At 36.6% G+C, this 72089-nt stretch overlaps 1 protein-coding gene across 1 annotated transcript; it reads left to right on the top strand.

Annotated features, from left to right (window-relative positions):
* The first annotated feature begins 17634 nt into the window (after positions 1-17634).
* LOC149793435 (lysosomal alpha-glucosidase-like) lies at positions 17635-65769 on the top strand. Its single transcript, XM_089967429.1, has 21 exons — positions 17635-17797; positions 19892-20110; positions 26299-26477; positions 28847-28992; positions 31789-31957; positions 32517-32613; positions 32937-33181; positions 34401-34532; positions 46269-46382; positions 46985-47098; positions 49960-50044; positions 51769-51886; positions 52284-52417; positions 53433-53584; positions 54464-54615; positions 56445-56529; positions 56924-57105; positions 62523-62611; positions 63300-63349; positions 64729-64875; positions 65640-65769. The coding sequence occupies exons 1-21, from the start codon at positions 17665-17667 to the stop codon at positions 65700-65702; spliced, it is 2805 nt and encodes a 934-aa protein (XP_089823555.1). The 5' UTR covers positions 17635-17664; the 3' UTR covers positions 65703-65769.
* The last annotated feature ends 6320 nt before the right edge of the window (positions 65770-72089 follow it).

Below are 72089 nucleotides of genomic sequence, written 5' to 3'. Positions count from 1 at the left end.
TGTATTCAAAAGTAAGAAAATAATATTATATTCATCAATAAACTATAACAATGTTAAGTCAACTGAGACAAAATGAGCATATAACAATTAAACTTTCGATAGTATATGTCCTGGTTTGATAGTCAAAAAGCTCACAAAAGGGAACTTGTTTTCGAGTCTTCAAAACCTCGTACGTTATAATCATAGCCATGGTTATGCAGTATCATGTAAATTTAATTGATTTTTTTTTTTGGGGGGGGGAGGGATTCAATATATAGCACTTTCTTTTTTAAATCTGAAGGATTTCTTTGTGTTTGCAAGCCGAGATTTCATCACTTAATCCAAATTTGTGTGATCAAGGTCATTCGTAGCAACCACATAAACTCAGTTTTTTTTTCTGTACTAAACTCATGCTCTAATTCCCAAAATCGGATATTCTAGGACATGTACTCAAGTTAATAAAAGTGTGAAAAGATTTTGTCTTGAACTTTACTATATTTGACATTGCGAACTGTCGAACTTTTCGACTTTAAGCTCAATTAAGTACCGTGCTCAGAAAGTCTAGAGAATATGGGGACGCACCTGCTGATTCAAAGCTGAGAATTGGGTCATTTTTTATGATCGACGATCATCGGTTTCAAGAGTTCAACGGATGGTCGATTTCTAAGATATTAATTTGACCACGTGATGTCTTGCACAAAGTTTGGGTCTTTTGCCGCAGATACAAAATTCAAATAAATGAAAATCAATCACACACATTATAATTAATTAAATAGTCATTTCAATGAATGCGGTCTTGTTTCAGTAAAGTCTTATAATCAGATCCCGACTTTTTGCTACTACTGTTGTTTGCTTCAATCGCAGTATTTTCAGTGACGTCAAAGCCGCCGAACTCACATACCTTTGACAGTTAACGACCTTGCACACCTTATCTATAACCCGAAGTCCTGAAATTTATCCTTCTTTGTATTAACTTGCTCGCGGCATGGCACCATATCGGATGCTTCAGACGTTTTCCCTTGGTTTGTTTCTGACATTGACCAACACTGAATTGAGCCATAAAAGGGCCGCTGACCAATGCAACGTCGATTCCAGGGCTGACTGCCACACTGAAGCAGGTACTAAGCAGGCCATGTATTCAAATAATTTCGACATTTTTTTTAAATACGAGTAACAAGCAACTAAACAAACAAGATGAAAACCTTAAGATGATATTTTACATTATCTATCTTCTAAGAGTTAATACGGGATTATTGTATGTATAACTCTAAATCTCATTAGTATTGCCTTCTAAATGAGACGTGTACATTGCTGCAAACCATGTAATAAGAAAATTGAAAATCACTAGTTTAGGAAGAAAGTTTAAAATGTTCAGCACAACTACATCGCGGCAAACTGCGGCCGACAATCTGCTACGATCCTTTATTTTTTATTGTTGCCCATGGTTTGCAACGATGCTGAAAATGAGGCCAGAACCCATGTTGATCCATATTTAAATAGCAAGTAAGATCTTGACTTTCATGTCATTTTGCTTGGACACTTTCGACAACTTACGAAAATGTTGAGACTATATTTAGCGTCACGTGTATGGATATCAGACATGATAGACTATATCTCAGAGTTTTTTATTTCTTACATATGAGAAACTTTCGTTTCTCGAGGGAAAAGACGAGTTGTGGAATTCCTAAAATTTAAGATTATCTTCAACACCTTCTATATTATTATTACAAAATCCTGGTTTGATAGTCAAAAAGCTCACAAAAGGGAACTTGTTTTCGAATCTTCAAAACTCGCACGTTATAATCATAGCCATGGTAATGCAGTATCATGTAAATTTAATTCTTTTTTTTGGGTGGGGAGGGATCAAATATATGGCACTTTCTTTTTTAAATCTGAAGGATTTCTTTGTGTTTTGTACGCCGAGATTTCATTACTTAATTCAAAGTTGTGTGATCAGCGTCATTCGTAGCAACCACATAAACTCAATTTTTTCTGTACTAAACTCAAGCTCTAATTCCAAAAATCAGATATTCTAGGACATGTACTCAAGTTAATAAACCTGTGAAAAGATCTTGTCTTGAACTTTACTATATTTGACATTACGAACTGTCAAACGTTTCGACTTTAAGCTCAATTAAGTACCGTGCTCAGAAAGTCTAGAGAATATGAGGACGCACCTGCTTACTCTAAGCTGAGATTCGGCTCATGTTTTATGATCGATCATCGGTTTCAACAGTTCAATGGATGGTCGATTTGTAAGATATTAATTTGTCCACGTGATGTCTTGCACAATGTTTGGGTCTTTTGCAACAGATACAAAATTCAAATAAATGAAAATTAATCACACAAATTGTAATTAAGTAAATAGTCATTTCAATGAAAGTGGTCTTGGTTCAGTAAAGTCTTATCATCAAATCCTGACTTTTTGCTACTACTGTTGTTTGCTTCAATCGCAATCTTTTTAGTGACGTCAAAGCTGCCCAACTCACATACCTTTGACAGTTAACGACCTTGCACACCTTATCTATAACCCGAAGTCCTGAAATTTATCCTTCTTTGTATTAACTTGCTCGCGGCATGGCACCATGTCGGATGCTTCAGACGTTTTCCCTTGGCTTTTTTTCTGACACTGACCAACATTGAATTCAGCCATATAAGGGCCGCTGACCAATGCAACGTCGATTCCAAGGCTGACTGGCACACTGAAGCAGATACTAAGCAGGCCACGTGTTCACTTAGTTACGACATTTTTAAAATAAAAATGACAAGCAAATAAACAAACAAGATGAAAACCTTCAGATGGTATTTTACATTATCTATCTCCTAAGAGATAATACGGGATTATTTTATGTATAACTCTAAATCTCATTAGTATTGACTTCTAAATGAGACGTATACATTCATTGTTGCTAACCATGAAATAAGAAAATTGAAAATCACTAGTTTAGGAAGAAAGTTTAAAATGTTCAACAAAACTACATCGTGGCAAGCTGCGGCCGACAATCTGCTACGATCCTTTATTTTTGATTGTCGCCAATGGTTTGCAACGATGCTGAAAATGAGGCCAGAACCCATGTTGATCCATATTTAAATAGCAAGTAAGATCTTGACTTTCACGTTATTTTGCTTGGACACTTTCGACAACGTACGAAAATGATGAGACTATATTTGGGGTCACGTGTAAGGATATCAGACATGATAGACTATATCTCAGAGTTTTGTATTTTCTTACATATGAGAAACTTTCTCTTTTCGAGGGAAAAGAAGTTTTGTGGATTTCCTGAAAGTTAGCATTATCTTCATATTTTCCTATATTATTATTACAAATTTCATCCTATTATAAGAAGAATATAAAAAGATATTATAGTACAATTCACACAGGTCGTGTAGACATTAAACAACAACTGTTTCAGTAATGGCTGTCATTTATTAGAATTTGATTATGCATACCTTTAAGTGGCAAGTATTCGCTTCATTTGGATTCTTATACATCCACATTCCTTTCGAGGGTCATTATTTAGACACCCCGAGAAGTGCAGGGAACCAAATCAATGTTAAAGTACGTTAACATTTAAAGACGAAGTAAACCTAAAGGTGTGACCCAGTACAATCTGGATTGAATGTCGCGCGCTGTGACGTCACGATGAAAGCAACGCATATTGATAAACAAATTCATAATACTCTATACTGTGACGATTCCTCTCGAAGTGCTCTTTTCTTGGCCCAAGTATAGTACATGACGATAATTGTAAAAGATCAGAGAGATCGGTAAGTTTTGTCTGGAAGTTTCTTGATGACAGATAACGCGCAGAGTATTCTCTAATCAGGATTGAATAGACTTTAGTTAAAGAAAAGTAGTGAGAAATTTAAAAACAAAAACAAATTATATTTCATTTAAAATGAATAACTGTGCTTACATGACCCATGTGCGTTTTTTAGAAGACACTGGAGTCACTTTAATTTCTAAGTCATGTCATGCCACGGACAAAACAAGAATTCTTAAAGCATTTTCTCACAAGTCATTCACACGAGACCAGTCCCTCCTCCGAGGGATCCGGGTCGCAGGTAATGGTGGAAAAAATAATTAAGTCTGTAATTAATTATGCAATTGACACCTTATAGTATTTGTGTAAGCCTGTAGACTGTGATAGTTAATGCAAGACCAATCTCCATGACAATTAACATGAGACAACTCTGACCTTCACGTGACCTCTCCTTCATAGTTGGGTAATTCGGTTAACTGCATATTATATAGAGCCGTAATCGAACATATACCGAACAAACATTAGTATTGAATAATATAAATCATGGCTTAGTTAAGATTTTAGGTTTATTTCACTCAATTATTTGTTTTATCAGGGGAGGTATACAATTCAGGATAGTATGATGTTGTGTCATACGATAAATCGACGTATTAAAGGTCCAATCATTCCATTAAGCCATAATCTGTGCCATTACACGATACTCCACTTAGACATCTGTCTTCTTGGATAAAATCATCTGAGCCATTACACGATACTCCACTTAGACATCTGTCTTCTTGGATAAAATCGTCTAAGCCATTACACGATACTCCACTTAGACATCTATCTTCTTGAATAATATCATCTGAGCCATTACACGATGCTCCACTGAGACATCTGTCTTCCTGGACAATATCATCTGAGCTATTACACAATAATTCACTAAGACATCTGTCTTCTTGGATTAAATCATCTGTGCCATTACACGATACTCCACTTAGATATCTGTCTTCCTGGACAATATCATCTGTGCCATTACACGATACTCCACTTAGACACCTGTCTTCTTGGATAAAATCATCTAAGCCATTACACGATACTCCACTTAGACATCTGTCTTCTTGGACAATATCATCTGTGCGATTACACGATATTCCACTTAGACATCTGTCTTCTTGGACAATATCATCTAAGCCATTACACGATACTCCACTTAGACATCTGTCTTCTTGGATAAAATGATCCAAGCCATTACACGATACTCCACTTAGACATCTGTCTTCTTGGACAATATAATCTGTGCCATTACATGATACTCCACTAAGACATCTGTCTTCTTGGATAATATCATCTGATCCATTACACGATACTCCACTAAGACATCTGTTTTCTTGAAGAAAATCATCTGTGCCATTACACGATATTCCACTTAGACATCTGTCTTCTTGGATAAAATCATCTAAGCCATTACACGATACTCCACTTAGACATCTCTCTTCCTGGACAATATCATCTGTGCCATTACACGATACTGCACTAAGACATCTGTCTTCTTTGATAAAATCATATGTGCCATCATACGATACTCCACTTAGTTATCTGTCTTCCTGGACAATATCATCTGTGCCATTACACGATACTCCACTAAGACATCTGTCCTCTTGGAAAAAATCATCTAAGCCATTACACGATACTCCACTTAGACATCTGTCTTCTTGGACAATATCATCTGTGCCATAACACGATACTTCACTTAGACATCTGTCTTCTTGGATAACGTCATCTAAGCCATTACATGATATTCCACTTAGACATCAGTCTTCTTGGACAATATCATTTAAGCAATTACACGATACTCTACTTAGACATCTGTCTTCCTGGACAATATCATCTGTGCCATTACACGATACTCCACTTAGACATCTGTCTTCTTGGATAATATCATCTGATCCATTACACGATACTCCATTGAGACATCTGTCTTCTTGAATAAAATCATCTGTGCCATTACACGATACTCCACTTAGACATCTGTCTTCCTGGACAATATCATCTGAGCCAATACACGATACTCCACATAGACATCTGTCTTCTTGGACAATATCATCTGTGCCATTACACGATACTCCACTTAGACATCTGTCTTCTTGGACAATATCATCTGTGCCATTACACGATACTCCACTTAGACATTTGTCTTCTTGAATAAAATCATCTGAGCCATTACACGATACTCCACTTAGACATCTGTCTTCCTGGACAATATCATCTGAGCCATTACACGATACACCACTTAGACATCTGTCTTCTTGGACAATATCATCTGTGCCATTACACGATACTCCACTTAGACATCTGTCTTCTTGGATAATATCATCTGATCCATTACACGATACTCCACTTGGACATCTGTCTTCTTGAATAAAATCATCTGAGCCATTACATGATACTCCACTTAGACATCTGTCGTCTTGGACAATATCATCTGAGCCATTACACGATACTCCACTTATACATCTGCCTTCTTGGACAATATCATCTGAGCCATTACACGATACTCCACTTAGACATTTGTCTTCATGGATAAAATCATATGTGTCATTACACGATACTCCACTTAGATATCTGTCTTGTTGGATAAAATCATCTAAGCCATTATACAGAAGACTTCACTTTGGCATCTGTCGTTTGAGATAAATTCACATAGGCCATTATACGACACTCCGCTTAAACACCTGTCTTGTTGGAGAAAATCATCTGCGCCATTACATGACCCTCCACTTAGACATCTACCGTTTTGGATCAAATCATCTAAGCCATTACACGACACTCCACTTAAACATCTGTTTTTTTTGTGGAGAAAATCATCTACGTCATTATACAAAAGACTTCACCTTGGCATCTGTCTTTTAAACAATGCACATAGACCATTTAACGACACTCCACTGCGACATCTGTATTGCAAGGTACAACCATCGAGGGTATCATACAACACTTCAATTGGACATCTATCTTGTTAGACAAAATCATCTAGGTCATTACACGACACTCCACATCGACATCTGTCCTGTTGGTAAAATTCATCCAAGTCGTTACACGACACTTCAATTAGATATTTCTCTTGTCAGGTAAAGTGTACTCTTGAGCAAAATACACTAGAGAAAATGCAATCAAAGACTGCAGCTATGCTACAGTATTGCTATAGATACATGGATTAAGTATGAACAGCTTTTGTCGTCTCTATAAGTTGTCACTGAACTAACTGACTCAATCAGCTGTTCTTGCATAATGCTACAGTCTCGGATAAAGGCATTAATATTTTATTTCTGATTTTTTCCTGGAGACTTTCTAACCACTAATGATTTACCTGCATTTTACAGAAAGCAACATCAAGGCCCATATTGAAAATAGCTATTTAGTGAGTTCAGCCTCTTGTCTTTCGCGTAGGATGACAACATAATCAATCGTGATTTGGCACTTTCCAGAAAAGTCATAGGCACTAAAAGTTCCAGTGTATTCGTTCAGGTACTACCGTTTGCAGAAAATGCAACAAAATATATACTGATGCTTTTGGATTTGCTATACTTCTTTAAGTACCTAACATAAGTAAACTGGTCGTGGTGGATATAAAAAAGTTACTAATGTAGTGGATTTAATATAATGTAGAAATATTAGTGCAGCAATACCTAAAACGCAATTAATCAAAGTACTATACGTGAGTGATGAGTATTGTACTTATTGGTTACTGCATTTGTATGGGGAAAATATGAACAAGGTTTTCTTTCCTGAATAATACTGGACGACCTTTGGGAGTCAATCATTATTCCCATAAAACTAGCCCACACTTTCCCATAGAATTGCAGTAACCTTTTTATTATATACTCACTTTCTTATTTCACCTAAGGTTTAGTTATAAAAAAATACACCGCAAGAACGAAAATAATTGAATTTATGATGTATTCAAAAATAAGAAAATAATATTATATTCATCAATAAACTATAACAATGTTAAGTCAATTGAGACAAAATGAGCATATAACAATTAAACTTTCGATAGTATATGTCCTGGTTTGATAGTCAAAAAGCTCACAAAAGGGAACTTGTTTTCGAGTCTTCAAAACCTCGTACGTTATAATCATAGCCATGGTTATGCAGTATCATGTAAATTTAATTGATTTTTTTTTTTTGGGGGGGGGAGGGATTCAATATATAGCACTTTCTTTTTTAAATCTGAAGGATTTCTTTGTGTTTGCAAGCCGAGATTTCATCACTTAATCCAAATTTGTGTGATCAAGGTCATTCGTAGCAACCACATAAACTCAATTTTTTTTTCTGTACTAAACTCATGCTCTAATTCCCAAAATCGGATATTCTAGGACATGTACTCAAGTTAATAAAAGTGTGAAAAGATTTTGTCTTGAACTTTACTATATTTGACATTGCGAACTGTCGAACTTTTCGACTTTAAGCTCAATTAAGTACCGTGCTCAGAAAGTCTAGAGAATATGGGGACGCACCTGCTGACTCAAAGCTGAGAATTGAGTCATTTTTTATGATCGATCATCGGTTTCAAGAGTTCAACGGATGGTCGATTTCTAAGATATTAATTTGACCACGTGATGTCTTGCACAAAGTTTGGGTCTTTTGCCGCAGATACAAAATTCAAATAAATGAAAATCAATCACACACATTATAATTAATTAAATAGTCATTTCAATGAATGCGGTCTTGTTTCAGTAAAGTCTTATAATCAGATCCCGACTTTTTGCTACTACTGTTGTTTGCTTCATTCGCAGTATTTTCAGTGACGTCAAAGCCGCCGAACTCACATACCTTTGACAGTTAACGACCTTGCACACCTTATCTATAACCCGAAGTCCTGAAATTTATCCTTCTTTGTATTAACTTGCTCGCGGCATGGCACCATATCGGATGCTTCAGACGTTTTCCCTTGGTTTGTTTCTGACATTGACCAACACTGAATTGAGCCATAAAAGGGCCGCTGACCAATGCAACGTCGATTCCAGGGCTGACTGCCACACTGAAGCAGGTACTAAGCAGGCCATGTATTCAAATAATTTCGACATTTTTTTTAAATACGAGTAACAAGCAACTAAACAAACAAGATGAAAACCTTAAGATGATATTTTACATTATCTATCTTCTAAGAGTTAATACGGGATTATTGTATGTATAACTCTAAATCTCATTAGTATTGCCTTCTAAATGAGACGTGTACATTGCTGCAAACCATGTAATAAGAAAATTGAAAATCACTAGTTTAGGAAGAAAGTTTAAAATGTTCAGCACAACTACATCGCGGCAAACTGCGGCCGACAATCTGCTACGATCCTTTATTTTTTATTGTTGCCCATGGTTTGCAACGATGCTGAAAATGAGGCCAGAACCCATGTTGATCCATATTTAAATAGCAAGTAAGATCTTGACTTTCATGTCATTTTGCTTGGACACTTTCGACAACTTACGAAAATGTTGAGACTATATTTAGCGTCACGTGTATGGATATCAGACATGATAGACTATATCTCAGAGTTTTTTATTTCTTACATATGAGAAACTTTCGTTTCTCGAGGGAAAAGACGAGTTGTGGAATTCCTAAAATTTAAGATTATCTTCAACACCTTCTATATTATTATTACAAAATCCTGGTTTGATAGTCAAAAAGCTCACAAAAGGGAACTTGTTTTCGAATCTTCAAAACTCGCACGTTATAATCATAGCCATGGTAATGCAGTATCATGTAAATTTAATTCTTTTTTTGGGTGGGGAGGGATCAAATATATGGCACTTTCTTTTTTAAATCTGAAGGATTTCTTTGTGTTTTGTACGCCGAGATTTCATTACTTAATTCAAAGTTGTGTGATCAGCGTCATTCGTAGCAACCACATAAACTCAATTTTTTCTGTACTAAACTCAAGCTCTAATTCCAAAAATCAGATATTCTAGGACATGTACTCAAGTTAATAAACCTGTGAAAAGATCTTGTCTTGAACTTTACTATATTTGACATTACGAACTGTCAAACGTTTCGACTTTAAGCTCAATTAAGTACCGTGCTCAGAAAGTCTAGAGAATATGAGGACGCACCTGCTGACTCAAAGCTGAGAATCGGCTCATGTTTTATGATCGATCATCGGTTTCAACAGTTCAATGGATGGTCGATTTGTAAGATATTAATTTGTCCACGTGATGTCTTGCACAATGTTTGGGTCTTTTGCAACAGATACAAAATTCAAATAAATGAAAATTAATCACACAAATTGTAATTAAGTAAATAGTCATTTCAATGAAAGTGGTCTTGGTTCAGTAAAGTCTTATCATCAAATCCTGACTTTTTGCTACTACTGTTGTTTGCTTCAATCGCAATCTTTTTAGTGACGTCAAAGCTGCCCAACTCACATACCTTTGACAGTTAACGACCTTGCACACCTTATCTATAACCCGAAGTCCTGAAATTTATCCTTCTTTGTATTAACTTGCTCGCGGCATGGCACCATGTCGGATGCTTCAGACGTTTTCCCTTGGCTTTTTTTCTGACACTGACCAACATTGAATTCAGCCATATAAGGGCCGCTGACCAATGCAACGTCGATTCCAAGGCTGACTGGCACACTGAAGCAGATACTAAGCAGGCCACGTGTTCACTTAGTTACGACATTTTTAAAATAAAAATGACAAGCAAATAAACAAACAAGATGAAAACCTTCAGATGGTATTTTACATTATCTATCTCCTAAGAGATAATACGGGATTATTTTATGTATAACTCTAAATCTCATTAGTATTGACTTCTAAATGAGACGTATACATTCATTGTTGCTAACCATGAAATAAGAAAATTGAAAATCACTAGTTTAGGAAGAAAGTTTAAAATGTTCAACAAAACTACATCGTGGCAAGCTGCGGCCGACAATCTGCTACGATCCTTTATTTTTGATTGTCGCCAATGGTTTGCAACGATGCTGAAAATGAGGCCAGAACCCATGTTGATCCATATTTAAATAGCAAGTAAGATCTTGACTTTCACGTTATTTTGCTTGGACACTTTCGACAACGTACGAAAATGATGAGACTATATTTGGGGTCACGTGTAAGGATATCAGACATGATAGACTATATCTCAGAGTTTTGTATTTTCTTACATATGAGAAACTTTCTCTTTTCGAGGGAAAAGAAGTTTTGTGGATTTCCTGAAAGTTAGCATTATCTTCATATTTTCCTATATTATTATTACAAATTTCATCCTATTATAAGAAGAATATAAAAAGATATTATAGTACAATTCACACAGGTCGTGTAGACATTAAACAACAACTGTTTCAGTAATGGCTGTCATTTATTAGAATTTGATTATGCATACCTTTAAGTGGCAAGTATTCGCTTCATTTGGATTCTTATACATCCACATTCCTTTCGAGGGTCATTATTTAGACACCCCGAGAAGTGCAGGGAACCAAATCAATGTTAAAGTACGTTAACATTTAAAGACGAAGTAAACCTAAAGGTGTGACCCAGTACAATCTGGATTGAATGTCGCGCGCTGTGACGTCACGATGAAAGCAACGCATATTGATAAACAAATTCATAATACTCTATACTGTGACGATTCCTCTCGAAGTGCTCTTTTCTTGGCCCAAGTATAGTACATGACGATAATTGTAAAAGATCAGAGAGATCGGTAAGTTTTGTCTGGAAGTTTCTTGATGACAGATAACGCGCAGAGTATTCTCTAATCAGGATTGAATAGACTTTAGTTAAAGAAAAGTAGTGAGAAATTTAAAAACAAAAACAAATTATATTTCATTTAAAATGAATAACTGTGCTTACATGACCCATGTGCGTTTTTTAGAAGACACTGGAGTCACTTTAATTTCTAAGTCATGTCATGCCACGGACAAAACAAGAATTCTTAAAGCATTTTCTCACAAGTCATTCACACGAGACCAGTCCCTCCTCCGAGGGATCCGGGTCGCAGGTAATGGTGGAAAAAATAATTAAGTCTGTAATTAATTATGCAATTGACACCTTATAGTATTTGTGTAAGCCTGTAGACTGTGATAGTTAATGCAAGACCAATCTCCATGACAATTAACATGAGACAACTCTGACCTTCACGTGACCTCTCCTTCATAGTTGGGTAATTCGGTTAACTGCATATTATATAGAGCCGTAATCGAACATATACCGAACAAACATTAGTATTGAATAATATAAATCATGGCTTAGTTAAGATTTTAAGTTTATTTCACTCAATTATTTGTTCTATCAGGGGAGGTATACAATTCAGGATAGTATGATGTTGTGTCATACGATAAATCGACGTATTAAAGGTCCAATCATTCCATTAAGCCATAATCTGTGCCATTACACGACACTCCACTTAGACATCTGTCTTCTTGGATAAAATCATCTGAGCCATTACACGATACTCCACTTAGACATCTGTCTTCTTGGATAAAATCGTCTAAGCCATTACACGATACTCCACTTAGACATCTATCTTCTTGGATAATATCATCTGAGCCATTACACGATGCTCCACTGAGACATCTGTCTTCCTGGACAATATCATCTGAGCTATTACACAATAATTCACTAAGACATCTGTCTTCTTCGATAAAATCATCTGTGCCAGTACACGATACTCCAATTAGACATCTGTCTTCTTGGATAAAATCATCTGTGCCATTACACGATACTCCACTTAGACATCTGTCTTCTTGGACAAAATCATATGTGCCATTACACGATACTCCACTTAGACGTCTGTCTTCTTTGACAATATCATCTAAGCCATTACACGATACTCCACTTAGACACCTGTCTTCTTGGATAAAATCATCGAAGCCATTACATGATAATTCACTTAGACATCTGTCTTCTTGGACAATATAATCTGTGCCATTACACGATACTCTACTTAGACATTTGTCTTCTTGGACAATATCATCTAAGCCATTACACGATACTCCACTTAGACATCTGCCTTCTTGGACAATATCATCTGTGCCATTACACGATACTCCACTTAGACATCTGTCTTCTTGGACAATATCATCTGTGCCATTACACGATACTCCACTTAGACATCTGTCTTCTTGGATAATATCATCTGATCCATTACACGATACTCCACTTGGAAATCTGTCTTCTTGAATAAAATCATCTGAGCCATTACATGATACTCCACTTAGACATCTGTCTTCCTGGACAATATCATCTGAGCTATTACACAATAATTCACTAAGACATCTGTCTTCTTGGATAAAATCATCTGTGCCATTACACGATACTCCACTTAGATATCTGTCTTCCTGGACAATATCATCTGTGCCATTACACGATACTCCACTAAGACATCTGTCTTCTTGGATAAAATCATCTAAGCCATTACACGATACTAAACTTACACATCTGTCTTCTTGGAAAATATCATCTGTGCCATTACACGATACTCCACTTAGACATCTGTCTTCTTGGATAAAGTCATCTAAGCCATTACAAGATACTCCACTTAGACATCTGTCTTCTTGGACAATATCATCTGTGCCATTACACGATACTCCCCTTAGACATCTGTCTTCTTGGATAATATTATCTGAGCCATTACACGATGCTCCACTGAGACATCTGTCTTCCTGGACAATATCATCTGAGCTATTACACAATAATTCACTAAGACATCTGTCTTCTTGGATAAAATCATCTGTGCCATTACACGATACTCCACTTAGATATCTGTCTTCCTGGACAATATCATCTGTGCCATTACACGATACTCCACTTAGACACCTGTCTTCTTGGATAAAATCATCTAAGCCATTACACGATACTCCACTTAGACATCTGTCTTCTTGGACAATATCATCTGTGCGATTACACGATATTCCGCTTAGACATCTGTCTTCTTGGACAATATCATCTAAGCCATTACACGATACTCCACTTAGACATCTGTCTTCTTGGATAAAATCATCCAAGCCATTACACGATACTCCACTTAGACATCTGTCTTCTTGGACAATATAATCTGTGCCATTACATGATACTCCACTTAGACATCTGTCTTCTAGGATAATATCATCTGATCCATTACACGATACTCCACTAAGACATCTGTCTTCTTGAAGAAAATCATCTGTGCCATTACACGATATTCCACTTAGACATCTGTCTTCTTGGATAAAATCATCTAAGCCATTACACGATACTCCACTAAGACATCTGTCTTCTTGGAGAAAATCATCTGAGCCATTACATGATACTCCACTTAGACATCTGTCTTCCTGGACAATATCATCTGAGCTATTACACAATAATCCACTAAGACATCTGTCTTCTTGGATGAAATCATCTGTGCCATTACACGATACTCCACTTAGACATCTCTCTTCCTGGACAATATCATCTGAGCCATTACACGATACTCCACTAAGACATCTGTCTTCTTGGATAAAATCATATGTGCCATCATACGATACTCCACTTAGTTATCTGTCTTCCTGGACAATATCATCTGTGCCATTACACGATACTCCACTAAGACATCTGTCCTCTTGGATAAAATTATCTAAGCCATTACACGATACTCCACTTAGACATCTGTCTTATTGGACAATATCATCTGTGCCATTACACGATACTCCACTTAGACATCTGTCTTCTTGGATAACGTCATCTAAGCCATTACATGATACTCCACTTAGACATCTGTGTTCTTGGACAATATCATCTAAGCCATTACACGATACTCTACTTAGACATCTGTCTTCTTGGAAAATATCATCTGTGCCATTACACGATACTCCACTTAGACATCTGTCTTCTTGGATAATATCATCTGATCCATTACACGATACTCCATTGAGACATCTGTCTTTTTGAATAAAATCATCTGTGCCATTACACGATAGTCCACTTAGACATCTGTCTTCTTGGACAATATCATCTGTGCCATTACACGATACTCCACTTAGACATCTGTCTTCTTGGATAATATCATCTGATCTATTACACGATACTCCATTGAGACATCTGTCTTCTTGAATAAAATCATCTGTGCCATTACACGATACTCCACTTAGACATCTGTCTTCTTGGACAATATCATCTGAGCCATTACACGATACTCCACTTAGACATCTGTCTTCTTGAATAAAATCATCTGAGCCATTACACGATACTCCACTTAGACATCTGTCTTCTTGAATAAAATCATCTGAGCCATTACACGATACTCCACTTAGACATCTGTCTTCCTGGACAATATCATCTGAGCCATTACACGATAGACCACTTAGACATCTGTTTTCGTGGACATTATCATCTGTGCCATTACACGATACTCCACTTAGACATCTGTCTTCTTGGATAATATCATCTGATCCATTACACGATACTCCACTTGGACATCTGTCTTCTTGAATAAAATCATCTGAGCCATTACATGATACTCCACTTAGACATCTGTCGTCTTGGACAATATCATCTGAGCCATTACACGATACTCCACTTATACATCTGCCTTCTTGGACAATATCATCTGAACCATTACACGATACTCCACTTAGACATCTGTCTTCATGGATAAAATCATATGTGTCATTACACGATACTCCACTTAGATATCTGTCTCGTTGGATAAAATCATCTAAGCCATTATACAGAAGACTTCACTTTGGCATCTGTCGTTTGAGATAAATTCACATAGGCCATTATACGACACTCCGCTTAAACACCTGTCTTGTTGGAGAAAATCATCTGCGCCATTACATGACCCTCCACTTAGACATCTACCGTTTTGGATCAAATCATCTAAGCCATTACACGACACTCCACTTAAACATCTGTTTTTTTTGTTGGAGAAAATCATCTACGTCATTATACAAAAGACTTCACCTTGGCATCTGTCTTTTAAACAATGCACATAGACCATTTAACGACACTCCACTGCGACATCTGTATTGCAAGGTACAACCATCGAGGGTATCATACAACACTTCAATTGGACATCTATCTTGTTAGACAAAATCATCTAGGTCATTACACGACACTCCACATCGACATCTGTCCTGTTGGTAAAATTCATCCAGGCCATTACACGACACTTCAATTAGATATTTCTCTTGTCAGGTAAAGTGTACTCTTGAGCAAAATACACTAGAGAAAATGCAAACAAAGGTTGCAGCTATGCTATAGTATTGCTACAGATACATGGATTATGTATGGACAGCTTTTGTCGTCTCTGTACGTTGTCACTGAACTAACTGACTCAATCAGCTGTTCTTGCATAATGCTACAGTCTCGGATAAAGGCATTAATATGTTATTTCTGATTTTTTCCTGGAGACTTTCTAACCACTAATGATTTACCTGCATTTTACAGAAAGCAACATCAAGGCCCATATTGAAAATAGCTGTTTAGTGAGTTCAGCCTCTTGTCTTTCGCGTAGGATGACAACATAATCAATCGTGATTTGGCACTTTCCAGAAAAGTCATAGGCACTAAAAGTTCCAGTGTATTCGTTCAGGTACTACCGTTTGCAGAAAATGCAACAAAATATATACTGATGTTTTTGGATTTGCTATACTTCTTTAAGTACCTAACATAAGTAAACTGGTCGTGGTGGATATAAAAAAGTTACTAATGTAGTGGATTTAATATAATGTAGAAATATTAGTGCAGTAATACCTAAAACGCAATTAATCAAAGTACTATACGTGAGTGATGAGTATTGTACTTATTGGTTACTGCATTTGTATGGGGAAAATATGAACAAGGTTTTCTTTCCTGAATAATACTGGACGACCTTTGGGAGTCAATCATTATTCCCATAAAACTAGCCCACACTTTCCCATAGAATTGCAGTAACCTTTTTATTATATACTCACTTTCTTATTTCACCTAAGGTTTAGTTATAAAAAAATACACCGCAAGAACGAAAATAATTGAATTTATGATGTATTCAAAAATAAGAAAATAATATTATATTCATCAATAAACTATAACAATGTTAAGTCAACTGAGACAAAATGAGCATATAACAATTAAACTTTCGATAGTATATGTCCTGGTTTGATAGTCAAAAAGCTCACAAAAGGGAACTTGTTTTCGAATCTTCAAAACCTCGTACGTTAAAATCATAGCCATGGTTATGCAGTATCATGTAAATTTAATTCATTTTTTTTGGGGGGGGGGGAGAGGGATGAAATATATAGCACTTTTTTTTTTAAATCTGAAGGATTTCTTTGTGTTTTGTAAGCCGAGATTTCATCACTTAATCCAAATTTGTGCAATCAAGGTCATTCGTAGCAACCACATAAACTCAATTTTTTTTCTGTACTAAACTCATGCTCTAATTCCCAAAATCAGATATTCTAGGACATGTACTCAAGTTAATAAAAGTGTGAAAAGATTTTGTCGTGAACTTTACTATATTTGACATTGCGAACTGTCGAACTTTTCGACTTTAAGCTCAATTAAGTACCGTGCTCAGAAAGTCTAGAGAATATGGGGACGCACCTGCGGACTCAAAGCTGAGAATCGGCTCATGTTTTATGATCGATCATCGGTTTCAAGAGTTCAACGGATGGTCGATTTGTAAGATATTAATTTGACCACGTGATGTCTTGCACAAAGTTTGGGTCTTTTGCCGCAGATACAAAATTCAAATAAATGAAAATTAATCACACACATTATAATTAATTAAATAGTCATTTCAATGAATGCGGTCTTGTTTCTGTAAAGTCTTATAATCAGATCCCGACTTTTTGCTACTACTGTTGTTTGCTTCAATCGCAATATTTTCAGTGACGTCAAAGCCGCCTAACTCACATACCTTTGACAGTTAACGACCTTGCACACCTTATCTATAACCCGAAGTCCTGAATTTTATCCTTCTTTGTATTAACTTGCTCGCGGCATGGCACCATGTCGGATGCTTCAGACGTTTTCCCTTGGTTTGTTTCTGACATTGACCAACACTGAATTGAGCCATAAAAGGGCCGCTGACCAATGCAACGTCGATTCCAGGGCTGACTGCCACACTGAAGCAGGTACTAAGCAGGCCACGTATTCAATTAATTTCGACATTTTTTTAAAATACGAATAACAAGCAACTAAACAAACAAGATGAAAACCTTAAGATGATATTTTACATTATCTGTCTTCTAAGAGATAATACTGGATTATTTTATGTATAACTCTTAATCTCATTAGTATTGCCTTCTAAATGAGACGTGTACATTGCTGCTAACCATGTAATAAGAAAATTGAAAATCACTAGTTTAGGAAGAAAGTTTAAAATGTTCAGCACAGCTACATCGTGGCAGGTTGCGGACGACAATCTGCTACAATCCTTTATTTTTGATTGTCGCCAATGGTTTGCAACGATGCTGAAAATGAGGCCAGAACCCATGTTGATCCATATTTAAATAGCAAGTTAGATCTTGACTTTCACGTTATTTTGCTTGGACACTTTCGACAACTACGACAATGTTGAGACTATATTTGGGGTGACATCTAGGGATATCAGACATGATAGACTATATCTCAGAGTTTTGTATTTTCTTACATATGAGAAACTTTCTATTTTCGAGGGAAAAGACGAGTTGTGTAATTCCTAACATTTAAGATTATCTTCATATTCTCCTAAATTACTATTACAAATATCATCCTATTATAAGAAGGATATAAAAAGATATAGTACAAGTCACACAGGTCATGTAGATTTTAAACACCAACTGTTTCAGTAATGGCTGTCATTTATTAGAATTTCATTCTACATACTTTTAAATGGCAAGTATTTGCTTCATTTGGATTCTTATACATCCACATTCCTTTCGAGGGTCATTATTTAGACACCCCGAGAAGTGCAGGGAACCAAATCAATGTTAAAGTACGTTGACATTTTAGGACGAAGTGTACCTAAAGGTGTGACCCAGTACAATCTGCATTGAATGTCGCGCGCTGTGACGTCACAATGAAAGCTACGCATATTGATAAACAAATTCGTACTACCCTATATTGTGACGATTTCATTGGAAGGACTCTTTTCTTGGCGCAAGTATAGTATATGACCATAATTGTAAAAGATCAGAGAGATCGATAATTTTTGTTTGGAAGTTTCATGTTGACAGTTAAAGCGCAGAGCATACAATAATCAGGATTAAATAGACTTTGGTTAAAGAAATGTAGTGCAAATGATATTTCATTAAAAATGAATTAATGTGCATACATGACTCATGTGCGTTTTATAGGAGACACTGGGGTCACTTTAATTTATTAGTCAATTCAAGGAAAGAAAAAAACACAATTATTATGAAATATTTTCTCGCAAGTTATTCACAGGAGACCAGTCCCTTCTCCGAAGGATCCGGGTCGCAGGTAATGGTGGAAAAAAAAAAGTCTGTAATTAATTATGCAATTGACAAATGACGGTTAACATGAGACAACTCTCACCTTCATGTGACCTTTCCTTCATAGCTGGGTAATTTGGTTAACTGCATATTATATTGATCCGTCTTCAAACCATAAACCGAACAAAAATTACCATTGAATAATATAAATCATGGCTTAGTTAAGGTGTTAAGTTTATTTCACTCAATTATTTGTTCTAGCAGGGGATCTGTACAATTCAGCATGGTTTTACATGGTGTCATAAGACACATCGACACATTAAAGGTCAAATACCACACCGAGGCGATAGGAATAAGATACCTTTGTGGCAGTAGGGCTTGATCTGGGCATGATTCAGACCTTCAACATTCTGAGCTACCGTGGCTCCTCTCAAATCAGCATGGTGCTCCGATATTGTAGTTTTATTTATAAATTTTTTATTCATTCTGCTGAGTTGACGCAATTGCAAACAAAATAAATTAATTTATTTGCATGCGCAACAACTCTGTTGTAATTTTAAATTAAAACATAATTATATCTGAAAATATGATTTTAAAATCAGTCTGTATTTCAGTGTACGTTAAATTAGCCTATGTATTTCAATGTGTGTGAAACCAGTATGTGTATTTCAGTAAGTGCAAGATATCTCAGAATTTAAGCGCAGTTATTTTTGTCTGCTTTTGTTACTTGAAATCTGTTATGGATGTATTGTTCCTCTAAAACATTACAACATGCAGCACTGTTACATCCAGGTGCCACAGAGAGTAAATGTTTGAATCGAGGATGCTGCTGGCGCCCTCCCGCAGACGGAAGCAGAACAGTACCCTGGTGCTATCATCCAGTTTCCTCCCTTTCTAGCGGACAATGTAACGTGAATGACATCCATCGGGCAGACTGTTACCCTGAACATGGGGCTACACAGGAAACGTGTATAGCCAGGGGCTGCTGCTGGAGTGCATCATCCGTTAAAGGTAGAATTCTTAATTACTGTTCTTCACTGGAGGAGTGATGTAGATACGTGAAATTATAAGTTTGACATTCATTACTACTTATTGTTTGTTTCTGTAAAGAAAACCAGGAAGCCGTTGTATACGAATACTCTAAAAAATATACCTACCCCCTTCCTCCCGAAAATGACATGTTCTTGATAAAGATAACGATATCTGATACACGTTGACATTAGCAATACTGATGGATACTACACGTGGAACAATCCCATACATTACTCCCACATAGACGCAATTTGGAATAATCGAGGCTATTTCTGAGAGACTAAAATACGTTTCGGACGTATGTCAGAGCAATAATTTCCAGAACCAAAATCATTCATTTTATTCACTTGAGATACCTCCACAACAGAAGTAAACTTAATGATTCGGATTGATTTTTTTTTCAACGATAGGATTAACTTTGGAGTCGCTCACCAGTTATTAGGTACTTTTGAGAGAGTGTCGTATGTAAGGTGAAGTTGTTTGCATTTAAAATATGTACAGCGGAGAGAATGTTGGCATACCTCTATGCTACTTTAATGTAATGTGGCTGACATTGTCTTTGGATATTATACTTTTGAAATAGTATATGATCTAAGCACACTGCTAACTAAAATGACTGTTCCTTTGTGCTCAAGAAATCAGCCTGAATTAGTGTAAAGTACACTATTCGTAGCAGCTATTAAAGTGGGAAAACGAATTTTGCCAGACTATACAATACCAGCTTCTGAAAATGCAATGTATGATTTATCAAATATATCAAATGTAAAAAAAATAGTTATCGGCTTTTTTATATACAATTTACCTCAGAAGTTCACGAAGTGAAAATGACCAAGTGCAGCTGGAGCATTTATTATAGGTGCACATCTGGAGTAAGGCCAAGCTGTATACTCTATAACCCATATTACACTCAAATCAATCATACACCAAACTAAAGGAAATTGAAGGTTCTTTGAACTAGACCTAAGACATACAAGGTGTTGCTCTAAATAGCCAGTATAAGCAACGAGGAAATTCGGGGAAATTTGTCTTTCTTTAAAATACCAACCCTACGCAAAATATGAAACTGTAGAGCGCCATCTTTAGGATTGACCGAAATGCTACGAATGAAAAACATAGTTCGAACGTTCGTAACTTCTCAGTCGATCCTTATTTCATAAATATCCAGAGTATTCCGAATGGAACCATCGGCATACATTCGAGCTATGATCCATATGATTGACGTGTGTGTGTGTGTGTGTGATTTGGATTTTTAATGTAGCTTTAACAATGTTTCAGTCATATCGCTACGATGTATGCAGTGTGGCAGTTTATAGTGATGTCTAACAATGGGGCATCATGACGCAGACATGTAGCATGATGTCCACCCAGTCATATTATCCTGACGCCAGGCCGACCAGTCCATACATTAACCTCTTAATGCTGAGCGCCTAACGAGGCAGCTGTTAGTACCATTTTTATGTCTTTGGTATGACTCGGCCGGGGTTAGAACCCATGACCCCCCGTATCAGAGTCGGACGCTCTAACCACTAGATCACCGGAACCATCCATGATGGACCTCGAAATTGCGAATGAGACTTCCGTTTTGTTTATTAACAAAAATAAAGTTTCGGTGATGAAAAATAATGAGTTTTGAAATAGAGAACCAGACTAGAAATCCTATAGCACATTCATGTCATACAAACTTCGAAAGTTTATGTGTCATTTCTTGCTTGTTTTGCAAAAACCGATCACTTCCATTTAGGAGGCTGTCTACAGATATCACGTACTTCTAACAGCGACGGGTTTAAGGTGAAGTTGTTTGCATTTGGAACATGTTGGCATACCTAAATTATACTTTCACGAACTCTGGCTGAAATAACTTTGGATATTGTACTTATGAAAATTGTACGTGATGTAGACATACGGCTTTCCAGAATGGCTGCTCTCATGTGCTCAAAAAAAGAAAGACTGAATTAGTTTAAAGTGCACTATCTTTTGCAGTTTATTAAAATCGGGAAAAGGATTTTTGCTACAATAGGCATTACCAGCTTCTGAAAGTGCGTTTACTTAATATTAATGTATAGAAGGTGCACAAAATTAATGGCTGGCTTGTCAACAATTTACCTTTGAAATCAACTAAGTGAAAATGACCAAGCAGAGCTAGCATTTATTTTATAAGTGCACGTCTGAAGTAAGGCCAGATTGTAAACTCTATATCACAGAGTACGTACATCATTTATGCACCAAACTAAAGGGATCTAAAGTTCTTGTAACAAAATGTAAGATATGCAAGCTCTTTTCTAAATAGCCAGGAAATCCAGTGTGAAAATACTGTGAATTTTGTTTCTTAAAAAAAACCCTAACCCTCCATATGCAAAATACGAAACTGTCGAGTGTCACTTTAGGCTTTATAGGATTGCAGACTACGCGCAATATATGCTTCCCTCAAAATTAAAAAATTAAAACACGTGTAGAAACGACGCACCTCCGAAATAAAAAAACATGACCACGGAAATGCTGCCATGAGCATGGGCAGTGTTACATTTTGCAGAAAGCACAATGTAACAAACTTTTATGAAGCATGTTACTTCCAAGCAAGCATAGTAGGTATACAATAAAGACAAATATTACATTGATCTCAGCAAATCATTACAAAAACAGAAAAAATAATGTTTCCAATGTTTGTAAGTCTTTTGGTAAGTTTTTGATACATATTCATGTCCGATAAGCTGGTCGGAGTAGGGATACTATCCAAAAGTGGATAGTAAATTGCTGAGCAGCAGAGACGCATGCTTAGTGGCGTTGGTGCAGAGTGTCATGTCATCTTACGACAGGCAAGAATTATGTGGGAGTTCCAGTGCCCACTCTGCGCCATCGATGCTAGGTAAGCAACTTTGTTATCTTCCAATTTTGGTCAGCTCTAATTATACATCTCTCTGTTAAGAATAACAAAATAATTCCAAACACTTGGCCCCACTACTTTGTTTATGCTCGTGACTTGATAAGGTCAATCCAGTACACGTCTTATTTGCAATTTAAACTAAATAAAATTTTCATTAAGATGTGTTAACTTGTGTCTTTTTAAAACGTAAAATTGCGTATGCGTTTTTTGAAGCACTTTTTCAGTTCGTAAATCCTACCTACAGTCCGCATTAGTCCCATAAATGCGCAGATAGAAGAGATTGGTTAGAAGAGATACGTTTCGAAAAAGTATCAAACCCACTGGAACTTAATGACGTTTGTTCCATTGCCTTATCTGGGTGTTACAGTTAGGCCTACTGTTTGTGTTCTTATTACATACAACCACATCATCTTACAACAGAAGAGAGGGACGTAGGAGTTCCATTGCCTTATCTGGGCGCTACATAACCCTAATGCATGTGTACTTACGTGTGGTGTTTAAATCGTTGATATTATAACTGGTACATATATCGTATTAGGTAAATATACATCGTCTATATCAGGCCATAATAGTGGCTTGGGCATGACATGTTCAACTACATGATAAGTTTAACACTGGTATAGCTTTTGCTCTTTGTTTATTTTAGTATTTAAAAGTCTTCTTTGGAGATTATATAAAATATCAGTCGAAATACTGATTATCTTATTCGATATTTCACTAGCAGTTAGTGAACAAACCTAGAGATAAACAAATGTTCCCTGTCAAAGATTATATTGCTTTTGTATACTGCTGTCTTTTCTTAACACTCCTACTCGTCTGATAACCTTTCGTACGAATGTGGGGCAAAATGTGACAGAACGAAAGGTCATAGATGTAAAATCAATATAAAGATACGATTTGAATTGTCATTGTCATGAGAGGTATGTGAGACAAACATTACAGGACTTATATTCACACTTTAATTTTCAGTGTTGCAGGCTTTTATGTAACACAAATTAATGTAACTTCTTCATTGAGATAGTAACATGATGGACAAGCTATCAGCCATATAATTTTTAATATTCATGTAGTGGTCTGTAAATTGAAGATTCTGTATGCTGTGTTAGATGGTAGAATCAGCACTGGTATCGAAATACGACAGACACTGCCCTCAGTACACTGCCCTCTGCACACTGCCCTCCAGAGGGCACACTGCTTTCCAGCACTCTGCCCTCAGCACAGTGCCCTCCAGAGGGCACACTGCCCTCCAGCACACTGCCCTCAAAGTCAGTGAGGACTTTAGTACCATTAAGGCATAAATATACGCTTGTCACTCGTACCCTGCAAAAGTATGTTGTGCGGACTTTGGAGTAAACTGTGAACATCAGTAATACAGCCATTTCCAAACGTTCCGAACGGTACTCCCATGGTCTGTATTTGTTTTAAAATGGCAGAGGCGTGTTAAGGGTACTGTCCATGATGGTTTTAACTGCAGCTAAAAGTCCTAAGCTGTTTTCTGTAGCAAAGGTAATTACGTGAGACATACTTTGAAAATCAATAATTCCAAGTGTGCCTTCATGACCCGTTACTTTTGATCTATATGTCCACCATTACTAGGATAATTCAGATTGACTATTTCTGTCCTATGTGTAGTTGTGATATTTTGTCCGTGACCTTTCTTCCTGTGACGTCCTGTTCGTTTACCGTGTAGTACAGTCCCATACAATTTAAAACAGGCGAAAAGTTGTTGTTGTTGTTCTTGGGTTTAACGCCATTTTTCAGCACAAGATAGACTATACATGGCGGCCAGTATAACTGGTGGAGGAAGAACCCTGGAAAACCCAGGGAAGAACCACTAACCCACGAGAAGCTACTGGCAGGCTTTCCCACGTACCCACGCTAGCCGAGCCTTGGACTCGAACTCACGCAGGCGAAAAGTAAATGACATATAATAAATCTTTTAATCTTATATGATTTGATATATAAATACGAACTCAAGCATGTGATTTTTTTATGTTCAAACTTATAATATACAAATGTTTTTTGTTATCGCAATTTTTTTTAAATTTATCAAATAAAAGTAGTTTTCCGTGCCGAAAGAACAACCAATAACAGGGATTCCCCAGTCTAATAATATTAACAACATTCTTTCTGTGGGTGAACTGGTGCAATGGTTTTGACATGCACTATAGCCCCAGAAAGGTCATAACAAATTAACCTCAGATGGCAGACATTTATATCTCGTCCGTATGCTGTTAAATATACTGAGTACCACCCCTGCGGTAATTTGTCTAATGTTTTTGTAAACAATTGAAGTAGATAGCACACATGTCGATAACACCTTAAAGAATATATGGAAAAATCAAACAGTAGTTCTCCAAGATTGATTTAAAATTTAAGTTTGGTCACAAGTGTCTAGACATACAAAATTGTAGAAATTGCATTTTAATATAGTCAAGGGAACGCAATCATGAAATTCTCCAGTAAATATGTATACAAGTTGTTTCCCTTTGGATTAAAAAGACATCTGATTGAATTGTATTTTCGTGCACGCTGCCTTCTTTTGCTGTCAAGTCATAATAGTGCTGGTAACGGTATGAAAAACAATACGGTCGGAAGGTCTGCACAAATGTTTTTCATCACTTTTTTATCGGGTTCGTTTCAGATTACATCAAAGTTTCCGATGTAAGGTTAACGATTCGGAAGTGAAAAACTGGGCACAGTTGGTAGCATTTTTATTGTACGTGGTAAAAAGCCGAAGGACCGGGGCCATGAAAATAAGGATGGTCGAGTTACCATAACCAAAGATTTATTTATTTATTTTGCCTTTTCGGATAATATTGTCCATGAACAAAATATATCGTGATTATCAGCTAGTGCATGTATTACAAAAGAAACTTAATTTCACTTTTTCAGAGAGTAAGTAAAGAAAAATACCAGAACGTGTAAACCTCGTGAGCTAAATCTTAGAGATCAACTAAATCGTAGCTAAGAACCCAAATTTATAATGATTTGAAATAGCTTGCTCCACTGAATGAGCCGTCACGTTTATGAACTCGTTTCAAAGAAATTACTGAATATCTTTTCTACCTTCATCAGCAAGTGAATATGAAATGAATTAAAGTTGCCACCATTGCACTGTCACGTATAGTACAGGAGTAGTATATTTCTATCAACACCCGGTACCCGCAAAACTGTTTTTCAGTATACCCTTAGCAACACAAATATTACTTAGGAATTTATTTTTCGCAATTCTGGAAGAAAAAATCCATAAGGATACTGTTGCTTTCGGTTGTCGTTACTCTAGGTGTTCCGTGGTGCTATCAAACCAGTGATGTGACAGGCTATGTTTTATCAAACGTTGTTTCTACGGCAACCGGTAAAACTGGAAATCTTCACCGGGATCGACCTTCACGCTGGCCGGCAGATGTAGCCGATCTGAAACTTGATGTCAAGTTTGAAACAAACAACCGTCTTCACTTTAAGGTTAATTTCTTTTTTCTACATTTATTGTCTACGAATAATTTGCATTGTTTTGTGTTAAACATATTGCAGGAGCCGTTGATTAACTTTTGACCTCGGATTGTAAACGATGTATGACAATTTAAATAGAAACAATAGAAATGTCATAAAACATAAAATAGTCAAGGACAAATATAAAAAGCATTAAACATGCCTCGGTTTTAGTCTTTATATAAACCATGTGTGTTTGGACTTTATCTCGGTATAACCTGGTGTTAACATACACAGGAATAGTAAACCCAGGTATATACCCCACCCAAACATATCTGCTCCCTTTTGATTAGGCCGAAAAATGGGCCCCTCACCCGTAATGATATTGATTTTAGGGTATGGGGTTGATATCACCTATTCATTAAAAGCTGCAATTGTTTGCTGCCAATTTTGTACGCACACATCGGTGTATATTTTATACACTTGCCGGTATTTCTCATGGCTGTGGAGCTACCGTCGGCTGAAGGGTTCTTTTGGTGACATGTACATTATATATCCGGAGCAAATCACATGTTTGATGACTTGTAAATCCGCGTACAATAGCACAACCATCTGTACTTTGGCTATTTTGAATTTCGCGCTAGCTATGGCTTTTACCAATTACCGGTATGTGTCTACAGAGTACCCAGTATTGTTCTGAAATGATTACATGCAGCAAAACTGAACATTTTAATGAACAGGTGACATTAAACGCACATATCGTCCATAAGTATCAACACAATTATATATAAAAAAATTTGGGGGGTATCGGACTATCTTTTGATACGCGAATGAAATCCAAGGGAACAGCAGGGATTTCGAGTCTTTCTGTGGCAATGGAGACTTGTCTATGGTGCATTTCTTCATAAACCACATAACTTTTTACTGTTTAGTAATTGACAGAACTGAGGAAAGAATCATTTTATTTGCAAATGATGGAAAAATGAATAGCATAATTTTGGTGATGAACAATAGTCTGACTTTGATCACTTTACTACTTCTATAATTTATATTCTTAGATTTCGTTAACATTGAAGAATGTGCTCCTTTTATTATTTTTTTCGAAAACTGAGTATATTGTCCATTTTGACTGCTGCTTAATAAGGACCACATATAAAATGCGTGTAGAGATATAAAATCAGTTAGGATATACAGGTTGTGATGATAAATTTGAAGAAAAAAATGACATTAATAGAGGGGATAAAATGTTTTCGTTTTGTTTGGTATAGACCTAAGACAAATTCATTATTTAAATTTCAAGTGGGGGGGGGGGGATAAAGTATTGTTTTTAAACCTAACACTGTTGCTATTTACTACAAAGTCTACCAAGCTAACACATCTCCTCTTAGCACACTTAACATTGCTACTTATCCCATGTTTGGCAATCTCATTTGCATATAAATAGGGAACAGGTTATATATATATATATATATATATATATATATATATATATATATATATATATATATATATATATATATATATATATATATAGTTAGAAGTCTATGCTCTTAAAATAAGTTACAGAGAAGAGTGATAGACAACAAGCTCAAGCTTTGTAAAATTTAACAAATATATTTATTCATCTAAAATACAAAGGGATAATGAAGCGAAACAACTTACGATATTGCGAATCAATTTCCAAAATAATCCAAGAAATCAGAGACACAAGTCCTAGTAATTGAAAGTCCTGAATAAAATACAGTAAGCGTTTAGAAAGAGAACCCAAAAACTGAAGTCGATACTGCTTCTGTTGTAGCTATTAAAGTGTGGATGCGTCAACAGTCTTTTGTTGAATCATAGCAATATAATTCCAGACTTGAATTCATTACAAACTGCAGTAAATGACTATATCGGAGAATGTTATTAAAGTATTTTTGTATTTCCAGAAAAAATAATCACTTGAATTCAATAATTTGAAAAAAAATAAAATTCAGCCCAACTGGTACCAACATATTAAAACTTGAAAGAGCTAGATGTTAAAGCACGGATGGCCAAGTCTTTGATATCTATTATACATGGTGCTTTTGCCTCACATATAGTTTACTCGGTGCTTATGATTCACATCTATTATACATGATGATTATGCTTGCCGTTTATCCATTTGTTGTTTTGGACTAACATATGATGTCACTTGACACTTAATGCTGTTGCTTTGCATATATGACACTTGGTGATTATTCTTTAAATGGAAATGCCACATCCTACATACAGCAAAATGAGTATTGTTTTGCAAATCCTGATAGCTTCGTTATTCTAATGTTATCATAAACTCACAAATATCAAAGTTGTTGGACTAGGGGACTTGGCCTAAAACATTTATAGCTGTACATAAAATATACATGATACCTGTCTAATCTCAGATATACGATCCAAACGCGATGAGATATGAGGTTCCACTGGAGACACCAGACGTTGACGATCAAGCACCCCACCCAGTGTATAGTGTCGCCTTCAAGAACTCGCCATTCGGGATTCTGGTCATCAGAAAGTCTACAGGAACTATTTTGTAAGGCCTGGCACATCCAATATGAGGGAAATGGGGCAAATGCCTAAAAAAAAAAACATTGCAGCATTTAACAATGAGTTGGTTTGGTTAATATGATCATAGCCGTATCACACCAGCTGGTTTGGTTAATATGATCATAGCCGTATCACACCAGCTGGTTTGGTTAATATGATCATAACTGTATCACACCAGTTGGTTTGGTTAATATGATCATAACCGTATCACACCAGTTGGTTTGGTTAATATGATCATAACCGTATCACACCAGTTGGTTTGGTTAATATGATCATAACCGTATCACACCAGTTGGTTTGGTTAATATGATCATAACCGTATCACACCAGTTGGTTTGGTTAATATGACCATAACCGTATCACACCAGTTGGTTTGGTTAATATGACCATAACCGTATCACACCAGTTGCTTTGGGCTATACTATCATTACAGCATATCCTCTCATATAAAACGCGACAAATGATGTAACCCCGATCTATCGCCAAATAATATTCCAGTGGATCAGGATCTAATAGGTTTGTGCTACATTGTTCTTAAGTTAATAACATATAACCTGATATACCAGCAATGACTGATCTGGAACCATGGTATTCGTAGTTTAATGCGTGATATATACGGGTAACGTTGGTACGCAAAGATCTACTATTTGTCGCACTGTTTATGGTTGTTCGTATACTTTACTTTCCCATCGATAAAATTGTAATTTTTTAAATAGACATTTATCAATTAACGCATCCCACAGTATCAATCAACTCTAACACGCGCCGATACCTTACGATCGCTTCCGAAGGTGTGCGGCATTAAGCGATTTATTTTGGAAGTTTGTCTGAGATTCTGGTCAAATGTCCTTGACCTAGCCGACTGCTACTTTATATTGTATACAAATTTAAATCGTCATAGCTTCAAAATTTTGAAATATTTTTCACGAACTCTTCAGCAAACACTAACATATTAATACTAATGCACACTGGATACGTTTCAAATTAAAATACTGGTTTATGAGTTAGCTTCCTTGCTAATGAGTAGGCGTGGCTATTTCTGTTCGGCTTATTGGTCAGACAAATTTATTGGTCAGTTTGATGTAACGCTTTATGTATTGCATGAAGTAAAAATGAATTTATTAAGAGCATATGTGTTTGTGGGGTGGGTGGGGGCAGTTAAACGGGGGCACACATTAATAGCAGTTGTCACAGAAGTGATTTATACCAAGAATAGCCAAAATGTTTTCAGTGGGAGATTGGCACATTAAAAAAATCCAGTGTCATTTGACAGAAATTGTTTCAATACTATACAATTATTGCCCTTGTTTTGAATTCATATGACGATTTGCCAACTCGATGTATATGCCATGTCACCAATGCATAACATGGCACATGGATTATTGGTCATCTAACCTTACAACAAAGACGGTATTTATTATATTTTACTGACGAAAATGTGAAATTGCTTGTTTAAAACACGAAGTGCTAAAACACCTTTTCGAACGACTGTATGTACAGCTAGTCGTAGATAAGGAACGAAACAAGAGTAATAGCAATCCGAACACACCAGGAAATGCAAGTAATATGACAGTCATGTCTGGGTAATATGACAGTCATGTCTGGGTAATATGACAGTCTCGACTGGGTAATAAGACAATCACATCAGGGTAATATGAGATTCACTTCAGGGTAATCTTACAGTCACGTCAGGGTAATATGAGTCACGTCAAAAGTAATATGACAGTCACGTCAGGGGATCAAGGGAATATTACAGTCACTTCGGGGTAATACGAGTCACGTCAAAAGTTATTTGATGGTCACGTAAGGAGCATATGACAGTCACTTCGGGGTAATATGACGCAGCGTTGATAAGAGACCTAATGTATGAACACTGTCATCTGGATTATATTTATCTTTTCCTTTTGATTATAGAGAAAGAACTCAGATGTAAATAGTGATTTTTTTTCTTCTGAACTGCCGGTGGTTATACTTACACGATACTAAAATTTTACTGACATCAGAACAACACGAGTTATGCAATAGTTTTAGGTTATTAAAACTGAAAGATTCATTGGGGTCGTCTTTTCTTTATTCATAAAGTTGCATCATTAAAGATGTAAAGAACGGATATTGTATTTTATTGACGGTGGAAACGTCGTCTTGTAATCTTTCATTAGAAGAACATATTCTTCGCATGTCGAAACAGATATTTATCTGCCAAAATATCCTATTTGGTGATATGTCGCTACGACTAAATACTCTCTCTCTCTCTCTCTCTCTCAATTTTATTAGACTCGCTTTGAAAAGAAACGAGTGTATTCCTACTGAGATAATATAAGAAAATCAGAGGGATGAAAGTTATCTCCAAGTTATATGAATATGTTAAATGTGACAGTTTTTAATTTCAACCAATGGCCCACGGGATTATAAAACTAAGACATCATGCCAATCTCTATCTTTGATTATATTTGTACAAAAAAAAAACAGAAAAAAGAAAAAACAAATACTCTCATCTACATCAGGAAAGGTATATCAGAGTTCAAGGTCCTTACGTTCCCTGACTATGCTAAAATATGTTGTTTGTTTAAATTTACTTCACGATTATAAAGAAAAAGACATTTTTTTATAGTAAGGATAGTTATTCTAAATCGTCACTGAATTTCTTCCTAAAAATCATGTGAAAACTACATCACTAATTTAATATCAAGACCACGAATTGGATTATTCAATTTTGAATACTTTAGTGAACTAAATATAAATGAAGACATATTTTGTTTATCTATATATCCTGCATGTACAGGTTTGACAGTAGCTATGTGCCGCTCACCTTTGCTGACCAGTACATAGAAATAACAACATCTCTGCCGACCAAATACATATACGGTTTAGGCGAAAGACGGCATCAACTGTGGCTCAATCCCGAGAACTCAGCACGATTTCCGCTCTGGACACGTGACCAGGGACTTCCGGTTAGTAATTGTTCAGTAGAATCCATTTATAACGAAGCTCTTTGTGAATAAGTGAATGAACTGAACTGTACACACATGACTTAAACCAATTCTACATACAATAGTTTTTTTTTTTCTCTCCTGAGCAATGTTTACTGACAGAAAATTACCTGAGATGTCTTTAAGATAAGAGGTATTTTTACCACTAATTAAAGTAATATGGAACTTAGCCCAGGAGAAATTTCTGCTGTTGTGCATCGTCGCCATTGTTTATCGCGGTGGATGGCGGTACAGTTAGTCAAGATTTTCCGTTCCGCGTGATTCCATTCCAACGTTGACGCATATGGAATCAGAAAAAAATTATAAGAGTTATTCTGAACACGATGGAAAAAGAAATTACGACGGTACAAGGGGATATGTTTCGATTCAGAATTGGGACTATGCTGACATTAAGCTCTAACTGGTTTCTTATATGTGGAAAAATGAATTACTCGAGTATTTGTATAAAATGTAAAAGGAGTAACATGATAACGGATTAATGGGTATTGTACTAATATTTTAATGTAAAATTATTTTTCAGACAGATACAAATCTCTACGGTGTTCACCCGTTCTACTTAGGCATGGAAGAAGACGGAAATGCATTCGGAGTGTTTCTGTTGAATAGCAATGCAATGGGTATGACCTGGATTTACTTCAGTCATATATAGAAACAACTATTCAGCAGTGTTACAGTGCTTGCTAGCAATGAACGGATTATGTAATGTAGGATTTAGATTTGATCATTGGCATCCTCTGCATGCGTGAAAATCTCTCTCTCTCTCTCTCTCTCTCTGACGAGCGTTGAGGATTTTCGCTTGTGCCATACGACGATTTCTCGTTTTAATTACAAATATTGATACAGCGTACTATCTCTATCTATCTATCTATCTATCTATCTATCTATCTATCTATCGATTGATACAGCGTACATACTATACATCTATACATTTTCTTTTCAGAGGTGGAACTTTTGCCGACAACCCCAATGACTTTGCAATACAGAACCATCGGCGGTATTCTTGACTTTTACGTATACACTGGTCCATCGCCCGATGACGTAATTCGCCAACATTCGGAAGTGATCGGGAAAACTTTCATGCCACCATATTGGGCTTTGGGATATAATCTGTGCCGTTGGGGATACAACAACGACCGAAATTTGAAGGCGGTCATCAATCGAATGCGACAACTGCAGATTCCTTATGTGCGATACATTTTTGTTATTCTTCTATTCATCGACTGTACTAACTATATTCTTCTAAATTGGAAAGGTGTGTGTGTGTGTGATTTGCATTTTTAACGTAGATGTCTGCAGGTGTCAGTTTATAGTGATGTCTAGCACTAGGGCATCATGCCGCAGACATGTAGCATCATGTCCCACCCAGTCACATTATCCTGACACCAGGCCGACCAGTCCTATCACTAACCTCTTAACGCTGAGCACCAAGCGAGGCAACTGTTAGTACCGTTGTTATAAGTATTTGGTATGACTCGACCGGGGATCGAACCCACGACCTCTCGCATCCGAGGCGGTCGCTCTAACCACTAGGCCACCGGATTGGTAAAAAATGGAATTGGAAAGGAAGTTTTAGGCAAGTCGTATGGACTCAAGTGGACGTTTTATCAGATTTACGATTTTGTCATGAGAAACAATCGAATCAATACGTATTTTTATTGAACCGAAAGTTGATATTTTACAAATCAACAGAATAATCCACTTTGACTTTTTATGTGTGGCTATTTTGGTTTATTTCTACGACTGTTGTCGTGCACATGACCATTGTATGGGCTAGTCGTCTTCGACATTTTGATCTTTGCTTTGCAGAGTACATTCAAGCGAAGACATCCACTGTCTAGTCTCGATACAACTAGCAAAATTGTTTAGTGGAATTGATGATACTGTCGGTGTAAGGAACATGCATTCAGCTCAGAGTTTTCGACCCTATCTGATAGTTGCTAGACAAGCAAGTGTGCATGATGAGTCGGATTAATTAATCCATAATTGATAATTAGTATTATCGTAATTATTCTATTTTTAAATTTAATACTTATTCTTCTACATTTAAAACAAATTTTTCCAGCTATTGACCGTTTTTATACTATACTCTGACACATTCCCTGTAAATATAAAATCTGATGTAATGACATAGTGAAGATCAACATATCAAAGACATTTTCAAATTTGTTAGCGGTAAGATGCTGTTAGATTCCTAGGCTGGATATTTGTTTATAAAGATTACATTTATCATTTATCATGGTTTTCTGTACGAAACAATACATTCGGTTGTAATGAATGCCGTTTTAACAAGATGTGATTGCAGCAGAATTCTACCATTTTTCCGTCATTTTATTCCGCTTACAACACAACGATCTTTATTGATTTATTATTGCTGTTATTATTATTATTATTATTACTATTATAGGAGACACAATGGAGCGATATTGACTATATGAAAGACAAGCTGGATTTCACCTATGACAAACAGAACTTTGCAGACCTACCAAATATTGTTGACGATCTGCATAGGCATGGTCAAAGATACGTTGTTATTCTTGTAAGTAAACATCTCCTAACACCAGGGACAAGTATACATATATTCTTGTTAGTAAACACCTCATAACATCTGGGACAAGTACAGACATTCTTGTAAGTAAACGACTCCTAGCACCAGAGACAAGTACATACATTCGTGTGATAAACACATCCTAACACCAGAGACAAGTACAGATATTATTGTAACTAAACACCTCCCTAACATCTGATACAAGTATATATATATATATATATATATATATATATATATATATATATATATATATATATATATATATATATATATATATATATATATATATATATATATTATTTTAAGTAAACACCTCCTAACATCAGAGACAAGTACAGTTATTCTTGTAACTAAACACCTCCTAACACCAGATACAAGTATATATAGTATTGCAAGTAAACTCCTAACATCAGAGAGAAGTACAGATATTCTTGTACGTAAACACCTCCTAACATCAGAGACAAGTATATATATTATTGTAAGTAAACACTTCCTAACACCAGAGACAAGTATATATATTATTGTAAGTAAACACCTCCTAACATCAGAGTGAAGTATCTATATTATTGTAAGTAAACACCTCCTAACACCAGAGACAAGTATATATAGTATTGCAAGTAAACACCTAACATCAGAGACAAGTTTAAATAGTATTGTAAGTAAATACCTCCTAACCCCAGAGACAAGTATATATATTATTGTAAGTAAACACCTCCTAACACCAGAGACAAGCAGATATATTATTGTAAGTAAACACCTCCTAACGCCAGAGACAAATACGGATATTCTTGTAAGTAAACGCCTTCCAACGCCAGAGGCAATTATATATATTATTGTAAGTAAACACCGCTATAACGTCAGAGATGATTACTACTATTATTGTAAGTAGACACCTGCATACCATCAGAAATGATTACTGTTATTGTTGTAAGTAGACACCTTCCTTACATCAGAGACCAGTACTGATATTTTCATAAGTAAACACCTCCCTAACACCAGAAATGATTACTGCTATTGTTGTAAGTAGACATCCTAACACTAGAGACCAGTACTGCTATTACGGTAAGTAAACACCTTCCTAGCATTATAGACCATTGCTGCTATTATGGTAAGTAAACACCTTCCTCTCACTATAGACCATTACCGCTAGTACGGTAAGTAAACACCTTCCTAGCATTAGAGACCATTGCTGCTATTATGGTGAGTAAACACCTTCCTCTCACTATAGCCCATAACCGCTAGTACGGTAAGCAAACACCTTCCTAGCATTAGATACCTTTGCTGCTATTATGGTAAGTAAACACCTTCCTCTCACTATAGCCCATTACCGCTAGTACGGTAAGTAAACAACTGCCTATCGGTAGAGACAGATCCCGTGCACCTTCAAGAGACCTATGCGCCGTGTCTATATTGACAGCAAAGCCAATTTCAGCAAATTTAGCGCTCTGGTAACATGAATTAGCTGGACAGATCTCTTGCTAGCACTAGTATATATTGATGTTGCAACTGATGTATTCACAACCTAAGTATTAGAATTATCAACTTTGTTTATTCCTTGTAAAAGTTTAACAATTCCCCTCAACCTATAAATCATGGTTTTATTCACAATCAAGAAGAATCATAAAAAGGGCAAATCATGTGTTTTTGTAAAATGGCTGGAATGGATACTGTACTTCAATTCCAAATATTGATGACTGTAATATTTCTCACACTATTTTTGAAAAACGATCTTCTTATAACCTAAACAAACGTACTTTCTCAGAAATCAAAATATATTATCAATTTCATTTCTGTCGTTAAAGCCACATGTCACGATGATGTGAGTCATAGGATGTTTAGAGGCGTCAATAAAACAATAGAAGCACCACTAGTAATTATTTTTAATCAGTCGCCAAATGAAAACAAATTTCCCGATAAATGGAAATCCGTATCACACTTCTCGTTCCTTAAAAGGGTGATTTACACGAAGTTACAAATAATAGACCCATCTCTCCACTTACCCGTTCTGCAACATTTTTTGAAAGATGCGTATTTAAGCAAGCGTATAATTATTTTCATAAAACTTACTTTTTATAAGTACCAATAAGGATTCCTTCCTTCAACTTACTGAAATGTATCATAGTATATGTAAGGCAGTTGAACAGTCTCAGAATTTTTGTATCGTATTTTGTTATCTATCAAAACCTTTTGATCAAGTCTGGCACAGAGGTTTATTATTTAAATAGAACGAATACGGTGTTGATTTTGTTCTAGGGTTTAACGCCATTTTTCAGCACAAGATATGCTATACATGACGGCCAGTATAACTGGTGGAGGAAGAACCCTGGAAAACCCAGGGAAGAACCACCGACCCACGAGAAGCTACTGGCAGGCTTTCCCACGTACCCACGCTAGCCGAGCCTTGGACTCGAACCCACGCAGACAGAGGTGAGATGGCTGTGATCCGGAACGGTGAGCGCTTTAGACCACTCGGCCACTCTAGGGCCCTCAATACGGTGTTGAAGGCATTCTGGTAAAATGGTTTGAAAATTAACTAAGTATTAGAAAACAAAAGGCCCTTTTGCACGATCTTTATTCATCATCATCATCAAATTTATATTAAAGACGCATTGGCCTTGAGGGCATGCGCGTCTAGTTAATGTCTGAAGTCAGACTATTTAATTAGTTGTGAGGGACGGAATGGTGCCACATCCCCCACACATTAATGTGCTCAAGTGAGCACTATTTAATTAAACTATCAAGTCTGGTTCAATATGAATAACTCATAGATCTTGGAAAAAGTTAGATTTAATTCTGCGATGGAACGCACCAGGTTTCGACCCAAGCAGTATGTAACGTCTGCTGCGATAGATCGCAGCGATAACGTCACACAGGGACACCTGTTTTTTGACGGGTGGAAATGGTTCCACATCTCCATCAATGTACGATGTCCGAGCGAGGCAAGGAAGCAAGGAACTCGACAAGCCGGCCATGTATGTTGTGTACTCCCAGAAAAACCAGCTGGTATTTATTTCAGATCTAGTCCAGTTGTGTAAATAGACAATAAAATGCTAATACTGTGTAAGCCACCTGTGCATTTGTTCAAATCAACTAAGTCAAAAAAAGTTTTTAAAATGATTCATTCTAAGAGAAATGATTATAAACGTTGGAGTACCATAAGGATCCGTACTTAGGCCTCTCTTGTTTCTTATTTATGTAAACGCTATTGTATGAGCTCTCTTATCCGTCTATTTGCTGATGACTCATGTCTGCATTATTAATCATCTTACTGTGCTGAAATAGAGCCTGTCATAATCTAATACATGGTCTCTTAAATTTTAATCCAGAAGAAGAAAAAAAAAACAGTTGCTACATTTTTTCACGATATAGAACATAACAAACATTCCTGAACTTGTTTTGAAAATATTGATCTTAATATGTGGACTCTCATGGCCATCTCCGATTACTAATTCCATCAAATTTCAAATGGACTTGTCAGATTGATAGCGTTTTAAAACGGCATCGTCTCAGTTAGCCAATCTTCGAAAACTAAAAAAACAAACCTAGCAGGCAAATTGTATCAAACCTATATATAACTTATGTCAGGCCCAACTTTGAATATGCCAGTGAAGCGTGGGATGTATAACATTTGATCGATAAACAAATACTTTTTAAAAAGAAAAACTACAGCTTCAAGCGGCAAGAAATGTTGGAGGACATCCAAAATACGCTAGTTGGGAATCACTCTATTTTGAAACAGGGTGGGAAAGTCTGCATTCTAGACGAAAGAGACCAAACATTATTAACACTCTACAACATTAAGACTAGCCAAACTCCAGATAATCTCAGATAAATACCTCATCCCAATGTGTCCTTGGAAACAAATTATAACCATCATTTGCAATGTCAGGCTATATTCTTCCAAATCATCTTTTATACCCCTTACATTTGCTTGTGGATACTCAATGTGCTTTGAAAAAGTGTGTATGTCCAATACCGTATCTATTAAAAGCCTAGTCTTAGTTATCGAACCCTATATATTGTTCATACCAGATTATGACATAATGTACGCTCTATTAAAATCTGATGTTTACTGTGTTCCACTTGTTGACAACAGTTTTTGTTCTGCGGTGGAAATGGAACCACCATGTATTTTGTCATTTTCTGTCACATGGATAGTCAGCAACGAACCGAGTTGATGAGAAAATTATTTTCAGTGCCATATCCATCTGTTAGCTTAGATTTACTGCTTTGGGGAAAGGGGATGCAAATGACAAATATAGAATTATACAGCATGAAAGCAATTATATGACTGATACCTGACGATTTCAATAATATAATCAAATCTCGATTGCTGTCATTGTGCCCTTTTTCTCCTCTTACTCTCTCACTCTCTCTCTCTCTCTCTCTCTCTCTCTCTCTCTCAAATCATTTCCATTATTATTCATTGTTGTCATGTTGTAATAATTTTTTTATGTAAGGAGAGGGCTAATTAAAGTTGTTATAACTAGTGCTCATTCCCATTCTGTCATATTGCGATTGTAAATCATTTTTAAACTAAATTAGAGAAATAACTTATTATTGTAAGTAAACGCCTTCTTAACATCAGAGACTTTTGATTGATTGATTGATTGATTTATTTTTAACGGCGCATCGGCACTGTTAGGCTATTTAGCGCCAAACAAAGTGTTATTTCTATAATCTTTTAAAACTTATAAAAGGTCCTATATCGACCAGCGATATAAAAGCACAAATGGTTGAAATTAAAAAACGGTAAGATGATAACAGTGCAAAATAAAGCTTCCCGATCAACGGGAGATGTAAAAATGATGAATAGGTATTAAAATGGGACGGTATATATATTGCATAAAACTGCACAAGGTGATAGCATAAAAGTCAGAGTTTAGAGTAAATATTTACGGCTTTCAAGAACTCTATAATACGAGTGATGTTTATATTATCAAAAAGTTCTTTCATGTCATGCACAATGTAATAACGATCGCGCGTAGGTTGTAGGTCAAAGCACTCTATCATAAAGTGCTTGACAGTGAATGGTTCATTGCAAGAAACGCACTCTGGTGGGTCTTCACCTTTTAGTATGTGGGTGCGGGTGATATAAGTATGACCAATTCGGATTCTTGCAATGACTACCTCCTCCCTACGAATGGTTCTGTAGGAAGGAGTCCATTCTCCTAGAGTTGGTCTGATTGCGTGAAGTTTGTTATTTACAGCATCATTCCATGATGCCTGCCACTTCTGACGTAAGAACTTTCTGATACAAGGTTTAAAATCAGTATATGGTATTTTAAAATTAGATGGTTCTTGAGAAAGGGCCATTTTAGCAGCGCGATCTGCTTTTTCGTTACCTTTAATACCAATGTGGCTAGGTAACCAACAGTATATTATATTGTGGGAGACACTCAGCTCGGTATTTTTTACAAGTATGTTTCTCAATAATGGGTTCTCAAGTTTTCTATTGTGTAGTGACTGGAGTACTGATAGCGAGTCGGAGAAGATGATACAGTTTGAAATACGGTTCTTTTCTATATGTTGCAGAGCAAGGTCTATTGCTCTGATTTCGGCTGTAAAAATTGATGCTCCATTTGGTAAGCGAACTTGCGTTGTGTGATTTCCACAAACAAAGGCTGCAGCAGCCTTTTCCTTATCCTTTGATCCATCAGTGTAAATTCTGGTGTAGTTTTTAAATTCGGTGAGGAGTTCATGGTAAGAGTTGTGGAAGATAGAAGGGTTCATGGTAAGAGTTGTGGAAGATAGAAGGGTTTGTTTCGGATTTTTTTCCATCGTGTAGCGTAAAATGTACTTTTGGTTGTTTAATTAGCCAGGGTGGTGTTTCGGAGATGGATGTTTTCTGAATTTTAGAAAGATCTATATTTGTAGTGTCAAGGCTGGATGATATTCTAATGCCAAAGGAAGGTATGGCGTTTGGTTTATTTTCGTATAAAGTTTTGTATTTGGGTTGAAAAACAGCCGAAAAAGCAGGATTCAGAGGGTTTGATTTTAATTTGAGAGCATACTGTGCGGAAAGCATTTCTCTACGATGCGATAACGGTAGTTCATTCGCCTCAGCTAGAAGGCTTTCACACGGGGATGTTTTAAATGCTCCCAGAGCCAGTCTTATTCCCTGATGATGAATTTGATCAAGCATTTTAAGATACGATTTTCTGGCTGAACCATACACAACGCAACCGTAGTCTAGTTTGGAGCGAATAAACGTTCTGTATAAATTTAGGATGACTTTTCTATCAGCACCCCAGTCAGTGTGCGCTACTACTTTAAGTAGGTTAAGTGCTTTTAAGCATTTAGCTTTTAAGTTCTTTAGGTGTGGAATAAAGGTCAGTTTTCTGTCAAAGATTATACCTAAAAATTTGGTTTCCTCAACAACTAGAATAGGTGTTCCATCCAGCGTGAGGTTCGGTTCATCATGATGTTTTCGTAACTGACAGAAATGCATGCATACCGTTTTTGATTTCGAGAATTTGAAACCGTTTGCATTGGCCCAATTTTGAATTTTGTTTATATTTTGCTGCAGTTGTCTTTCAATTGTATGCATGTGCTTTGACAGATAACATATTAGAAAATCATCAACGTATAACGAGCAATCTACACCAGGAGTCAAACACTTGGTGATGCTATTAATTTTGATGTTAAAGAGCGTCACAGATAAAATACTGCCCTGGGGCACACCCATCTCTTGCTCGTGCAGATCTGAGAGGGTAGAGCCCACTCGTACTTTGAATTCTCTGTCGGAGAGGAAGTTGGATATGAAAGAGGGCAGACGGCCTTTTAGACCTAGATCGTGCAGGTCATTTAGTATCCCGTACTTCCATGTCGTGTCATAGGCCTTTTCTAAATCAAAGAAAACCGCTACTACGTGTTCTTTCTTGATAAATGCATCTCGAATAAATGTTTCTAGTCTAACCAGATGATCGTTTGTGCTCCGGCCATATCGAAAGCCACTTTGGAAAGGAGATATTAAATTATTAGTTTCCAAGTACCAGACAAGCCGAGAATTGATCATTCGTTCCATTGTTTTGCACACACAGCTTGTGAGTGCAATTGGTCGATAGCTGTTAGGATCTGCGCCATCTTTACCGGGTTTGGGAACTGGTATTACTGTTGCCTCTTTCCAGATTTTAGGTACATTACCAGTAATCCATAAATTGTTGAAAATTTCTAGAAGGGCTGTTAATGAAGGTTCTGGGAGGTGTTTCAAAAACTGGTAATGTATTTCGTCAGGCCCAGTGGATGTATCGTGGGCCTTATTCAGAGATTCCTTCAGCTCATACATTGTAAACGGTTGATTATAACTTTCTGAGTTATTCGATGTGAATTTCAACCGTGTCTTTTCTTTGTGAGTTTTTAATCTTCTGAATGCTTCTGAGTAATTAGAGGATGAGGAATTTTTTGAGAAGCTATCAGCAAGTATGTTAACAATGTCATGTTTGGAATTGATATTCTTGTTGTTTACTTTGAGATGTCGAAAGGAATTGTATTTCCTATTTCCATTGATTTTGCGGATCGTGTCCCAAACTTTCTTTATAGAGGAACGAGAGTTTAGAGTTGAAACATATTTTTTCCATGATGTTCTTTTACTTTGTTTAATCGTGCGGCGAGCATTAGCCCGAACAATACGGTACTTAGTTAAATTTTCGGGTGTTGGACGATTATTAAAATTTTTCAGTGCTTCTCGGCGTTGTCTAATGGCCTCTTTACATTCTTTTGTGAACCATGGTTTTGAGAGTTTTTTACCGTTTGGTGAGGACTTGGGAATGGATTCTTCTGCATTGTCGATTAAAACAGAAGTAAAATATTGAAAAGGGTTATTGTCGTTTAAGACAGTATCCCTATTAAGTCTAGTTGTACAAAGTGTTTCAAATTTGGCCCAGTCGGCCTTCTTTAAATTCCAATGTGGAACTGCTTCGTCAATTGTAACGTTGGTATTGTTAAGAGAGATTGGAAAGTGATCACTGCTGTGAAGGTCATCAGCGACCTTCCATTCATAGTCCAAAAGCAGCGATGGGGTACAAATTGTCAAATCAATACACGTGTATGTACCAGTTCCTGGGTGTAAATATGTCGGTGATTTGGTATTATATAGACACAAATCGTGTCTGGAAATGAAGTCTTCTATTTTGTGACCTCTGTCACTTATGTGATTTGAACCCCATAAAATGTTATGGGCATTAAAATCACCGAGTAGAATAAAGGGTGCGGGGAGTTGTTGAACAAGGTCGTCTAATTCATTTGTTACTAAATTGGTGTTTGGTGGTATGTAGATAGAACAAAAGGTAATCACCCGATGCAGAGTGACGCTCACAGCAGTGGCTTGTAAATTTGTGTTTAGAGGGATGACGCTATGAGGGGCTCTGTTATTCACAATAACAGAGACTCCTCCTGAGGCTCTGTCAACATTATGAGAGTAGTTGTTAAACAGGGAGTAGTTTTTAAGTGTGATGTTATCTGTATCTTTCAAAACTGTTTCCTGAAGACATAGTACTGCAGGATCACGTTCGTTTAAGAGAAAAAGAGTATCATTGTAGTTGGCTTTAAGTCCTCTACAGTTCCATTGTATGATGGTGTTCTTCATTACAAGTTTATATTGAAGATTCTGGAGCTAGGTTAGACCTTTCGCGGAGGCAATGTCTTTGGTTATTTATCTGGAGGAAGTACGGGGGTGAATTTTTTGTTGTTAGGTCTGGAGCCACCTTGAGGACATGGAGCAGATTCTTCTGCATCCATATCCTCAAAGTCTCCAAACCTATTGTGCAGTTTTATTGGGTCATCAGACCCTTTTTGCTGCCTATTTGCTGTCGACTTTTTCTTACTGTTTGGTGATTTTGATGGTGGAGGATTGTTGAACATTGTTTGCGTCGATGTTGAGTTTTTTGGGGGTTTGTAATGCGATATGGTCGAGACGGAAGGGGATTCAGGTGGGTCTGTTTGGGTTTGGGCGTCTTTCGTTGCTTTTTGATTGCTCTTTACTATGGTTGAGAAGGATGGGCCGGGGAGTGATGTTCTAGTTTGTACAAGCTTCCTGGCCTCTGGATACGGGATGTTTGATGATGTATTTGATCCTTTGGATTTCCTTCTCCTGTTTCCATATATCGCAATCTTTTGAATTTGCATGGTGTTCCTTGCCGCAGTTGACGCAATGCGGAGTGGCTTTGCACTCGGATTCCCGATGAGAAGGGTCTCCACATCGTCCACATACTTGGTTTCTGGAACAGCGGTCTTCATGATGACCGTATTTTTGACATTTGTAGCATCGGAGGGGATTTGGTATGTATACCTCAACCCTAACTTGTAAGAACCCAACTTTGACAACTTTAGGTAAAATTGGTCTGTTGAAGGTGAGTATAATGGTGTTGGTGTCTTGCAGATCGTTGTTTCGTTTGATACGAATCCTACGAACTGCAGTGACACCTTCACTTTTCATCCCCTCTACGATGTCTTTGTCGCTGACTCCATCCAAGTCACGGTAACGAATGACGCCTTTTGATGTATTTAGAGATGTGTGTGCGAAACAAGTCACTGGGATGTCATGAAATACCTTAATTTTTTGAATGTTCTCAGTGTGTGCTTTACGTTCGCACTCCACAAGCAGACCACCTGATTTAATCTTTTTAACGCTTTTTGGTTTGCCGACTAATCCAAGTATAGTCTTTTCGATTATAAATGGCGATAGTGCGGCTAGGGGTTTGGTTTCATCTTTTGATTTGATGACCATGAAGCGAGGAAACGATTCCACACTACATGGTTCATCATCTGAGTCAGTTCCCGTTTTGGTACGCTTATTTTGATTTTCTTGATTTTCCATTTTGGCTTGAATAAAAATTTAGCACCCGTGCTCCCCACCCACCAAGGAGCCCAACAAGGGGACACTTTTCAAGTGTCAGGGATACACAGATGCCATACTCAGTTGATAAAATTACCTTTGATTGACCCTGAAGTCGCCAATTTCTAAGGTCGGTAAAATTACCCCCCGACTGACCCGTTAAGCCACCGCCTTCTAGGAAGTCTTCTAAGACTTGGAAAAGGGAAAGATAAAGGAAGAGAATTTAGGGGCAACGGTGGTATCAAGAGAGATACAAGGAGACAGATAAAGAAGGTGAGAGAGTAAATAAAGACCTCCTAGGGCTCGGCGTGACCAGCCGATTTGTCGGAACCGGGCCCATCCCGACCACCCGTCTAAGAGAAGTAGAGGCCAAAGTAGTGTGTTGCAGGGAAAGCCTCTGCTCAACTACCAGGATCCTTTCCTCCTCCGACACGGGACGCAACCCACGGCAAACAGGTTGCCTCTACTTAGTCGCCTTTTACGACACGTAGCGAGGCACGTCGGGCCAATTCTACAACCCCGGACCTGCAGGGGGAAACATCAGAGACAATAACTGCTATTCTTCTAAGTAAACAGCTCCCTTGCATATTTGATAATTATCTCAATTCTTATAAGTAAACACACACCCCCAACGTCAGAGACAATTACTTTTTCTTTTAAGTAAATACCTCTCTGAACCAGAGACAAGTACTGCTATTTTGCTAAGCAACCACCTCCCTCACGTCAGAGATTACTTATATGACTGAAAGCAATGCACTTCCACACAATCAGCGACAATTAGTATTCTGAGAGTAGAATTGTTTATAATTTGACTCCAGCACGTCTTTAATAAGAATAGACGTATACCATGGTTCCTGAGTATAAAACCCCACCGTATACCACTACATTTTTCAATTCTGGCGTGGTCTTGGATCCCGTATAATTGTCTTAACTTAGATAGCCATCTGAAATATTTCACTTAAGCTATTAGCTTTAACGAACATGATGAACACTTGTAGGGTGATTTGTTGTTTTTCATTAAATACCTTATATTTTTTTGTAAGCACAATTATGGAACAGTCTTGTTGGAACATTCCTCAGGAATAGACTCCTCATAAAAAATTGGGTCTTTTCAAAAACGCTTGTGAACAGTGTTACAAAGAATGAACATTGTTTAAAACGCATATCTGGCGAAGCAACTGCAGTCCTAATACAAATGCAGAATTTCTCTATCTGTTGCCTAATGCAGAATTTCTCTATATGTTGCCTAATAGTTGTTCGTCCAAAAGAAATGTCTGTGAACTGAACAGTTATTTTCTTCAGAGTCTTGATGACAAAACAGTTTCAAGATGTAGCTCTACCAACAACACAAAGAACAAGATGAACCCTCGATTCTCACAAACTTGTGTGTTTGCAGCTAAAAATTTATATATTTATTCTCAGAAGAAATTATTTGCTATTTTGTTGTTGACATATTTAAAAGAAACGTTTATAAATTTACGTCGATTTTACATCATGGTCTAACATTTTGATTTATATTTTGTCAAAGGCTATAGACGCTTACGTATGATTCATTTCGAGGTAGGGAAAACCAATATATAGTTTCACCAACACGTCTTGAAGTTACGTCCAGACTTGAGACAAATGATTAATTTTAAGTCAAGCTTAAATTTCCGTAAATAAAAGGACAGGGTTGTAAATTTAAGTATAAGTCCAGGCTTGAAGTTTCATGGTGATATCGAGGCCTAGTTTAAAATGTTAATTGCCTTTTTCTTGTTATTGCTTGCATTAAATAATGATCGCCCTTAAACGCGGATATATTTATGGCGTTGTGCGTTATTAGCATGTAATACGTAAAATCAAAATTTTAAAAAAAATTCGATTGCATGCTCTTCTTTATATTTCAATAGGATCCTGGCATAAGCAGCGAACAACCGCCCGGGACGTACCCACCCTACGACGATGGAGTACGAGAAGACATATTTATCAAAACCCATGACGGTTCTCAGATACTTATTGGAAAGGTGAGTCATTCAGGTGTATCATGTATATAATAATGACTGTACAATGAATATGCTTTTTTCTGTCTTTTGTAGCTCAACTGTTCAAGTCAATCAAATCAGCTCGTATTTGTTTGCTTTTTAAAACAAAACGCATGTGTAAAATTCATTCTCCGTTGTAATATAAGTTACGTAGCCCACATTAAATCGCAATTTTAAACAAAATTGTTTCTATTTAATTTTATCTGCTTTTATATATATATATATATATATATATATATATATATATATATATATATATATATATATATATATATATATATATATATATATATCCTCTAATTTGCAAAGATGCAGTGATGTTAATAGCTTTCAGTTACTCAATGTTAATGCCATATGGCGGTGCTGAGTGTTGTCACCACGGTATATCATACGAATTTTATAATATAATATATAATGCTAACAAGCGCTATTAGTTTGTTATCAATGTAGTTGTATGATTTATATCAGGAATGGACGAGTCCTAACATCAAGACACTGTATTTATTTTGAAAATCTGGAATTCTTTCTTGCGAATTCGTTTCTATCAGAGCAACAGAACGTTTGATATCTAACAATATTTAAAGGTTTGGCCCGGACTTACAGCGTTTCCTGATTTTACACATCCGAAGATTATAGACTACTGGACACGTCAAGTGCGTTCCCTCTACAATCAGCTGCCATTTGACGGACTGTGGATTGTAAGACATAAATTGATCTTTTAACATTAATTTCTAAAATCCATCTCATTTTGAGTTCCAGGAAGGATATACAGTATCAGAAATGGTACTCAACACAGGATTACAACATTATTTATTGTATTATATGCATTGAACATGATTTAACATTTTTACTTTTATTCATGTATCTTGTAGTGCCTTATGTTTAAGCCTATCTGGAAAGCTTCATCTCCCTTAAGAACTTCAACTTGTAATTTGAAGCATATAGTCAGCATTGTGTTGACGTGCCATGAACCATACATAATACATGCATACATACATACATGCGTGCCTTCCTGTCTGCATGCTTTCCTGCCTGCCTGCATGCATGCATGCATTCATACATACATACATACATACATACATACATACATACATACATACACGTTTGCTCAGCCCCAGTTAGTAGCTCGTGTATAAAGAAAAGTATTACTACAAGTCATGGTTTGATATCTGAACATATCCGCAAGCTAGAGAAAATCTCTTACGCAAGGTTACCGTGACCAGAGATAAGATCCGGCATCTTGAATTGACACAGACGTTAGATCGAGCGACTTTCCATCTATGTGCACAAGCTTTCTCCAAAGATCAGAGGAACCCGCGAGGAACAGGGGCCTGTTCTAAATTATTCAACACGTGGACAGACAGCGAGAAGGACACAGTCCGCTAAGTTTGATAGGATCAGGTCAAAGTGACATCCAATCGGAATTGAAACGTTGGTTTGATAACTGTTTATATCCGAATTATAACTTCTAACTAGCAAGCGAAAAATTTAGTCTCGTCTAGGACGATTGCTGAGCAATATAGGGTTACTCCGAGAGATCCACTTGTAATTTGGCGATAAAACTTGGAGAGGAAAGTCTAAGGAAAGAAATAGCTTCGTAAAGGTCAGTAAGTTATTTGCTTGAGTTTTGCGGAATACTATGGCGTTGTAATTGTAATTACGTGTAGTGTGTATACTTTATTACTAGGATTGTTTAGTACGTAGAATTGCCTTTATAGTGTTTAATTTACATGCGCATTTGAGAAATAAGTTGAGTATTATGTAGATTATTAGCTTATGGTATTTGAATATTTGTGTACTTTGTATGAGTTCTAATGTAAAGAAATGCGTCTGATTGATGTGATATTGTTTAGTAAAATGGGATTAGGAATGTACTGATGAGACGCAATTTATTGATGTATGTATGAATGGTAATTGATACCGTGCATTTATTACGGCATTGTTTTGCCATTAAAGAAAGTATGCCTATTTCGATGTGAATGAATGCGTGACCGAAGAAATTTAATAGCCGTTATCTGATGATACTCAGTGTAGTGTGAGATGAGAGGACTAAGGAAAATATTGCACCGTCCTAGTGTTTTCACGGGAAGCTTTTTGGGGGACAAAACTTCCCGTTCAGTGAGTCCCGAGTCTCTAAGAGGGGAGACGGACGTAAGACTAGCAGAGCAATCGGAGTCGACAAGTCTAGTCGGTATTGAGTCGAGGAGGAGGAAAAGGAGTCGAGGAGAAGAATGCGGAAAAGGAGGATGAATAGGGAGAAGTCGAGGAGGAGAGGGAATTTCGAGAAAGTCGGGAGGAAGAGGTGACGGAATTGGAGGAATGGGATAGAAGAATGCACAGATGAATAGAATACATGGACAGGTGGAAAGCTATCTCACACTACTAATCAAATGATGCAACAGGATATCACAGGGTCGAGCGGAAAGAGGGTACTTGGGAAATTTTAATCATAATGATTATTTAATTGTCATTAAATTGCTATTCGTTGAATTTCAGTTTTTGTATATTCATACATTTAACCGTCGTCATTGGTGACTGGGGGCTCGGAGCTTTACATATATCTTTCGCTTATCTAACTTCCGACCAATCTCGAGCCTGGGTAGGATTTCGATAATAATTTAAATAAAAAATTGGAAGCACCCCACCCCACACCTACCACCGGCAAAACAACCGTGACGTCATACATACATACGTACGTACGTACGTACGTTCATTCGTACATGCATACATACATACATACATACATACATACATACATACATACATACATACATACATACATGTCTAACCATGACATAATTGCGTTCCTTTATTAACGGCTAATACTAAGACGGCAAACTCTGAATTTAGATGCCATCGATGAAAGTTGTCCCTTATTTGATTGACTACCTGCCTAGGTTGTTACCTGACGAGAAAATGATACGCGAAGGTTGACGCCCGATTGATCAGCTAATGTTTTCTACCAATTGCTTGGTACAGTTAGATAACAAAACTGCACCAGAATGACAAATCAAAGCCCATGTTTAATGTGTTGTACATATATAACGGTCAGTTTCAAAGGTGAGCCTTTACGCCTTTCTTTATTTCCTTTACCTTTAATTTGCGGGAGATGAAGTGAACAAATGGGGTTTTATTGCAAATTCTTACTATATCATAGAGGAATCGTTCTCTACAATTATACTGATTTATAGTCAGCTATAAACGAAATCTTAGTAGCTCACAGATCTTCGAATTTTCGAGTTAGATATATCGAATTAAAAGTACCCAACTAGAAATAACTTAATTATTATAGTCAGTTGCACAATGTCATATCATATATAGTCCTAAATGTTTGTAAAAGAACGTGGTTTTTTTATCACATGATTTCTATATCCGTTTTTGTTTGTCTTCTTAATATATTCATGTACAGCATATATTATATAAATTCGATATACTGAATTAAATTTGTAAACATAATCAATGGTAAATACACAGTTAGAAAATTCTGCTTAAATCACATCGTAGACCTTTCTTGTCATTCATATTGAATATATAATAAGTATTATTTATCTTATTTTAGGATATGAATGAACCATCAAATTTTGTTGAAGGGTCGAATACTGGTTGTACGGACAATAGTTTGGACAAACCGCCGTATATACCATGTAAGTTCAAATGAAAACAAAGGAGACATTAAATCTTTTATAACTTTCTTCGCTTGCTGCCGGTGGTTGATTCATTCTATTCGGTATGGATAGCTAGCCAAAATAGTATATAACGCTACGGTATCTGATTGGATGCAGCGCCTGAAGGAAACTGATTCAGTCAATTTCCTGGTTACTTTTACCTTAGAAAATAAGCGGGTATATTTTCTCGGTCTCAACAGGCAAAGCCATATATCGCGTGCTGTTTTGTTTGATTTAATTATTCATATGCAAGCTTTTTTTTTCTAGTGAAGACATATGAACAACAAGGAAGCCGCCATTTTGAAATACCTAACGGATATAATGAGTTTTTTAATTGGTCAGTTGATGTTGCTTGCTACTGGCAGTAACTCTTTAATAAACAAAAGAGCACTTGTTCAAAACATTGTTTCGACTAGCAACATATTCCAGCGGTCGATGTAGAAAATGTGAATCGATGACCCTAGTCTAGCAAATATATTTAGGACACACGCTACTAATTATATGGAAAAATGGAAGCCAGCCTGGAAATGGGTGAAGATAAATAAGAGCATATGTGTTTCGCTGGCCAGGGTTGGTTGATAATGTAAGTTATATTTTGGAAAGAATTTTTTTGGACAGAGTATCCTAGTTGTAAGTGAAAAAAATATAGACATTGTGTTATTGATAGAATTTCAGTCCCTCAAGAATCTTAAGTTTGGAATACTTCTTACTAAAATTTGCAACATACTCTTTGGTGCGGGATGGAAAGCACATGTTTCAAACACATGTAGGTCCAGAAAATGCCGCTGCTCATATCCTTGTCTCTACACAGAAGCTGTCATCCAGGTTTCATCTATACTGATAAATACATGTTTGATCATGAGCACTCAGAAATTTAAAATTATTGAATTCTTAATGGTGATTACATAGGTTTACTATGGGAACTTAATTAGTAGCGTGAATCATATATATATATATATATATATATATATATATATATATATATATATATATATATATATATATATATATATATATATATATATGCGTGTGTGAGAGAGAGATTTATATTTTTAACATAGATTTAACAATTTCTTAGTCATATCGATACGATGTTTGTAGTGTGTCAATTGTGACAATTTATAGTGATGTCTTTTGAATGGGCATTAAGCCGCAGACATGTAGCACGATGTCCCACCCAGCCACATTATCTTGACACTAGGCCAACCGGTCCTAATACTAACGTGATAATGCTGAGCGTTTTTGCGAGTCAGCTGTTAGTACTATTTGTATGAGTCATTGGTATGACTCAGATGGGGTTGGAACGAATATGTTTATAAACAATCTAGAAATTTGCAATATATATATAAAACTTACAACAGCATAATCCATGTTTATTTTATTTATCAGTTATCGTGAACAATGGAGTCCCTGACCTTCTGGTACTTTGTCAAGGTCAATGCCGTTCGTAGTTGGAAGAGTCATGTAAACGGGTATTTTAAATAATGAAACGCCTGCTCACGTGAAGAAAAGAAAAAAATTCTTTATAAGAATTCTCATTGTAATCGAATATCTTGGAAAGACAGGATATCTTAAAAAGACGAGAAAGGTTATGTTGAGAAAGTGAGAAAAGGTATCTTGAAAAGATAAAGTAAAGGAGAGAAGATCATACAATCTGGCTGTATAATGCCAGCATTCACCGAATTTAATTGTTTTTCTCCAAGGGATTTCTGATGGCAACCTCGCTGCAAAGACGATCTGCCCCTCTGCCAGACAGAACCTTTCATCCCACTACAATCTACATAGCATGTACGGCTATTTCGAGGCAAAAGCCACTTTTGAGTAAGTTGTCACTTTTTTTGCATCTGTAGTTACTATTTTTGAAGTTAAATAAATGACGATTGTTTATCTTCTGCCTATTCACTTTGATAAAGTTAAATTGGAGTACCGTAATATTCGCTTATAAGTCGAGTCACACTGTAAACTTAGTGTGCATGCAGACCAGGTTATGTTATTTGTTCTACTGATTACTCCTAACATACTACACAGACCCAGAACTGTCGGCGTATTTCGCCCCGGCGTATCTGATCCTGTGCAGTTTACAGTTAGACACTACTTCTAAGCGAATATGTACGGTTCGGCTCTATGTAATCATTTTAACTGTCATAACATATTTTTCAACGAATAAATATTTGCTGGTCTGGCTTTATTAGTCTTACATACTTGTTCGTGCATACAGAGCGCTGAAGAGTGTAAGACAACGGCGTAGTCTCGTGATTTCTCGATCAACGTTTCCCGGAAGTGGGGTGTATGGCGGCCACTGGGAAGGAGATAACAATGCCGTTTGGAGTGATATGTATTACTCGATACCAGGTAATTTTTAGTATCAGCTGAGCCTTTAGGCACGTTTCGTTTTTACATTTCATTGGAAAGTTGTCCATGACGAGCGAATATAATAATAATAATAATAATAATAATAAACGAAGATGAACAAATACCTCTAACTTCGCAGACATTTCCGGTTTCCGTCACATGCTCATAGAAGTAATAACCCAATCGGAACATAGCTCAGCATTTTCCGTCATAAAGGAGAAGGAAAAAACCACGGTCGGTTGCCTCTGGGTGTCCCTGGGAAAGTCAATTTTCTCCTATTTCCTCAACATGATGTAGCTAGTAAAGTGTTAAATGTACAGTTAAGACACACAAAAAAAAAAAAACAATGACATAGTAACTGCTAAATTTGAATAAACAATGCCGAGAAAATCAGGGAAGTAATTGTTTATGCAAGCGTAATCAAGGGAATCTATTGTTGAATGAGTTTGAAAGATATACATCGAGCGTGTCCTCTCTTGAAATAAACTATTAAATCTGATTCGCTAATTCCTCAAATTACGCCGTTGTCGAAAAATTGTAGATTCATATATCAATTTATTTGCTTTTTTCTTAACAAATGTTCTGAAATATGATATATGAATTGTAACCGCTAGTGAAAACAAGTAACGTCTACAAGAACCAACAGCTATCCACACGCTGGCGTTACAATAATGTCTTTAAGCCTGTGTAACACAAGAAAGTGTTTCTTTTAAAAATTACTCGGAAACCCTAGTCCTCGTCCACTCCACCTAATGCTTCTATATTTATACAATGTTTCGTTTCCGATATTGATAAATACGTAAATAGTTATTTATTTTTTTCGTCCATTAGTGTCTTTAAAATGAATACACTCTTTTCTGTTCCGTTCCTTTATCCTTTATTCCGTTTGGCTCTATTCAACCCCGTTCTTTTCTTTTCTATCCTGTTCTATTCTTTTTTTGTACTGTTCTATTCTTTTCAACCCCGTTCTTTTTTTTTTCTTATCTTTTTTTTTTTTTGCCACGTTCTTTTCCAGCATTGTTGAACGCCAACATGTACGGGATACCATTGATGGGCTCTGACATATGCGGATTTGGCGGCTACCCTACCGAGGAGCTCTGTGTCAGATGGACACAGCTTGCGTCATTCTATACGTTCATGAGAAACCACCGAGATTTCAATGCTTTTGTGAGTGTGCTTTTGTTTTCAACGTTTTTATTTATTGCACGCGCGTTAATCGAAATGAAATATCAGACATGAATCTTAACGATTCAATTATAGTAATTATAGCCAAAGCTGACACGATGCGGAAAACTAGTGTAGACGCTGGTATCGTCCGTTACAAAGAATAACCGCCGCGACTGATTGCGGATCTTTGACAAGGGACATTATTCCTGACATTACTGTTGACTGATTAGTGGAATAAGGATTTTCATATAATTACTAGCTTTACTTCCCGAAATGATGGTAAGCATGCCCATTTACATATATAGTGAGGTAGCAGCTCTGTGCTCACCCCCTTCCCTGAGTATCCCCTCCCCGAAAAAAGTGAACAGATGGTTAAAATTATGCGCTATATACGTTGGACCCTCTTATGAGGTCCGGTCCCACAGACCCACATTACACCCTCGTGCAATATATCTGGATCTGCCATGTTAGCTATAGTTGCAGTTAGATGAAGTCCATAGTGTTAAAGTTCACTGCAAGCGCTTCGAAATTGGTGGTTCGAGGCATAACATCATTGGGCTTATGTTAATTTAAAACAAGCAAATATATATATGTTTTCCTCGCTGGTATAGAAACATCATAAGTAACAACACACTGCACAATGACATTGACTTGGATGCCATACAGAGGTAAATGAAATCGAAATCTAAGTTTATCTGAGGATGAAGCTACCGTGAATCACTCGAATTATTAACGTGAATTCGCTGGATTTGTTTTCACAATAAATCAGGAGTAGTTGCAACAGATGAACTAATGATTAATGGATGGATTGGGTGGTATGATAGATAAATTAATTTTTTATTTTTATTTAAAAATTTACAATTTCCATTTTGGTATTAGGACCAGGATCCGGCGAGCCCTGCTTTTCGGGAAAGTCAACATATTCTGAAATCTGCGGTAGAGTTCCGATACCGCCTACTACCGTATCTGTACACGTTGTTTTTCGAAAGTCACACCAAAGGAACACCCGTGGTTAGACCAGTATTTTTTCAGTGAGTATGTATACATGTAAAATCTGAATAAAATCAGATCTCCACTGTTCAACGTGAAAATTTGACAGCGACTGCTTAAGGGTCGTGTTCTGGTAACATTTGAATTAGCCAATAGAAAATCAGCTTTCGGAAATCTGAAACTGAATCATATCCTTCGCCCCCCATAGCCGTTAAATAAGCGACTCTGTTATCTGGCGATTTGCTATTTAGTTTTGGATACTATTCCTACACCGACAATATTTGATGTCACGCCTGCATGTTAAGAGCAAAATATTAGTTCCAAACACTTGGTTCCATTACTTGTCATGCCTTAATGAAGCCTATTTAATGCATATCTTGGAAGTAATTTTAAATCAAGCAATATCCCTTTTAAATAACGGTGAGGTAATATGCGTTTTTGCAAGGGGTTAAAATGTCGATGCTTGTTGGAGCACCACCGTTGTCACTCTTCATCATCATAGCCGCTAAATAAGCGACTCTGCTATCTGGCGATTCAATTTGGATATTATTTCTACCCGAACCAACTCGGTATTCACGTCTGTATGTTATGATTAACCGTGTAGTCCCAAACACTTGGTTACATTCCTTGATTTATTTTTATGACTTGCTAAGTTCATTCTTATATATATATATATATATATATATATATATATATATATATATATATATATATATATATATATATATATATATATATATATATATATATGTGTGTGTGTGTATTGATTGTTATTTAATCAAAGTTCAGTTCTTCTTTAACAAAATATGTTATATGTGTTCTTCAGTAACGTGACCACTGATATAGGACTTCATCTGATTGGCTGATAAAATTGGCTGATAACCTGTCACCAGAACATGACCCCTAGACGTAGCACAGTGGAGATTTGATTTTAATCATAGCGTATGCAGGTATTAACGTGAAATGGCACATCATCACAACAATGGTTATGTGGGTACTGTTAAAAGTAAAGTTCCGGTGTTTCAAGTAATAAATAAATTTTGCAAGCATAAATACTAATAACCTAAAAATATCTTACTAACCTTAGACTATTGAGACCTGACCTAAAAAACAACAATATCTGAAGAGGTATAAAGTAGTACTGGCGAATGCTAAAAATGGGGGTAGTAGTGGAGATGCTATCTGCGTCATGGTGCTGGTTTAACTAAATTGAGTGGGATCGATTCATAAGCCGTGCTGTGATGACTCAAGTGTTTCTAATGCAGAATATTTAATTTATAATGTTTCTAAAACACTATAGCATGCAAATATTTAGCGTGGCGGACTGAAATGCCTCGATCAGTATGAATATCTGGTGACAAGATAAGCTTTGATAACCCTAACAAGACAGGTGTATGTTATGGTTTTGAAGGCAAGATATGTTCAATTTCAGTTGGGTATGCTACGTACAGTCTACAGACGCTTAAGACAGACATGCGCTACTATATTTTTTAATTCAAGACATCCGGCTTACCTGATGCGCAATTCGGATGATAAACCGATCCGCCCTTTGCTCGGATATCAATCAAAATCACGAAGCTGTACTTTTACATGCAATCATATTCGTACATTTGCAGTTGGTAAAAAATCTTATCAAGATTGGGTTGAAAACCTCGCATTGTCATTATGCATCACTGTCCTGACTCCTGTTCTAGCTATAAGATTATCAACTTTATCAAGACCTGTAGTGGAAGAATCTAGTCAGGAGTATTATTCTTCTCAGAAACCATGGTGACTTTCTTAGTACAAGGACCATCTTATCTGTCGTATGCTATCAGTTTGAATGGTATAGGATAAAATTTAAGACAAGTTCAATGTCCGCTATTTACAGGTATCCAACTGATAAAGCAACCTTTGCCATTGATAGACAGTTTATGTGGGGAAGTGGACTGTTGATTTCACCAGTCTTGGAGGATGTAAGTCAATCTCTCTCTCTCTCTCTCTCTCTCTCCCTCCCTCCCTCTCTCTCTCTCTCTCTATCTCTCTCTCCAGATGCTTGCAACACATAAATGCAAAATAGTTTTGTCCGCATAGCAATCGGTTAAACTTTCACAATTGGAATAATTTTTGAGGGCATGTATATTTACCGCGAGATTGAGAGCACGGTTCTTTGCTCCGGTTAATTGTAATGTAAACAAAAATTACGAACAATTGAGTTATAGAGGTTTGCATTAGAGTACATTTATTTTAAAGATTTTGTAACGGTGCAGTGGGATGGCTGTCCGATCCATGATCGGTGTATGACGAAGAGTTAGCGATAAATACAGAAAACATCCATGGCGAACACTAACAAATTTATATGGTATTTAGGGAGCCAGAACCGTGAATGCTTACTTTCCGACAGACAAATGGTACGATGCCTACACGGGTAAAGAGGTGGCTAACACGGGCCAGAACGTCACACTGCCTGCCCCGTTAGAAACGATTAATGTGCACGTGAGAGGTGGTACGGTGATTCCCATGCAAGAGCATAATGTTACAACCGCTGCCAGGTAAAGTATAGATTTTTTCATCTTCTCAAAAAATATTTTTTTCTGAGTATTAGCAATGAAAGGTGGATTTGGATTTAAACCATTAAACATTTAAACAGTTCCTGAATCTGTGCCTCAGAAAATACGCATTAGAGTATTTCAAAATATCACGTTCAGACGCGTTAATAGAACAATAGTTAAAAATCAGTCAATTCGTCTTATTTACAACGTCATAAAGTTCCCGATACTGCAATCGTGAATAATCGACAATCATTGTAATTCAAGTGCACGAGGGGCATTTGAAGACTTCTGAATATTTTTTTCGAAACTGTTTTTATTGTTTTGAATCTGTCATTAGAATTATTGGCGATTGATATTCAAAATAACGTTCTACAGCTGACTGTGTAGCATCCGAGACTCCTGCAGCTATATGCGTGTGACGTAACACAGGTACAAAAAAACAGTGACTTCAAAATGTCAGAGAAGGATAAAAAATCTGCCACTGAGGCAAAGGCATACTGTTAATTTTGGGTGCTTTAAGGGTACTCTCCGATTAATATCAAGGCCGACTTGGATGTAGTTTACGGATGTAATTCTCTATTATATCGTACAATTCTGAGATGTCTTCATCGTTGTAAAGATGATCGCAAATTCGTGGAGATATCCCATGGGCTGGAAGACTACTACGATTGGTGAGCGGAAAGTGGCAGTTGTGATTTGGAGAAAATCTGTAATGATGCTCGATACACAGTAAACAATCTTCGATTTTTTAAAAATTTTTTTTATTTATAGAAATACATATGTCACGAGTGAAGTGGTAACATTGTATTGTCACGAGTGACAAAGCATTGAGTAACAAAACAAAATGTTTCCATGTTTCCATTTCATGAGTGAAATATTTCTGTATATCTGCTGAAAAAACGTAGATTGTCTTTTAATTATTGGGGTGGGGGGTGGGGGTTAACAGGCAAAAACGGCATATATGCTTGAATTATCTTCATTCTGTAAGAATGCTATTAACAGCTGCTTTCCTACATCGATAACAAGTTATAAATTTGAAAATAATTTTAGGACAGTGAAATATTACAAATTTAGCTTGGACATAATATGATTCAAAGTGCGTATTTTCATAAATTAACGACTGCTTTATTCGTATGAAAACGAAGAGATTTTTTAAAATTTTAGGGTAACTAGAAACAACTGAGGGGTTGTACCTGCCAGGTTTTAGAGGATAACATCAATGCACAAAATATTTTAATGATTATGAGCGTACTTTTAAGGATTTTTGTTCTCTATTACATTTTTTTTGTTTCTGCATTTAGGCGTGATTTTTGTGTGTGACCGTGGTAAGCTTGCAGTTCGGTAGCAGAATCTGCATCCAGTTTTCGATTGCCACAAAATTTTCTGTTAAAAATCAACACTAATCAGTACCCGATTTATCCATCGTTTTCAAGACGATCGTGACGGGAGTTAAATTCCTGCTTGAAAGTTTATTATTATTATATTTATCCGTGATTTTCTTTCGTCACATTTTTTTACGGTTTGTTGTCGAGTATTACAGGTATGGGTGACATATAACAACAGGTCATGTAAGTTCAGTCACTGAGTTTCCAAGATTGATGTAGAACACTACTTATCAAAGTTGATACGTGAAGCCTACATTTTGCTGTCTGGAGTAGGTTATTCTTCATGGCACATAAGCACACTGAAGGGCCGACAACAGATACATAAGATACGTCAATCCTAAAGTGAAAGGAGAGGGAGCGAAGAAGAAGAAGAAGAAGAATGAAGAAGAAGAATGAAATAGGCATATATACAGGGATCGTCCTGGGCTACGAAAATGTAGCAAACTGCTATTTTGTTTTCCTTATTGGCGACATAATATACCATCTGGCGATTTTGGGGCGACAACCTTTTTTGGCTGTTTAATTTGTACATACAATCATGGATTTGGAGTGGAGACATTCAAAGGGACCACGAAAGGAATCCACAAACTTGATACACAATGCACTGGAATATATCTGTTACATAAACAAATTATATGTTTGTATTGACAAACCTATCTTTACATTGAATTGTCACGTCATAATCCGCCTATGTTGACATTTGGCCTGAGTACTGTATGCTGTGATACACTCAGTCATGCTGCCGGACAATACCTACAATCGCCCGACCTCTGAAGACGCGAATAGAACCAGCTACAATTAATTGAAAAACGGCTAATGCTTCTGTTGTTTATTTATTTATTTATTTATTTATTTATTTAAATCATACCAATAAATTAAATTTGCTGAAACCTCTGAGAAAACTGATTACCTTTGAAGTACCGACTGCTATGTATAAATACAAAGTAAATGGAAAAAATCTCAATCAAAATCATAGACTGTCAACAGTGCAACTTTATCATGGGACAGCTGGAAACTTGGACGTCCGTGGTTGAGATATGATACAGAGCTAAAGCAGATGTTCTGTGCTATATGTATGAAGGTACAAATCATAAACTGATTTACAACTGGTTGCGATATTTTGAAGGAGTGCGTCATCAAACAGGAATCCAGGCAGGGTAAGTAATACATGGTAATTTTGCTCATTTATCTTTTAATTTTGCCATCAATCCCGTGTTACGACTCGAAGAACTTAAACTACGCAACAAGAAATAGCAAAACTTGAAAATAATTTATTTCTTAAAATACAGGACTGAAATAAATAAATTAACTTACGGCATGGTGAATGAATTCCTATTTCCTAAAAGTCCTTTCAATTCCAATAATTCCACGAAATCCGAATACTTTCCAACGAACAATGCCCATTCTGTGTTCAAGTTTCAAATGTACAGACATATTTCCAAAGAATTCAAATAATCGTTGAATAAATTTGGGTAATACCGATCAGTTATTCCAGCGTGTATTGCAAAACATTATTTTCAAAAACCAAGCTGTGAGATCGAATCCGTAAACAGGCAGATTGGGGCTTATACCATCGGTTAGACTCGAGCCTCTTCGACATACTTCAAAGAAACCGCCTGTTCTACAGTGAGTGAAAGCACTAGCAATTGACTGACATATAAACATTGGCCCCTTTTCATTACAACTAACAATGCGTAAAATGGGTGTGAATTTATGTTAACAGTTTAACTGCTCAAGCTACCATACATGTGATAACTATTTCCCACATTTTATATCCCACCATATTTCCTTATTGTCAACTCATATATGCATATACCACTGCTTATTAAATAACATTGGGGGGTGGTGGGTGGGGGTGGGGGTGGGGGTGGCACATATGCACTGAGTGATATGTTTCTTCATTGCTTCTTTTAGTTTAATGATGGTAATTAATGCTTATATATATGGTATATTAATGACCGGTGTTCGTACAAGTAAGTTTCATTGGTGGGATTGGCGATCCTAGTTTGCTCGTTGAGAAGAAAATGTACAGCATTCGGTGATCATTCTTGGGATTTAGGCAGCATTTCACTACAAGCAAGCAAGTAAAACGCGGTAAAAATAAATTTCTGAACTCCAGGTTGACGGTGATGTACTTTGTGAAGCTAGCCATGAGTGTGTGTGTGTGTGGGGGGGGGGGGCATTTAATTCCCGAATGCATGAAATCGACGGTCGCATTATACGTCACTGGTCCTACATTGTAAAGTACGACCATTGGGTTTTAGTATTAAAACGTCATTGACAAAAGTTCCTTACAAAGCTATTATTTGGAAAATATTTTAAATGTACATAATGTACATTTGCTTAATACTTGATGTTTCTATTATATAAAAAAATAGAGATATAGACTGTAGATGTCAGAAAAGTAGATATTTTACATATGATAATCATTTATTTCAGGTGACAACAGCCATATCAATGCATTAACGGTGATGCGGGATGCAAAGACCATGGAAGTAGTGCAAAAATGTCATGTAATGAATTATTTTGTAATATTATGGCTGTATTGCTTGTTGTCAATAAAGTAATAATTATCACATCATTTTCAGTTTTCATTGCCTATTACATTAATAGGCTTGGAAAAATACTCTCTACTTGTTCTGGCGACATTTTTGGAAATTGGCGACAAAATATTGAGGTTGGCGATTTTTTGATGACAATTTTTTAAAAGCCAGGACCATCCTTATATATATATATATATATATATATATATATATATAAAAATACAGGTTTGAATAAGGGCGGATATATTTCCCAAATGACACGAAAAATAACGGCATGTCTATTTCCTAAATTGGGATAAAAATGTAGTTCTAAATGTGATATTACCACTGTGGCGATATGATTTTTCCCCCACTGATACATTTCAATATCTGACTATGACATAGAGAATATATTTCTTTTATCACAGATATTAATTCGTCAGCTGCTTTTAAGATAATGAAGAATCATTCGAAAACTTAGAAAGGTTTGTGCAAGACGGGTCTCATTTGTTGACGGCTGATCAAAAGCAGAATCAGGTAGAAATTATTAGTCCAGAAGTGATCAGATACATCTGAATGGGTTGGACACAGGCGATGAAAAATGGATTTACTTTTCTAAACCCAAGTAGAGCGAAAATAAATTAAGTCTGGACTGGAGAAAACGACCAGAGACGGCAAATTGTTCTACGTTTTCGGACTGTCAAGAGAGTTTAACACGCACTAATTGTCTTTGCAAAAGGCACGTTCGTCCAGGTAGCTGTTCCTACTTGAACCACTCAAAATTTGTATGCTTGCAAAGTTTTGCCAAATGTTGTAGAACATTACCAAACCACTCGTCCGCGCACCTGTACTCGCAGTTTCCATCTACTCCATAAGAGCCCAAGGACGCAAAAATCCGCCTTCTTGACAGACTTCCTGAAGGAGCTCATCATCCCATGTTTGTCATATCCTCCAAACAGACATGTTTTAGCTCTTTGTGACTTTGTGGCTGAATTTTAACATCGAAGATTCTCAAAGGGACAGACGATTTGAAAGTCAACAAGCTGTTGTAAGTGCAGCTTTCAAGTGCATGAATAACATGCCAAAATGTTAGTAGAAAATGGCATTTAATAATGGGATATTCTGATTGAGATAGAAAGTATGTAAATAGGTGCATAAGTAGTACATTGAGGGAATGCACTGATCCAGATATCACTAATAAAATATTGTGTTGTACAGGGGACTAATAATCTGAATTTTTGTCAAATATCCCTCGTATTTTCAGTAAAAGAAATACCAGAGAAGCTGATATTGCTGAGACAGGTTATACTTTACTATCTTAACGTAACAAATCAAAAATGTTTATGTGATTTTAATAATTGAGAGCACATTTTAAATGTTTGAAATACAAGCATGAATGATTTTAATATCTTAATATGTTAGGTCTAATTACAACTTATTGGTAACAATATGTTATCAATTTGCAACTGAAAAAGTTGACGGTAATTAGATCTGTAATGTTGATTTGCAGCGTAGGGAAAGACTACAAGCTTGTCATTGCCCCATCCGAGGCTGGCATTGCGGCAGGTGATCTATTCGTCGATGACGGAGAAGCGTTGGGTAATATCTATCTATCTATCTATCTATCTATCTATCTATCTATCTATCTGTCTATCTATCTATCTATCTATCTATCTGTCTGTCTATCTATATATCTGTATATCTGTCTGTCTGTCTATCTATCTATCTGTCTATCTATTTATTTATTTATCTATCTATCTGAGAGAGAGAGAGAGAGAATGTACATTTTGTTTAAACAGCAACTCAAAATACGTCTTAAACGCACGCATACATTTTTTTGGGTAAGGGTATTGGGTATTGTATTAGGTTTAGTGAGCCATGGGATATCGCTTTCAGATTTTATATTGAGGGCAGCTACTAATAATTAGTGACAGCATTTTATTAAACGGTAAAATATATTAATCGGTTTCAATAACTGACATAATATGGTCAATTATTTCATCAGTTCAAGAGACCATAGTGAACAATTGACAGAATAACAGCAGACTGACAGACGGACAATATAGCCATGGCGTTGTCTTTATTTAATTGTTTGGGTTTTAACCACGTGAGATGATTGTGAAGATCATATTCAAGCGAAGAAGATTTATAATTTTATGAAAAGTTATTATTCATGTAGTATTTCTCAGGATGATAATAACGAAAATTTGAAATGGACCTTGTCTCTTACTTCGTGATATTCAGAAACTCGTATGTAACATTTATCAACCTGTTTGTTTTTCTTTAGATGCTATCAGCGGAATGAAGTATATCCTTCTACATTTTACGACAACAAGGGTAAGATCTCCCATGTAGATTTTCTTCTGTCTGTCTAGTCCTATGCTTACACACACACACACACACACACACACACCGTCTAAACTGTCTTCTTTAGCATTATTTTGATAGTGTTGCATTCGGTGATCACACATGCGATGCAAGTAAGAATTAGTGAACATGATTGATCAGTATATAAAGACAGCAGCATCAATGAATTCTTTGTAAAAGAAAATATGTAAAATAATATAATTTGATATGATACCTTCTGGGGAAAGTTCGAGTTTTGAAATTTACCTTTGGAAATCAAAACATCCGGCCAATGCAACTGAATTAATTCTCTATAATAAAAAAACACCCCCAAAAATCAAAACACAAAAGAAGAAAAAGCAAACAATAAACCATCGAAAACCGCGCGAAAATTGCGATATTGAACATCGTAATGTTCTACTGTGGGTGCCTTTAGTTTGAATATTACGCCCCGTGATAATCGGGAGTCGGTATAAATTTTCACATATGGTTCCGGACTGCCTGCTATTAATAGAACCTTTAACATCTCACACAATAAGCCGCATCTCTTCCAAATGCATGCCAGCATAAATAAACAACATACACATTAAATTATTTACTTACCCTCCCGTTTGTTTCTAATCCCTACCGATTTTGAAAATGAAGGCAACAATGATATAACAAATGCACACAATTTGGGCATTTCGTTCATCAATGTATAGTTTCCAACATGATTGTCCCGGGGGATGGAGAATACTGTCACCTTGTTGCCGTTTGAAACCAAACGGTAGTTTCTTAAACTAACAGAATCACCATAACTGCATGAACGAGTCTAGTTCTGAATAAATTCTTTAAATTTCCGTCACTTTTGGAGTGACGTCCCATTTAACACATGAATACAAGAATTGCACCTTTTCATTAACTTCGTTTTCTGCAGAAATGTTAAAAAAATAACATTGCGAATTTTGGATGCAGACACGTCACATGTTTTGCTGAATATAGACTTTTCTAGAAAGCGGACATAAACAGTGAGTAGTCTGGTTCTTTACATCGACAGCTTCCGTTTAATTTGAAACGCGAACAAGATGACAAAGTTAGGGATTCAACTGGATATAATAGGGTTAGAAATTATAATTTGACGAATGAAATGATTAAGTTTTGTGTATTTTTAAAACAAATCCATTAAAACGTATCTATTATCTTTTTCTTATTTAAAATCGATGAGGGATAAAAATAGACCGGAAGCTAGAGAATAATATACCATTACAATGTTGGTGATTGAACTGTCCATTTTCAGAAGCGGATTTTAAATTTGTTTCGGTTTACATGAATTATTGCCAGAACCTTGATTTTCCGTATGTTTTAATGTTATTTAACAAAAATCTCTTCAGAATGAACTTAGATCTACGGTACAGGTGAATGGTCTACAAAAGAAAATGATGCTAGGAGAGATAACCGTTTTTGGTGTATCTGAAAATCCGAGGCAGGTCTTAGTGAATGGAAAGCACACTGCACACTCCTATGACACCATGAACAAGGTAAATGCAACGTCTCATAAGTTAGATATACATTTCAATGAGAATTAATACAGTACAATTTTGTTTATTCGAAAAACACTTATCCATATATTCATTTAATTCGACCCTTTTGTACCCCTTCCACTCCCCATTTTGCAAATTTGGAACGAATTAAACCCATTTATCTAAATGTCCATGAACCCGCGTCCCCCACCTTCCGCGTACATCAAATCACAAGCTGTCCTGATCGCAAACATTTTTTTAATATAAAAATTACTGATGATTATTGAAATTTTATCCGTGTTAGACGATATAATATAATTATCTTAAGTTAAAGTCTGTAATAATAAATCATCATCATCATCATCATCATCATCATCATCATCATCGCGAACTCCATTCTGATTATTATTATTATTATTATTATTATTATTATTATTATTATTTTTAGTCACATCAACAACAAAACAACCAAAAATTATTATTATTATCATTGTTATTATTATTATTATTATTATTATTATTATTATTATTATTATTATTATTATTCACAGCAACAACAAAACAACTAAAAATTATTATTATTATTATTATTAATAGTAGCAGTAGTAGTAGCATTGTTATTATTATTATTATTATTATTATTATTATTAATAGTAGTAGTATTGTTATTATTATTATTATTATTATTATTATTATTATTATTGACAACGACAACAAAATGACAACAAACTTCTGTTTTGTATTACAAAGTTTTCATTTAATATTTTTTCCATTCATTTTAGGTTCTAAACATTCAGCACATCCAGATCGATATGTTGTCCCCAATACATGCAACATGGTCATGAAACGTGCCTATATTTTATTTTAATATTTTCATTGTCCAAAAATGTATATAAAATTTGTTGAATCGACTTTTCAGAGTTTTTGTGTATTACTCTTTCTGTAAACTGTCTTTCTTTCAGATAGTGCGTTTATCGAAATTATCATTTAACTCTGTGTCGGAATAAAATAAAAAATAAAAAATATAAGGACATTTCAAGAGACAATATATACTACTTGCAAAGTTATTTCTTCTACGAACATCGTAACAATGCCTTTGTATTTGATTGACGAGAATAAATTTATTGCGTATAATATCACTAATCATCCGCATCATTTGTAGATAAGAATGTGCAGCGAAAATCTCAAAGCGGTCACCTCCTTTAAACTACTTCCTACAACCAGCCAGTTTACTTATTGTATGTATGTATGTATGCATGTATGTATGTATGTATGTATGTATGTATGTATGTATGTATGTATGCACTTTAGCGTCATTGGGAATTTAACATGGGAATGTCACCTGGAGATCAATGGGAATTGAACATTGGGTGGCGTTATGGGGTTTATAGGGTCAAAACTTTTTATAGGGGTTAATGCATTTGTAGGGACAAAGGGTTGATAGGGACAAAGATAGACATACAGGAACAAACAAATACACATCCAAACAAACAGAAAAGAGGACATAAATGTTCGAGAGGAAGACTCACAGATATAATAGAGACTCGAAAAACAAGAGTCTATTGTATGAGTTGAAAATATTTATTCAAGTAAATACATGGGCTATCTGGCCTGTGCTTTGGTATAAGCATTATCCATTTAATATATAAACATTCGGACATGAAACAAACCTATTTACGAGTTATTTAGTTCTTGGTTCTAGTAAACTACTGTTTAAAATTAAAGTTCACTCCTTTCTAAAATCACTTCATATGCAACGTATTTACATTTAATGTTCACATATAATAAAAAGCAAAAAACAAAACAAGTAACAACCAATCAAATAGGGCAAAGTACGTGTTTCTCTCTATATCCGTCACACACGTTCTTAAAAATCTGGTCAGCTACCATTTGTGCCCCAACGTGATGCTTTTCATCACATACTCTATTTCATTCGTAAATCTGCCGTTATGTCCATCGTCCTAGTTACACTTATCGGTAAACAGATCAAGTGCAATCATCGTCTTCTTCCCATGGAGATACAATACATGCCATATGAATAGTCACTTTTCCATCGGTGCTGTCAAAAATGTTCTTTCATCATTTGCAGGTCTTCTATATCGCTAAAAAGTTTGGAAGAATTTAGTTCTGCAGGTGTGCTAAACCCGAGACATTCAGGCGAGTTCAAACGTAGGTCCGTAATAAAACCAGCTACTTCCTCGGCTGGATCGTCAGACGCGAAGTCTTTACATTTCACCGTGTAGGTGTAAGTTGTTGTTCTAAAAAACAATCTAGGTCGCTGTCTTAGTTGTTTGGATGCTAAAATACTCATTTAGGTCTACTGAAACCTTTCCCTTCTTGAACGTACTTTGCTCTGACGGTATGGTGCTGAAAGAGGTAAATGGTGCTTGTACCTTCTCTTTTTTCTTCTGCGTAGAGTGATTTATCTTTCTCGTCGCTTGTTCTAGCAATGAAGTGTCGTTCTTGGAATTCGTCCCCTTTTATACTGGGTGATATCAGCATGTCTGTAAGGTAAAGTTTTGTAGTCTGGAAGCTGCATTGGTTGTACGTAGTTCGTAGTTTGTCATGGCGTTAGTACATAAACTAAGATGTGGTACTGCATTGGTGACGTGATCGTGAGGCATAGAATCACACCCGAGTTTCTGGTTGGACTTGAGTCTTACGCTCGATATTTGCTGTTTGAACGGTTTCATTTTTCTCGATTGACGTTGGTAGTGACAATGAACTATCGGTCTCAGACGTTGTCCTTTTTTATATGCTGACCAATATCGACGTGACCGTACGGCAAAGTGAAGTGGTTGGGAAGGCTCACTCGCTTCTGGTACACGATTTGATAAAGTTTTTCCAAAGGTCGACTGACGATTTGATGAGGGGGTAAACGTACAATCGTGTGCGGTTCGTAGGTAGTCACTTTAAAGTTTCAATCCTGTCCAGACTGCAAAACTTCTTTCATTCAGTACGCCAAAGTTCACCACTCAGTTCACCCAATGCAGTAAGCTATCATGTCTATGGGACGTGTGTGCGTGTACGTGCGTGCTTTCGCTTACACACATCGTTTGTACCGAAATTTAATAAACAATGAAATAGCAACCATTGACGTAAACCATTTAATTTCACTGTCATTGTTCTAAATGTTTCTGAAAGTCACGTTTGGGGCTACTAGTTTGTAAAACATAATCTTCATAACACAGACGCACGCACACGCACACATGTCCCAATGACCTGATAGCTTGCTGCATTGGGTGAGAGTAGAAAGGGCGGCACCTTAGTCTGGAGTGTTTGTAGAGATGTGCGGACAGATTTGACGTTACAGAAAGAAAGAATGGTAAAGAAAACCCAAACAAAATACAAACGTAGTACTTCATTTTTGGTTCTGTTATTTTTTGCGGCATTATAGGACAAATATAACGAAGACAACCATACATTCTATGTGAAAAATCTTCATTGTTTTCAATTATTCATCAATTTCATAAAAAGAAGGTAGTGTGATATTTATTGTTGACTGACTGCTTAACATAATCCAAATTTAAGATATATCATGTGTTTCGCAGCACACGTTACAAACAATGTTACAAAAGTTTCACAAAGCTAATGGCGAGGAGAAAGGAGAAGAAATCAAATACTAGGACGTGTATTCGCTGTATCGTTATGTGTGTAAATATTGTCACTTTCCCGTAGGGCACCAACAATTGCTAACGGAACACATCGATCTGGACAACATTCGACAATACGAAGGGCTGTTCAAGTGCAAAGTCTTGCCTCCCACTGACTTGTGCCATTCAGTCTTACATCACCATTGCTAAGGAAAACTGATGTTTCCCGTGTGCCGTACTTGTGCCAAAACGTGCAATCAAGACCGACCTTATCAGCACACCCAGGAAGAACGCGCCTTGACGGGAACGTGGGTCAGCGTGGAATTGTTCAAAGCTCTGGACATGGGATATCAACTGTTAGAAGTGTAAGAAATTTATCACTTTCCTAAGACAGAACAGTACCACAAGGGCGACGAGACTCAGAAAGGCATTTTTGCAGACTACGTGGATGCATTTTTGAAACTGAAACAAGAAGGCAGCGGCTATCCTTCCTGGTGCCACACTCCCGTAGACCAAAATAAATTCAAAGATAAATACTGGGAGCAGGAATGCATCTCTGTAGACCAAATCGAGAAAAACGAAGGAAGGCGATCGTTTGCCAAAGTGATTTTAAATTGTTTGTGGGGCAAAATGGCACAACGACAGTGTTTCCCCAAGACATAGCATTTGACAGAACCATCCCGTTACTTCCAGATGATTCACGACAAAACCAAATACAAGAAACACGTGGACGTCGTTCGTGAGGAGTTGATCCTGGTCAGTTACAAAGAATATTGGACTTTATTCAAGCCGACGAATTTGGAACTGTCATCATTACAACCTACGAGACAGCCCATGCTCGCTTAAAATGTACGAAGCTTTAGAACTGTTAGGAGATCGCGTACTGTACTTTGACACGAACAGTTGCATCTACATAAATTGCCTGGGTCAACTTCACCCTGACATCGAAGGAGACCGTTTAGGAGCCTGGGAAGACGAACACCCCGACGACAAGATTCTAGGTTTTGCCAGTGGCGGAACAAAACTTACGGTTACGAATACCGCGACAAACAAGGCGAAGTGTACACCGAGTGTAAAGTAAAATGATTGACTCTCAATTATCTCAACAGTCGAGTGGTGAACTTTGGCGTATTAAATGAAGTCTTGCAGTCTGGATAGGATGGAAACTTTAAAGTGACCACCTACGAACGTAGGACTGTTCGAAGCTCTAGACATAGGATACAAACTGTTAGAAGTGTACGAAATTTACCACATTCCCAAGACAGAAAAATACCATAAGGGCAACGAGACTCAGAAAGGCATTTTCTTAGACGATGTGGATGCCTTTCTGAAACTGAAGCTAGAAGCCAGCGGCTATCCTTCCTGGTGCCACTCTCCCGAAGATCAAATGAAATTCAAAGGAAAATATTGGGAGCAGGAAGGCATCACGTAAGACCACATCGATACACATGAAGGCAGGTGATCGTTTGCCAAAGTGATGTTTAACTATTTTTGGGGCAAAATGGCACAGCGACCGTGTTTACCCAACAAAGAGCATTTTACAGAACCTCCCTGGTACTTCCAGATGATTCACGACAAAACCAAATACATGAAACACGTCAACGTCGTTCGTAAGGATTTGATCTTAGTCAATTACGAAGAAGATCTGGACTTTGCACAAGCCGACGAATTCGGAAATGTCATCATTGCGGCTTACGTGACAGCCCATGCCCGCTTAAAACTGTACGAATATTTAGATCTTTTTAGGTGATCGCATCCTGTACTTTGACACGGACAGTTACATCTACACCGATCGCCCGGATGGAGACCGTTTAGGAGCCTGGACAGACGAACACCCCGACGAGAAGATTCTAAGATTTGCTAGTAGTGGTCCTAAAAATTACGGCTACGAATACCGAGACAAACAAGGAGAAGTGCACACGGAGTGTAAAGTGAAAGGATTGACTCCCAATTATCGCATCATCCGAGTGGTGAACTTTGGGGTGTCGAAAGAACCGCTTAAGATTGTACGTTTACCCACTCACCAAATCGTCAGTCGGCCCTTGGAAACACTGTATAAACTCGTGCACCAGAAACAAGTGAGGCTTCCCAACCACTTCACTTTGCCGTACGGTCACGTCGATATTGGTCAGCATATAAAAAAGGACAATGTCCGAGACCGATATTTCATTGTCACTACCAACGTCAATCGAGAAAAAGGAATCCATTCAAACAGCAAGTATCGAGCATAAGACTTAAGTCCAACCAAAAACTCCAATGCAGTACCTCATCTTAGTTGTTTATGGACTAACTCAATGACAAAATACGTGCAACCAGTGCTACTTCCAGACCACAAAACATTACCTTACGGGACATGCCGATATCACCCATTATAAAAAGGGACGACTTTCAAAAGCGACACTTCATTGCGAGGAAAAGCGACGAGAAAGATGAATAACTCTACGCTGAAGAAAAAAGAGAAGGAACAAACATCATTGACCTCTTTCACCACCATACCGTCACATCAAAGTAAGTTCAAGAAGGTAAAGGATTCAGTAGACTTAAAGGAGTATTTTAGCATCCAAATTACTCAGACAGCAACCTCGAGAAAATTTAGGACAGCAACTTACACCTACACGGTGAAATGTAAAGACTTCGCGTCTGAAACATTTTGACAGCACCGATGGAAAAATGACTATTCATATGGCATATAATATACCTCCATGGGAAGAAGACGATGACTGCACTTGATCTGCTTACAGATAAGTGTACATAGAACGAGGGACATAACAGCAGATTTACGAATGAAAGGGAGTACTCGATGGGAAACATCTACCCTGGGACACAAATGGTAGCTGACCAAAATTTTAACAACGTGTATGGCGGATAAAGAGAGAAAAATGAACTTTGTCCTAATTGATACCAGACAGCCCATGTATTTGCTTGAATAAATGTTCTGAACCCATACAATAGACTCTTGTTTTTCGAGTCTCCATTGTATCTGTGAGTCTTTCTTTCGAACATTTCTGTCCTCTTTTCTGTGTGTTTGGATGTGTATTTGTTTGTTTCTGTATGTCTATGTTTGTCCCTATCAACCCTTTGTCCCTACAAATACACTTCCCCCTATAAAATGTTTTGACCCTATAAACCTCATGACGTCACCCAAAGTTCAATTCCCATTGACCTCCAGGTGATATTCCCATGTTAAATTCCTATTGACGCCAAAGTACAAGCCTCATATTTTAACGTTAAATTTCCACTGATGCTAAAGTGTCCCCTATTACTAATTTCATTAATAAAGAGCGGTGAATTAGTGATACTGCTGTTTATTGATAGCAAATGCATTTACGATGCATTTACACGTTAAATGCAATCACTATCACACGCAGCAGTACCAAATATCGTTGTTTGTAGGACTAAGAGTATTTCTTCCTGTTTCTTCTGTCATTCCACGACGATTATGTCTCTTTAGGTTTCTGTGATGAAAGTACATAACGATGGGGGGGAGAACTTAGAACGTAAAAATGCAATATGTGTGGAATATTAACCCCAAAAGTGTTGCGATGGACATGGTGTGTGACTGTATTGTTGCCTCTCAAATGTCACATATATTTTATTATGAAAATGCAACATAATTGGGCATTGAGATGATTTCGTATT

This window comes from Sinohyriopsis cumingii, chromosome 8 (genome assembly GCF_028554795.1).
Source record: "Sinohyriopsis cumingii isolate HCF-2022 chromosome 8, ASM2855479v2, whole genome shotgun sequence".
Classification (NCBI taxonomy): Eukaryota; Metazoa; Mollusca; class Bivalvia; order Unionida; family Unionidae; genus Sinohyriopsis; species Sinohyriopsis cumingii.
Note: the sequence above shows the minus strand (reverse complement) of the source record. Positions and strands in the feature narration are given on the sequence as shown.

What these genes read in the sequence shown, in the direction of transcription:
- LOC149793435 (XM_089967429.1), top strand. Translation starts at nt 17,665, where the DNA reads ATGGCACCATGTCGGATGCTTCAGACGTTTTCCCTTGGTTTGTTTCTG. An exon ending in ACAACCGTCTTCACTTTAAG is followed by an intron (nt 26,478 to 28,846) that starts GTTAATTTCTTT and finishes GTCTAATCTCAG; the next exon opens with ATATACGATCCAAACGCGAT. An exon ending in CTCAGATACTTATTGGAAAG is followed by an intron (nt 46,383 to 46,984) that starts GTGAGTCATTCA and finishes CAATATTTAAAG; the next exon opens with GTTTGGCCCGGACTTACAGC.